The 63,353-nt window shown below is 41.2% G+C and overlaps 1 protein-coding gene across 2 annotated transcripts; it reads right to left on the reverse strand.

Moving 5' to 3' along the window:
• Positions 1-4,395: 4,395 nt before the first annotated feature.
• On the reverse strand, positions 4,396-55,887 carry SPECC1L (sperm antigen with calponin homology and coiled-coil domains 1 like; the record flags this gene model as incomplete). 2 transcript variants are annotated; one of them, XM_079543720.1, is made up of 16 exons in its annotated part: positions 4,396-4,485; positions 7,459-7,518; positions 7,915-8,031; positions 18,478-18,580; positions 21,486-21,642; positions 22,302-22,385; positions 24,233-24,323; positions 28,217-28,308; positions 29,919-30,082; positions 30,886-31,061; positions 31,536-31,609; positions 36,918-37,125; positions 38,883-40,510; positions 41,450-41,609; positions 46,216-46,405; positions 55,862-55,887. In XM_079543720.1, the coding sequence occupies 15 exons, from the start codon at positions 46,366-46,368 to the stop codon at positions 4,396-4,398; spliced, it is 3,357 nt and encodes a 1,118-aa protein (XP_079399846.1). The 2 variants fall into 2 exon arrangements, with proteins under 2 accessions (XP_079399846.1, XP_079399845.1); XM_079543719.1 differs by lacking the exons at positions 7,915-8,031; positions 55,862-55,887 and having other exon boundaries at positions 46,216-46,368.
• Between the last annotated feature and the right edge of the window lie 7,466 nt (positions 55,888-63,353).

Genomic DNA, 63,353 nt, shown 5'->3' on the forward strand with positions numbered 1-63,353 from the left:
GCAGCCTGCAGCTCAGCTATTCCTGCGGTGGTTGTAATAGGCAAATAAGAGGTAAAGTCACCACACGAGTCATATAAACACAATTTTAAAGGCTCAACTTTAGCCTGTGCATAACTTCTTGCCAGCCATCCAGGAAAGGCAGCTTTTGAAGAGACTGCCACATATCAGCATTCCCAAGCTGGTCACAAGCAGAACAAAGTAAGAAGTTCTCCATATCTCATACTTCCCAATTAAGCTTGTTTGAATCTAGGCTATAAGAAAATCTGTACCCAGGTCGAAACTGTACAGAAACTGCTAGAATTGAGTACAAGTCATTTTGTTGGTCATGGAAAAGATGCAACAGAGCCCAAATGGTCAGTTTTCAACTTTCTGAAGCGCTGAATGAGGGAAATGAAAAAAACAGAGAATTTAACACTGAGATCATTAACAGAGGGGAGACACCAAGGAGAATTTTTTGTCACAGCTACAAATTTAAGGCAGATTATCAGCAGTTTAAACCACTGTGTTGTGCGCATCGTCAGAGCAAATGCATTTCTACTTATGCAGGTAAAACCAGAGGCTGAATGCAGCCAGCAGCATTTATAGCAGATTACATCCATACATCAAAGCTGAGTTCACTTTGCCCTTGCAAACAAAAAGCACAAGAATGGACTTCCCCAAAACACAAGAACAGTGGAAATACTTTACAAAATTAGCCAAATTATGAGAAATTTTAGGAACACGTTTTATGCAAGAGAAAAATAATTATTTTTAAATCTTGATACACTATAAATAAATGCTACCTTGTAGATAGCCTATCCACCAACACAATTTTAAAAGGGAACCTTTTGTGCACAACTTTTCAGAAGCATGAGGATGAGAGATCTCTCTGAGGGTCACAGAGATCCATTCACAACAACAGGGCTATGGAATTGGTGTTTCCATATAAAGTATACAGGACAACAAAATGAATCAAACCAAACCAACTGAAAATCAAGACAAGTGTAATTCATTCTGAAGTCACCTCAATTCTGTTACTGTCAGATACTGGGTCAAAACTGACAGAATTCTCCTTAATGACCAAAATTTACCTTCTCATCCTTTCTTTTCAGTAAAGAAAATGCGACAGTTCAAAGCTTACGATTATCATGATGACAACCAGGCAACCTTAAGACACATCTGACTCTAAACTGACATCTCTGTGGTCTATGGAAGCATTTCAGGAAACAGGATCCATTAGGTCATATAGCCATATCTGCATCAGTATTTTTGACAGATCCCTTCTGCCCACAGCTGGCAGTAACTAGCCCTGATATACTACAGCACAGGCATTTGCAAGGCACATATTAAATTGTAATAATATAAACGGATAAAATATTTGTCTTTTTTCTTTTCTTTTTTTTTTTTTTAACACATTCAATAATATTTTCCGGGCTGGTTAAAAAAAGAGGAAATTAAATCAGCAGAAACCTCGCTTCATATGTAAGAAATAACAGGCAGTTTCAGGATTAAGTGCGAACAGGAACCAAGTAGGACAGTATCATCCGCGTCCAGAAGGGCTACAGCTATTCTTTCACTTGAAAAATTAAATGCTGTTTGAACCTTTGCAGAAAACATGTGGCAGAGTGCAGCAGGGCATTATGTTTGTTTTTTATCTGTCATTGCTTCATTGCTTTCCTTCATTGCTTTCCCTTGGACAGCTGTACGGCATCTTATTTGTAAAGGCTCAGATGTACGATTATAAAAAAATCTCTTTATGGAGCCCAATATTCCTTTCTAGATAGGCTTTTATCAGCCAGACCACACCACGAAGCTTACAGAGCACTGAAGTTCAAAATAAGGTCCTTTCTGTAGTGGCTCATAACTTCTCTCTCTGAAGACCAGCAGCTCAACTTTTCAAAAGAAGGTATGAGAAAAATGTGGTTTCCTCCTCTTACTACCATGCGTTATTTAGTTAAGGGCTGGCACAGTGTTCCTGCTAAAGGAGGTGGGCCATCACACAGAACAAATCAATGTAAAAACACAACAGCTCATGAGTGAATTTAGACCAAGAAACGCTGTCCTTGTCATTGGAAAAATACTTTCTTTATATATAAAGCAACAAATAAGACAATCACAGATAAGGATGTCTATTCAAAGGAAGAGTACAGATTTATAAGCACAAATGTGCATAAGTTGGAATCTAGTAAGAGATGGAACATAAGCCAGCAGTAGCACGTATTTCCAATAGGACTGCTCCTGTTGAGACTTTTTGAAGAAGCAAAGTAAATAAAAATACTGGAAGGAATATACAGGAAAGGAAACTATATTTCAGAATTTTATTAAAATCTGTTAATGATTTTTTTTTTTCCATTTGAAGCTTCTCTTGCAACAACTGCCTTTAGAGTATGCTGGCTTTTCAAATGCACTAACTGATAAACTGAGGGTATCCAGCTACTTTTAGGGATATGCAGGCTAAAGAATTATAAGGATGCATGAGACACTGTTGCTCTGAAAACTTCTCCAAAGCCCCTCTAAGAAGTTGTTTTGCAACATTTCATATATTCTTACAGGCACATTTATAATGTATTCCATTACAGACGTGTCAGTGTAAGCATTTTAAGAAGTAATTTTCTATAATGCTAGCTGCTGGAGACATACTGAATTATTACTCTTCACACGGGCTATGTTCTTCAGATGAGAGTTTTTTAGATTTGGCAATAAGTCTGAGTTAAATCTGTGCTTCTGTACCATGATGAAGTTTCACAGATGCCAAGTGGAGCTGCATTCACCGAGTTAACATCAATGACATTCAAACAGTCCTTAACAGTCGTAAGAGCACCATAGGAATAGAAGATTCTTTATAACAGGGTTACTGTGTTGAAAGAGCACGTGCTTATAAATAGCAGTTGTTACAGAACTCGCTTCTAAAGTAGGCTTCTGCTTAATATTAATGAGAGATGTTCAACTGTGGCTTAACTGCTGGAAAATATTCTGGAAAATAAGAGGCAGAAGCAATGGCAGAGTGAAGCATTCCCTTGATTTGACGAACCACATTACAACAAACATTTTAACAGCTTATAACAAACGGATGGATTAAATCATTCTGAGCCATTAACATTCTGCACAAAGCCCTGAAGTGCCAGGATGTATCAATCAATGATAGCTAAGGCACTTACTTGAACTCTTTTGCCCAAGAGCTGTTATATGAATTCAGGTGTGTTTTAGGAAAACAAAAGCTGAGCAAACCAAAGTTTCTCGGTTAATTCCTTGTGAGAGCAAGTCTTTTCCATGCAATATTTGAGACTGCTGGGTATACACACATTACATCAGTTCCTCCACTCTTGTCAGAGAACATCTCATCTTCTATCACTCAGATGAGGATGTGCAACATCAATGAAAGACACACAGGAAATTGCAAAGGTAGATTTTTAGACAAATATCTTCATTATTACATCTTACTGAAAGTATCTTCTCTGCAGAGGAAATGCTGTCCCAGTTCCAAAACGCTACCACAGACATCCACGACGTTTCCTCGTATTGCTGTAAAGTAAAGCCTGGGGTAGCTGTGCATGCTATACAGGCATAGGAAGAAAAGGGGAAAGAACAAGCCATACAAGGGTTGATTATTGATTCATTTTTGCTATAATGGAAGCACAGAGAGCTACTGACAGATTCCTTTCAATACAGCATAACCTGAAAATCAGGAGCTGTATATGGTAGTCTTTAGAATCCATAAGATAAAGTTGGAAGCCACAACACTGTGACAGAGGTAGGCTTATAATGAAACTTTAGAAGAAAGAGTTCTTCTGTGCCAAATTTTCCGAGGTATCAAGACCACTTTTCCACTCAAGCTGTTGTGATGAAATAAAAGCTTGTTTTCCTAGAATATTGTGCACATTTTAAAGGAGTGAAAATAGCTATAAAGGCAGTAACTAAATTACCATCAGGAACTCTACTGTATTGGGGTGCCATACGCTGTAGGTGGAATATTTAGACTGTGGTATCAGGACACTACAGAAAGTTCAGTAATATGATGCCATGTTATCCTTTCCTTCTCAAAGCATTAGCTGTACACTCAGTCTCCCATATGCTAGAGGATCCATTCATCTCACTCTCTTAGGTAAGAAAGCTTCAGGAAGTCTGGCTGGCAAGGCGGTAGATAAGCAGTCCAGGCTCTTTAGGCTACATAATTAATCTGAATAGCTTAATTACTTGGGTTATTCCAAGCAGCGGCAACAAGTTCTTGCTTTTTAACAGTTGTTTCCAGGCTTAGTAGCTGAAGCAGTCTGAAGCAATCCAGGATAGCGTCACCGAAGTTTGAAGGGACTCAACTGATGCCAGTTTTTAGTGAAATGGGGATTAGCATTTCAGCAAGATTTCCATCTGGTAGCTAATGTCGGTTCTACTTCATGAATCTGTTGAATTATTAGGGTTTCAGGTTTCAAAGTATTTGTAAATTGCTGTAACATACAGCATGACATTCTGCCAGTCCGGACGTTCAGTTCGCACCATTTCATTGATGTCCTGTCACAGAAAACAGATTGGTCAAAAAGAAGAACCATAACCCTGTGAGGAACGTGGCAGTATTTTTATCAAGTCATGGTGATGGTAAGCCTGTAAAGTTTCCATAATTTAAAGCATTGATGAAGAAAGCTTTGTTCTCCTCCATGCAACTCGATATTACTTGGAAATAAACAGCTGTAAACAGCTATAAATAGTAAATGTAAACAGCTATAAATAGGATATATGCAGAATGCTATTTTGCTGATTTAAGATTGAAATAGTGCATACCTAAGTTGTCCCCCTTTTAGAACAATTAGTACTGAAGATGTTACTGTTCCCCAGCCCCTTACACCAGTCTCACAAGTCAATGCAATCTGCCCAGGAGCTAAGACAAAGAGTCAGAATCAAGACCAAGACACTGACTGAACCTCAAGTTCAAAATTCTCATCACGATAGGAGTCAATAAATGACAATCCCATTTCACAGTAGAGTAGTGAACTTGGGATTACTTCAATATGTGTTTTTGAGCGAAGAGGCAAGAAAGAGGGAAGTTTGCTTTGCCATCAGCTTGGCTACATGCAGGAGACAAAGCATCAGTGTGTGCCTAACTGGTAGGTCAGTTCACTCATTTCTTAACGAGTGTGCCAGATTGTCTATGGATAAGCTGAGCAAACACAGCCTGATCTGCCCTTTTCAGCATATGTACACAAGAACACAGTGAGACAGTTCCTAGATATTTCTGCCTAGTATATGGATCTGTTTTATAATCTTTGATTACTAGGATCTCCAAACTCAAAAAGAGGAAGTTGTTTCTGTTTTGTTGTTGCTTTATTTACTTTGGTTGGTTGGTTTTGATTCTCCGTATGAAAGCAGCTGAACACTTTCTTCTTCTGGGAACAAAGAAGTCACCCTTATAAACCTCTTCTTACATCACCACTGCTATTTAGTTACAGTGGTTTTCACATCCTTGCTCATTCTTCACCCATGGAAGAGGAAAAAAAAAAAGAAACACTACACACTGTGTACTGTTGGTATGTAAAAAGATACTAAACCCTTAAGATGGATACAATTTGCACACTGAATATTTAATTCCTTTCAATTTGTCTTTTCAGGAAGTCTGTAATTAAGTACATGGCAAAAATCAAAGGACAAACAGCAATCACTGAGACTACAGCTAAAGCAGGACAGAATTCCTGCAGCTATTTTCCCACACTGTAGTTCTTATATCAGCACTTGGGAAGAAACTTCCAGGTTTCAAATCCCTGACAAAGCTTAAGTACTTATGTCCAGGAGTTGCACTGCCATTGTGAGCAAACACAATGCTGGTGTAAAGGCTCTGATAGGGATCAAGGAAAGTGTTATTTTTAAAACACCTGACTTCGCTGTGTTATTAGTTGCTAACTATGGCAGCTTTGTTAGAATTTAGATTACTCAAGCATCACTTGAATATCATTTCTGATACTGGCAACTTTAGTTGAATTTCTGCAATTAATCACAAAGGCCTGGGACACTCTCAATTCCCTACCTTCAGGAGTCTTACTTTCACTGTAAATCCTATCATGTTGAAAGTTAATTCCTTTAAGCCAAAATTTTTATAAGACACACAATAACCAGTAATTGGGAACAAAAAAAAGCCCACCTTCAATCATTTACAATGCTGACAAATTAAATCTAAACATAAAAGTCTTAACTTTTACATTTCAGTGAGCAAAAGAACAATTTACATAACTTGATGTGTATTCCTGAAATTCCAACAAAACCAAATAATTAGAAAGTAGAACAGAGACAGAAGAGAGTTAATGGATCCTTGAAGATAGTATCACAACTATCTCTCGAATTATTCTCAAAAAAAAAAAAACCCAAAACATTGACTTTATTATTTCTTAAAATACTGAAAAATGAGTTTTGGTGAATCTTCCTTTTAGGAGTTTATCTCATAAAACCATTGAGTATCCCGAGATGGAAGGGACCCACAAAGATTACTGGCTCTGCACAGGAGTGCCTATAAATTAAAGCCTAAATGTCTAAGAACATTACCCAAATGAACCCTTCTTGAACTCTGTCATCAGGCTTGGAACCCCTGCACTTGGCACCTCAAGCACTGTGCTCAGTTTTGGGCTCCTCACTACAGGAAAGACACTGAGGTGATAGAGCATGTCCAGACAAGGGCAACAAAGCTGTAAAGGTTCTGCAGAACAAGTCTTATGGCGAGGAGCTGAGGGAACTTGGATGGTTCCATCTGGAGAAGAGGAGGCTTAGGGAAGACCTTATTGCTCTTAACTATCTGAAAGGAGGTTGTAGCAAGGAAAGGGTCGGTCTGTTCTCCCATGTAACAGTGATATGACCAGAGGTAACGACCTAAAGTTGCACAAGTGGAGGTTCGGGTTGGATATCAGGAAGAATTTATTCCCTGAAAGAGTGGTAAAGTATTGGAACAGGCTGCCCAGGGAAGTGCTGAAGTCACCATCCATGAAAGTGCTCAAGAAACACACAGATGTGGCACTTATGGATATGGTTTAGTGGGAATAGCAGTGATAGGCTGACAGTTGGACTAGACGATATTAATCTTTTCCAACCTTAATAATTCTATGATCATTCTTTGGAGAAGAATCTTTTCCTATTATCTAACCTGATCTTCCCCCAGTGCAGCTTCAGGCCATTCCCAACCTGCCATAGGCTGTTCTGCTGTTGCCTTTGGTGCAGCAGCTTGAGTACAGGTCTTTATCCCACTCATTATTTTACTGCAAAAAAGTATTAGCTTAAGTGGCTGACAATATTGGATTTATGCTAGACTGACAGAGATTAAACAAAACCACTGATGTATGTGCTTACCATTTATGTGTTTTTTTTCAGTCAAGTGCGATACTGAGACTATAGGCTCTAGCTGAGCTCATCTGCTGTTATTTTTGCTTCAAAATCTTTCAAAAGCACAAAGTGGAATAATTTATTTTTTAAAATGAGATGTAATTTGTTCAGTATGTGTTTAAAACTCACCAGAGTGGATTTGATGCCAACACTTTCAGCTGCCTGAAAAGCCAAAGTGAAGTTTCTCCTCTGCATGAGATATGAAAACGTATCAGAATCCAAGTAAATACTACTTCATAATAAGATGGCATTAAAAAAGTCTACAGTAAAACTGCTAATTTTGCCTCAAAGTGAGTCTATAATTGGACCATATTAATTTTAAAAGGGCAACAGGAATGAACATGTCCTAATATCACCCAAAAGATTAAAAGATATTAAGATAATAAGATAAGATATTAAGATATTAAGATATAAGATAAGAATATTAAGGTTTTAAAAAGAATAGCAATAATGTAGTCTGAAATGCTTCAATTATGATTTCTAGTAAATCATTTTTCTAGTACTTAAATTAGTTCATTCTTCTTTTTTAGCTCATATTAGCTATATAGACTCTTGGACACAGTAATGGAAATTCTAATGTCATACCTTGTCCTGGCTGTTTAGCTCTTGATAAGGAATATGGGCTGGGAGGTAAGTATGGAGGACTGCACAGAAAGCTAAGCCATCATTCCAGCTGCTGCTGAAGTTTGTTATGTCAATATTCTGAAAAGAAAAAAAAAATACAAACAATATTAAAATCATATTCTAATAAGTATTAGTTCAACAAACACCTTAAAAAAAAACACACACAAAAAAACAGCTTTGAACAGCCTGACAATGGAGTTCTGTGGTAAGGAACCAAAACACCTTCTATGGTAAATTAAAAAAGAAAAAACAAAAAACAAGCCATGATAAGAATGTCAGGTAACCTTACACAGGTTAAAGAGAAAGTAGCTAATACTTAATTTCCTATAGTGCAAATACAGTTAAAAAGCACAAAACGATAGGCTAGAAAGGGTATTAAGAGTATAAATGTCTTACAACTGTACAGAGCAAAATATAAAAGCAAACAAGTTATGGACATACGTCAGGGCTCTTTCTAAAATCCCTGAAGTAGACCACGTGGTTTTACCTCTGTTAATACAAGACTTTACTTCTATGCTTCAGCACTGAAGCAAAATTTCTAGTTAATATTGATAAGGAACAAAATTTTATCTGCTAAATAAAACATTTCTACGTGAAAACCTACATGAACAACAACACAAAGAGAAATTGAATTGTCACTGTAAATAAAGATGCTCCAACAGATTTAACAGGAACCATGGCAAGGAATCAAATATTTGTGACTGAAACTGAAATTGAAAAATGCAGCCTTGCACTCCTGATTCTTTGGTGACACTCAGTGACACTGCTAAATGCCACTTCTAAGAACACATGCAAGGTTACAGCAAAAAAATTCAGCCCTGTCTGTACAAATCAGGAGCAAGATGCCTTGCTGGCCCTTCAGGTCACTGCTTACTTGACTGTTGGCAGCCCAGCAGTGGCAGAGCAGCTCAGTGGGCAGCAGTCAGTTTAAACTTTAAACACCAAGCCACTCGTTGACCTGACAAGAAGTTACAGACATCACTTATCTCTGACAAGCACTGAAACTTTTCATTCATCTAGTAGAAAAATGAATGTGGAACCAATGTTAAGCTGCAGAACACTCACAACTAAGGCAGCTGAATTTCTTGTCAAAATGATGATTTGGATACAAATGGAAGACGACCGCAATCCCCTCTCCAACAGAGGGAAAATAACCTCAACAAAACTAAAAGCAATTTCTAGAAGAACGTGAGGGAAATCATTTCCCGCTCAACTTTCACTCTTCTTACACAAAGTCTGCACGATGCAGGTTGGGGCTGCAGTGATGTAAGAGTACGTGCTGGGACTCACAATGCCAGGGCAGCGGTCTGAGCCCGGCCGGCTGCCTGCCCACAGAGGAAATGTCATTGTTGGAGACCCCCACGCTGTGGGAACGTGGTCCTCACTGCTTCCTCGAGCCGCAAGGGTGGGAAAAAATAAAAAAGAAAAAGAAAAAAAGAAAATAGCTCTCCCTCCTTTCTCCTTGAGGGACAGGAAATTGGATTTAAATTAATGTGTGTTTAAAACTTTTTTCGATGTTACTTGAATTAGGCAAATAAATGCAAGATGCAGTAGGAGACTAAGGGAAAATATCAGCAAGGAGGGATGCTGAAACACTGCTGAGTCTGATTAACAGCCTCCAACACATCAGTTGGCTTAATGGTGGACATCCTTTCAACAATACCTGCTAATAATGACAGAACACACACTATAAACCACAGCCTGCGAAACCTTGCTTACAATTTGTGCTTTTTTGTTGTTGTTGTTTTGCTGTTGTCGTGACTTTTGTGCTTTTGTTTTAATTACTTTTGGTGGGTTTTTAAGACTGATGGGCTGAACAACTGATAAATACTAGCCATAGCCCGTCAACTGACGCTGTACTTTATGCAGTACAGAAAGGAGAACTGCAATGAAGATTCTGTAGGAAACTGAAGCATTGTGCCTGGCTACAGGGAGAAATGCTTGCAGGCTGCTCCACTCATTTCAGAGCAGGCACAGCAGTGTTTAAATGAAAATGTTAGAGCTGGAACACCAGCATCACTCAAGATGCATGTCACTGAAGACCCACAGAACTGGGCTGAAGACAGAACACATGATTTAAAAAAATTCTAAAAACAACAAGGAGGCAAGGAGGTGTGCTCAGCTCCAACCAGAACACATCTATAAAAAGAAAAGAAAAAAAAATTAAGTTTACTCCCTCACCCATAAAGGGCAGCAAGGAAAACAGGACCAAGTTGTACTGAAAATGGTAAAAGAAACTAAAAGAGGAGAAATTTCCTCAGAGATGATAGCTGTGTAAAATTGAAATATCACTTCAAATATTAATAACATCTATGGAACGTTATATTTGGAATATAAACATTGGAAAAATGAGGCCATTAAAAAAGTTCACCAACACGTTTGGATGGTATTCAAGAACTTGGAATCCCCTGGTTTCCTACATCATCCTGTAGGGTCCAGCAATTATTATTAAGATAACAAGCAGAAAACAAATCCATCATCCAAGAATCTTAATGAATCCAGAGGAGCTGCATTAAATACAACGGAAGGAAACAATTAAAAGGGACTGGTCTCTGTTTCCAATTCCTCCAAGCATTATGAATGGTTATTAACTCTCAGATTGAAGAACTGTAATATTGGTCAGGCACCAATCTAAAAACTGGACAGACTTATTTAAACTGGAAAATTCAATCTTTTACACGGGGCTTTGAGAACATAACTGGCACTTTTAAATACGGTATGATTTTATTTTCCAAATGCTTTTAACTACTTGTGCTTTTCCAAAAAGCTCGGTGGGCATAATGAAATCAATCTTGCATTAAGCTCTTATTTCTCAAAGAACTGACAGTAAACAGAACATCGACCTAACATCTCTGACATAATTTCTCCTTTGTTACTGCTTTTATTCAGTAATTGGCTCTATTAAGATAATTCTACTGGAATCTAGTCCGGAATTTTTCTCAAGCCATTTCAGACCACAAAGTATTAAAGCAATTGGAGGGCATGCTTTCAGATAAATGAGGAATGAGCCTTTCTAAAGAGAGGTGAAGTAGGAGGAGTTTCATCAGTCTTTGTCCAACAACATTTAATATTCAGCACAGGAGTGAAATCACTTCCAGTATTACAGATTTTTGGCAAAAAGCATTTCTAACACTTATGATAAGCCTGAGTCATAAGGTTATGGAAAGCACTTGCCAATCAGGAATGAAAATCAGAGTTACAAATTTTTAGAGACAAAGTATGAGCAAGAATATAACATTTCAAATAATCAAAGAGACCAAGTTCTATAGCCTGCCCTACAGCCGAGGCAAACAGGGGAACAAACAACGGTAAAGGAACACCCACAGCAAAACACATTTCAAGCATGACTCAAGCTCCTGTCAGAATGCAAAGAGTAGCAGCAGTCACCTCAAAATGAGTATCTTCTTGTGTGCACATAAGAAAAATGACTAAGAAAAGTCTTCCTGAAACTCTGATTCTACTTGTCTCCCCTTCACATCGCATTCTGCAGCTAAGAAAGCTAGGGAAATCATGGTTCCTAACTTACAGTTACAAACTAATGGCAAAGTTTCCCTAATTCTCTCTTCAGCGGATATATCCACATCTGTCTTCCATCTCCTCAAACTCTGAATACTCCAATCTGAGCAGAAGAGCATCCTGCACAGCAGCTCCAGCCCTGCCCTGCACAGGGAAGCGAGGTTCCCACATCTTCACTCAGCGCGGCTCACAAATGAGCTAGGACACAGGCAAAACAAAAACATGTGTCTGTGCCTCTGTTATATTAGTTAATGAAATAAGTGGCCTGAGAAAGCATAACATGATTCTGTAGAATAATGTATGAAATCATTAAAAGGAGATTTGAGGTTTAACTTCACAGACCTTGGCAGGCTTTTTGCCATGGCATAGAATTACTACTAAAAAGCTTTTAAAAGCTTTTAAAGATGCACAGAAGAGAGCATCCATTAAAAAATTAGAAAGGTAAACTGCTAAATAAGTGTTCCTGTTATGCTTTCGGAAAGTTTTCTAGAGTCTTCCCTAGTCTTTTTGTGGTATTAATCAGCAGCAGCATTCCTTCAGTAGGAACAGTGCCTGGTAATGCCTCCTGTGTACAAAGCTGTGACAGTAGCACCTGAGCTGCGTTCTCTCCTCGACTTTTGTCCATGTCTCTTGGATAGGTTTGGCTCTCCCAGTGAGGACAGCAGTGTCTGTTTCCAGCCACATCATACCAAAGCTCTCCTTGGAAAGAAGTCTTTTTGACTGCACATGTCAACGGGAAGCAACGACTCCCCAGAGACAAGGAGACCCGCTTCTTCCTACAGAAGGCTCACCCACATTTAGAACTGGGGTTAGGTAGGAGAGGCTCTCATACTAGGACCAGCTGGATCCATACCCACCAGACAGCTTCTTTTCGAGCAGGCAGGTCAGCTCATGTTGGTGGAAAGGGAACTGCTGTAGCTCAGCCTCACCAACAACACAGTCCTTTCTGTTTTCCAGCTGTACCTTTTGCAGGTAGTAAAGCAAAGCACATCACCTCCTATCTGGAGCCACGTATTTAAAGACTTTCCCCCTTCCCTTCTTATTTAGCGTTACTAAGCCAGCAACTGTTTCTAATACCAGACTCAGCTTGCCACTGGGCTCGAGGTTCCAGACAGCACAAGCCAAAGTGCAAATCCTGAGGAAAAGGCTGCGATGTCCGAGCTGGTGGTAATTCCAAATTCCTGCTGAACCCAGTACCATGTCAGACAAGTGTTACTTTCTTGCCATCAACAAAAACTGCCATCTGCTCCCCACTGAATCAGTCTGCACTGATTCCCAAATCGTGCATTAAAGCTGAGGCTGGGAGGATTTCAGGCAGTAGGTGACAATGTCCAAGTACTTCTGGAACAGTCCCAACCATGGCCTCCTCATTCCCAGCTCTTGGAAGGCAGTAAATAGGAAACATAAACCCTCAAGTGCCTGAAATATCAGCCATAAAAGTTTCTTTTTAGACCAAAGATATGTTATTTTACAATTTTGGCAGAAAGAAAGACCATAAAAGGAGCAATCATCCACAAAAAAACTGTAATAGCTTCAGATTTTAACATATGAAGCATTTACAGAGATAAAGACAGCTCCATAATTTGCTCTAAATTTTGTCATAATTAAGTCTAACAAGTTGACATTTCTCTTGTATCAGAATCCAAATCAAACAGAAAAAGGAAGCATATCCTTCCTCACTAATTTTTGGCAAAAGCATCACTGCTTAAACCAGGGAGAGAATTGTTCTGGCAGTCAGAGTCACTTCAATGAATCAACCAGACAGTGCCAGAGAAAGCCTGTGTATGCTGCAACCATTACCTCAGCACTAACAAAAGTGCTCTAAATTCAGCCTATGATAATCCATTTTTGGTTTATTGTAGCCACACAGGGACATCAGTAAAAAAAAAAAAGGTACCATAACTGAACAACACACCTCTACACGTCTGTCCTGAGCAGCCCCTCCGTAACCTATCCTCAATAGAAGCACAACCACTTACACCAAGAATAACCTGCCAAATCTCTTGGCCTTGGGTAGAACCCTGAGCCTTTGCTTTTGTACATGAAATTGAAGTGAAGAAAATGTGACGCATGTGCACGAGAAAAGATTAAAATAACTGTCATTTGACTGATGTGCACAGAATAGATGATCTTTTGATACACTGCTCATTTGTTCCTCCTCTTCTTTCCCCTCTACAGGACAGAACAAAGGAACATATTTTAACTAGGTATCATTCAGTTGTCAAGAAATCCTCCCCCTCCACCCTGCCATGTCAGATACTTCTCCAGGTTCACAGACAATGCTCTTTACAAAGCAAATGTTGGACTTAAGTTAAAAATGAAGTTTCCATTTCAAATACAAGATGTATTTACAACTACAGATATACCTCAACAATTTCATATTACATAGTCCACTAAGAGCAATAAAACCCTAAGAACACTGAGCTAAAGCCCTATTTCTTATATAACTTGTCCCAAATATCTTTATTTGATCTCCCAGCAATTCTCACTGGAAAGCTAAACTCACACTCACTCATGCAGCCAGTTTCAATGTGCAAGTTACCAAGAAACCAAGACTGAACCCTAACACGTTCATTAAATATAATGCACAGACTCTTCAATAGTGTTAGCCTATAAATAATTTTATACCTTCCTGATCAAACAACACATTTTCAATAAGGGCTCTAATCAGGTGTGCCCACATTGCAATCATTTCGGATGGTAATTATCCCATTGTGAGCAAGTGCAGTAGCATCCCCAAATGTTGAACATCACTGGGGTATTAAAATACAAAAATTCAAGTTCAGTAGAACTCTATCATTTATTGCTGCCATGAAGATAAGTTTTTTTTATTTTTATTAGATTATAACTATTACATTTTTAAGATTTTTTTTTTTAGGAGACAACAGTTAGGCAGCATTGAAATAATTAGAGGACAGGTGCTTTAGGGCTACATTACAGGTGTCTTTCAGTGCACCTGTAATTAGAAAGCATGGAAAGCTTCAAGAAAACTAAAAAAACAGCTATATATGTTGGTCTATTCTTGCAGCTAACTTGTGGCAACTGCTTTTTGGTACCAGACCTCTGAAGTTAATACTTTCTCAGAATGCTGACAAAAATGGAAAATATATTGAAATATTGCTGTAGATAAAAATGGGCACAGGATGTGTGTGTCCTGTTTATTGGTCCCCTGCTTAACATGGAACATGCATGCTCACATCCTTTTTTGCACTTTTATTAGTTATGTACTTAAAATGAAAGTAGCAGTACTTCAGCTAGGCTAAATGCTCTGTAACAGCTGGACAGGATTGCGTTATGCTTTGAAGATATCTGGAATTTATGACAGTTTTATGACACTGCACATATTTTAGAGAAGCCAGGAAAATGCAGTACTTGGCACAGAACTCTGAATCAGTGTGTCAGCCCCTGAACCAAGCTGACACATGGTCAGATGTGACATACGGTTTGTTGTTAGTTTTCAGCACAAAACATCGTGCTGAAAACTGATGGAGACTCATTCAGCCTTTATCCAAATCCTCCAAAAAAAAAAAAAAAAGAAAAAAAAAGAAAAAAAAAAAGTCCACAACTCATCTTAAGAGACCAGTTCTCCTCTTTCATGGCTTAAGGATCTGTTGAGTCCTGAAATCAACTCACACTAACTGAAGTGAATGCAATGCTGCCTGGACTGAACAGCCTCTAGATGAAAGTTAATAAAGAACCTGCCTGCTGCTAGCTCTGCAGTGACCTTCTGCAGATTGCCATTCCCAAAGCAAAGCTTCAAGGAGAAGTTCTGCCTGCAAATAGCATTCAGACAGTATGTCTGTTACAAGGAACAATATAAGAGAAAATGCCATACAGTTTCTTGTTTCAATAACAATTTCTTTATTTTCATTGGCTGTTTTGGCCTTTGTTTTTTATTCAGGTACTCCTGAAAAGAATGCCAGGTTTGGTGATACAGTTAAGCATTGTTTCGTGACGAAAATATTTCTATTCATTGCTTTCCTTCCAAATTTGCTTAAATAAAACAAGAAAATTGCACAATGAAGTAATTTATTAACCATTTTAGAGTAGTTATTATTTTTTTGTAATGCATTCATAGAAGAGAGAGATGTAAGATGGCTTTAAAAAATGTACCGCATGGTATTCCATGTTTGTCAGAAGGGAAAAGAACAGTTTGACAAATTCCTGTGAATGTGTATGAAGAGCTCTAAATAAAATCCTCCCATCATAATGGGCTGAAATTAGAGCTTCACAATGCCATAGTCTTGGAGTTGTGTAGCATTCACAACATTTCAAGCTTCTAAAAGAGACAGATAAGACTCTTAATCAAAAGCTTGAAAGTAATTTCCTGGGGGGATAGGAGAGCAGAAGTAATTCTTCTTCCACTTTATTTCAGCAGACAAAAAAAAAAAAACACCAGTTGCTGCAAGCAATTAAACAGTACTATATTCTCCACGGGCATCTTACGGATACAGGAAACCTTCTGTCTGTGAAGCAGTACAGACCTTGTGTTTTTTTTCCCCCATTTAGTATTTTTAAATGGAATAAAAATGGAATAAAGTGCAGCTCAAGTACTACAGCTGGCCTTCACAGAGAATCATGTTGAATCATATGCTGCTGCTCATCAATAACAATAAACCAACCACATGGTTGTTTTTAACATTTTAAGCAACTGGCAGCTCATCCATAACTCTGTACATTAAAAACTTTTTTACTCATATCTGGTTATCTGTTCGATTTCTATTCATTGTTTCTTCAACTGTTTTCCCAGTCTGCAATGCATAACAATGCCTGGAATGAGAGCTAAAACACCACCAGGAGCAAGCATAGCACTACATCAGAAACGAGGCTTAAACTCATGTGCATGATTCCACCTCCATTGGTGAAATATGAACAGTTGGAATAATTCCTCAAATTATTTAAATACACGTTTGTACAGAAAGCTACATCTGTGAGAGTCTCCAGATGAGGTGAAGAAAAGAAAACCAAAGTGTCTGTATTTCGCAACTAATGATGATGTGAACACAGCTTTCCCTGTGGCAAAGACATACTTAATAAATATTGGCTTTCAGAGCAGAGTTTACTTGCACATCAGTAATTTTACGAGATCGGCATTAGAAGTAAATTGCTATGATATTAGGAGGACAAGATGCACGTATGGACAGGGATATTCAGTCGCCTGTGCTCTGCTCGGCTAACATGGCAGCTCAGACAGAAGCTGGCTGGCAGTCAGCTTGCAGGTAGCTCTAAAAGCACGGGCTGGCTCCCGCCCAGGTGGCGAGCCGAACAAAAGCAAGCAGTGGTACAGGAGAAAGGTAGAATTTACACAGATGGGAAATGCTGAGGATAGAAGGGATTGTCACAGAGTAAAGGACACTAGGAGGAGCTGGAGGTGTGAAAAGGTACCCTGGCAATATCTGGGGGGAGAGGGAAGCAGGAGAGCTAGAGTGCCCGAAAGAGAATTGAATGAGGAAGGGAGATGTTCCTTGTTCTGATGCTTGTTTACTGCATGTTACTTTTGAAACCACATAGTTTTAACACAAAAATAAAAACCACTGAAGGCTCTTCTTTCTAGACCAAGGTCCTTATTCTGGTACTGATAATGGTTTTGAGACATCAAAAACTAGATAAGCACTATTCACTACGAATGCAATGTTATCCACGTTCTTATCATTACACCACGTACACTGCATACAACCAAAACTGAAATTCGGGAGATGCTGAAAATAACTGAATTCTATACAACAGAGATGTGGATAAAAATGAGTGTGCTTAAAGCAGAAGACATTCTTGTCCAAAAAAGTAACTCCTTATAGCCTCATGATTTTATTCTACTACTCCAAGAGAAGGCATCCATCGCTTATGCAGATGCTATATGCCACAGTTTCCAGCAGTAACATAATCAGAGAACCTTACTATAATTGCTGAAGTATAGTAAGCGTCAGAAGTTATTCTTCTACTATTGTCTATAAAACTCAAGAAGAGTAATTCGAAGCAGCAATCTATTTAAGCAGAAGAAAGCTGCTTTACATTCTGCTTGTATGTGCACACAACTGTAGAGTGAAAAAATTGGCAGGCTTTCTATTACTTTTCCTAACCAGGTGTTAAATTTATGTATACCTCACTTCAAGGCACTATGAGAAAATACTTCTGTATTTTGTTTTACAGGATTTGTAAAGAAATATAACATCCTGCCTTTTTTAAAATGTAGGGAAGGAGAAAGGCTCTGTCCACAAAGCAGCTTATCCTCAGAAATAGCACAGTTTAGCACTAGACGTGCCACAGGAAGGGGGGGAGGGGGATTATAGCACAAGCCTCTCCATTGTACTGAAAGAAGACTTTTCCTATGGATGGGCCATCATCCTGTTATGTGGCTCTGAACTTCCTCCTGCATTGTGAGCCTCAAGTCATGGAAACAGTAAAGTTCTTAAACTGAGGATTGTGTTGGGAATTCCAAAAACTTTCAATACAAGTTAACCAAACAAATACATCACGGTCAGATTGTTAACATCCTGGTTTAGTTTGCTGAAGCCACCATTCTTTTGAAAAAATAATGTAATCAGGAGAACTCTGGATAGATATCTTGCTACTTCTTCCAGGTTCTGATATCATTCAGACTAACTTCAAAAACCACACTGGAAAGCTGAATACAAAATGCAAGACAACACATCTGTCTAAAATCCAAGGCATCTTACTATATCTGCATTTAGGAAACATTAGCTTAAAAATTAAAACGCTGAAGTTTCAGTTTCAAAAGTGCAATCTGTAAAAGGCTGCTGTAAAGCACCTCAATAGGAGGTCACCTGCCCCCTTAAGAAAAAAACACATTAACAACATGGAGCAAAGTGACTAAGGAGCTATTAATGTTAGGTTAGAACTTGTAGCATGTGTTCCAAGAAGAGAGTACAGTACATACCAGTGCCATTGCAATCTATGCAGTCAACTGTGGAGCAGCCTGGCTTATGCCACTGGCAGAGTCTAATTTGTTGCAGCTACAAGTATGCTATGTTAAAACAGCTCTACAATTACCTGATATCCTTCTGTTTTTTTCTGGCACCATTTCAGCAAGGCATTTCTCTTCGATCCTCCATATTCTCTTGCAAGGGCAGACAAAGGATCTTTCCTTTCTTCCCTAGAAATGAGGGAGAAGTGCAACTTATAGCTAATTATTTTTCGTTCACAACAGATACACATATTACAAATGCTAAAAAAAAAAAAAAGCTATCATGAATTATTGTGACTGAAAGTAGTAAGGTGCAGCATTAGTAAGAAAAAGAGTACAGAGAGATACCTGCCAGACTTAAGAGTCACTTCGGTGAAATACTTTCATTAGGAAGCCACGTGTGTTTTTCCCCCTTAAACTAAACTTCTTCTAGGTATTTCAATCTCAATGATATTATTTCCTAATAGTTTGGAAAGTAAACTCACAATATTGTAAGTTCCAGCTTGAACCATTAAGCTAACTCAAGTGACTTTATTTTGTATTTAGAAAGAGAATAAACTGATGTTATCTCTTCTGCAGCTCATGGCTGATTACAAGTGTCACCTTGAAGCAACAAGTTTGCATATTAGCCACATGTCATTACTAACAGAATATTTGCCTGGGATCTGGAGTTCTCAAAAAGGACGGGGGAGATCTACTTTGTTGATCTGCTACCTGATATACTGGAACAAAAACGATTCACCCTTTTTAAAACATCAAAGTTCAATTCCCAATAAACGCCCTCTGTAGTGAAGATATTGATGAAAAGACTGCTGTTATGCAACTTAGTTGCTGGATGCAAAGTGTGCGAGCAGTCGCTCTTGTTTTTACACAATCACAGAATGTGTGAGGTTTGAAGGGACCTCTGGGTCCACATGGCACGACCTGTGCTGAGGCAGGACCTTCCACAGCAAGGTGCCCAGGCTTATGTCCAGGTGGCTTCTGAAGATTTCCAAGGAGGAAACTCCACAGCCACTCTGGGCAGCCTGGGCCTTTGCTATGTTACCTGCACAGCACGAAGTGCTTCCTGACGGCCAGACAGAACCTCCCTGGCAGACAGCTCCCCCTGAACCTCCTCTTTCCAGTCTGAACAGTTTTTACTATCTTGGCACTGGCAGTTTTGTGCCATCTTCAAACTTACTGAAGGGTGCACTCTGCTCCATCACCCAAATGGTTAATGAACACAGCTAACAGAACCAGTACAGAACCCTGAGGTAGACTGCGAGCAAATGGCTTCCAGCCAGACTTCACCACTGAACTTCTCACCAAGCCCATACAGAACAGCCTGATTATGAGAATCCTATGGGAAAAGCATCAATGGCCTCAAGTCCACCTCAGAGGAGACCAAAGAAGGTCACCAAAACAAGTAACAATGGGGCTGCATATTCCACCTACAATCAAGATCATGCAACTGCAGAGAGAGAGCGTCAGCACAGAGGTTTGGGAGTTTGGGACGTTCTATTAGAACTCAAATTTAAAGTTCCCTCTCTTTACATTAAACCATACTGCTTAGCTGTGAGTGAGCTGTACAACCTGTCTTCAGATTCCAGTAAATGCACATGGTTTATATTGAGTCCTCCCAGTTAAGAAAACATTGCTGAAGGAAATAAAGTAGTGTAAGTTGTATGGAGACAACGAGAAATATTATGACAGGTAAATCCTGTAAGTTAGTATATCAGGTCAACTGAACTCCTACCCAAAATAAGCCAGTGAAGTTACAGCTAGAACAGAGAAAAGTAAGCTGCAAATGTTTGTTTTAGTGCTTATTTTACCACAGCGTTCAGAAAGACGTAGGGGAGAAAAACCTCCATTCCAAAACCACACAAGTCCAGCAGCAGTGTCATGAGGAGTGTTCCCAGAAATCCATTTCTCACTGCACACACACTGCTGCAGACTGCAGTGTTGCTCCTGTTGGAGAGCTGGGCCTTTCAGTCAGTGCTCAGGCAGCACAGTATCACAGCTGTACAATCACACCATGAAATGACACATCATCTGCCACGGTCTGCAGGCTATCATCAGTGCAAGTTTATGTTATCAGTTCACACTTCGTACACAAGTCTTTGAATCTTTTTTATTGCAGGGCTTACCTGGTCTAAATTCTGGTACTAACACACACATTATTCACTGCTGCTGGTAAAGTAACCACAGATCCAAACTCAACTTACTTTCTGAAAGGAGAGCAGCAGCGAGGCATGTTTCAACTGATTTCAGGGAAACATTTTTATTATCCCCCACAGCTGTAAATAGCTTCACAATTTCATATTGTAATTATTACAGACTGCAGTGTCTCTGAAGGCTAAGGATATAATATTACTGCTGTACAAAAACTGTCAGTTCTGTATTAAACAGACCTGAGAAAATAACTGAGTCTCTGTCTGCCAGTTTCCCAGTGTAAGAGGCAGGGATAAGAACATACTTTACTTGCGTAACATGAGGCTTAAATACTTTGAACTCCTTTAACTGATAACATTGATAAATTTACACATTTTCCTATCTGTCAAGACTTTTCTTTTTAATATGTAACAAAGAAGGGGTGCCTGGCCAGTGTTACCTAGGCTTGCATTATGATTTCATGTGTGGTACAAACAACCCAGGCCCATTGACTCCTGCCTACTCAGAAGGCTTAGCACTGTCTGAAATTAAGACCTAGTTGTGCTGCTTTTCTTCAGCTGTGATTACTAAAGCAGAAGTTTATCATGTGTTCTCTCCTGGACCAAATCACTCTGAAAGGTTTGTTCAGCGTGCTGGAGCTCACTTCTTGGACTCAGCTTTACAGTATTTTGAGCAGACGTGATGTTATTATTTAGTGGCATTATTTAGTTTGGTTTTGTAGTGTAGCATATCGTTCTGTCATTGAGCCTATAAGCTCTAAAAACTATACTGAGCTGCAGTGAAGTTCTCTGCAGCTTTCTGAAGTTCTCAAAGGTTACTGAAGATTGTTTTCAAGGAGAGGCAGTAAAATCTGCAGTCTTCCTGCCAGCATTATATTCTAGATACTTGCAGACAGATAGCTGCGAAATTAAAATCTTACTTTATCACATAAAAGGGCTTTTACCTTATTCGACTTCTGGTTGTAGGGGTGACTGATGCTGTAGGGGAGGATGAGAGGGACAGCTGTGGTGAGGTGGTACCCATTGCCATGAGAGATGCTGGAGACCCTCCATCGGGTGCACTGATATCCCGTTTGATTTCTTCACTGCTTCTTCGAGACACTGTGTGGTAAGAAATGTCCACGTATTTAACATTTCCAACATTAAATCCACTGCTTCAGAAACCACCAGTGGAAATCCATACATGACACTAGGTTTTAACATTTACTTCACATTTCCTATCTAAGAAGTACCAAGGATTTAGAGATCAACAGTACTGATAAAATTTGTATCCGAAAGCAAACAAAATTTGATGACTGCATCTAACAGCGTATCATTACTTGCACTGGGAGAAGGACAACGTGTTTCCCTGCCTCCTTATCTCTGTTTAAAGAAAAAAAACCTACGTTTAAGCAGTAAAGGGTAACAGCCAGCTACAGTTTCTTGGAACATATTCTTCCAAGCCAAAATTACTTCTAATGCAAGGAAAGGATGACATAGAAGCTATCTGTTACATGCAACAATAAGGACCTAGAAATGCAATTAAAAATCTGTTCAGTTTCACTTGATGTGATAGTTATTATTTTTTAACCACCAGACTAATTTTTTATTGTTTAATTTTTCTGTTGTAAGTGAGGAAAGCTACTCCAAAAATCCAACCTATTGACAAAATCTTAATGGTGTGAACATAAAAGGTCTCTCTTGAAAAAGTAAGACAGATCTGGAAGTACATGATTGAAATCAGAGTTCCTAATTTTGTCATCTAAAAAACGTGATATTACCCGAAATAGATTTGGCACTTTCCATTGCAGGAACTCTTGGCAAAGATGCTGGTCTGCTGGTAGAAGACGTTCTCAACAGATGTTCTGCAGAAAGAAAATGAAGACAGAACACTGTTTTCAAAGATGCCAGTTAAGCACAAGAGATCAGGTACGCGTTACGAATAGTGCCTACCACTAGAGTTTGAGTTTGGCTGTAGAGTTTTACCTGAGTTTGGCTGTTTTACTGAGAGCAATATATCCTTTTCTATACGAAAGAGGCCTAAAATTTCCACATTACCAATGTAGTTCACTCATGTATTATGATACATTCTTAATCCTTTTACAGTATGGCCTCTCTTACACATTCAGCTGCCCTAGGCTACTGTAAGGGAATTGTTAAACCTAAAGTCCAAGCAAGGAATCCCCACTTAGAATGCAGCAAAAAATGCTTGATGTGTCACTCACAGTGTGGACTGGCAAAGCACATTGTTTTGTCTGTTATGTGAACTCATTTTTGTTGTTTTTGTTAGTTTGGTTGATTTTTTGTTTGTTTTTTAAACAAAATCTTGCTTTCTTGTCTCCCCCTGCAGTGGGATCCAAGAGGTGCCTTAACAAACCATAAGGAAGATCTGTTCTGCCCACCGCCACTGAGTGAAATCAAACTGCAACAAAACTAATTTATGAAGCATTTAATCAGAAGTAACACCCTTTTGGTTAACTACCCTCCTAAATAAGTATTTAACACCTTAAGCTGTATGCAAATGTTTACACATTCCTGTTGCTGCAGAAACACACACAAGGCAGTAGTTTGAGTACAAAAATCAAGAAAAGGACAAATTGTGATTCAAAATAAAATGCTAAACCTATTTCAATACTTGACCAATTATTAGCATACATTGCTAATAAAGATACTTTAAAACTATATACAGTTATGAGCAGGAATTCTGTCTGGCACATTCTGTGTTGGAATGTAGTCCTGCTCCTGTGTTGACTGTAATGAAAACGCAAAAACTACATGAAGCATACCACTCAATTTGGGTCCAAGCTTATGTCTACTCATGAACTCTGTAACAATTAAAGAATCCTAAACTATCTTCTTGGAAAGGCATTTCAATATTTCTAAAAATGTCAAAGTTTCTAAAATTAAAACTCCAGCTGCATTGAGCAAAACCTCAATATGCATTGAACAAAAGCAAGAAGGAAATCTGGCACATCCAGACCATTACAAAATGTTACACGCACAAAAAGTACCCTTTATAAAGCATCAGACCTCAGGAATACCAAATTGAGAGGAAATATTCAGTCTGGAGTCATATGGTTATTATCTTGAGAAACATCTACAAAAAAAAGCCTAAAACAGGCATAAATCAGAGAGCTACGCCCAACACATGATAGCCATTCATTCTCACAGGAAGAGCACATTGTGAGCAGTGCTTTTAGAGACAAAACAAAGTTCACAGAACGGGGAATTATTGGAAAACAGATAAATCAACACTCAATTTAATTCCATTCAATTTTTCTTCTGACTCCTGAAGATTCAATATTTATTAAGTTTATATTTGGTTATTCACATGCAATACAATGCCAAGTATCATCCCAGTTTCTGTTTGGAAAAGAAAACCCAAGCACAATACATCATATGGCCACAGAGGTGAAAACAGCAGCACAAAGTCATCCTGAATGTCTCACATCTTGATTTTGCAAGTATCAGTTTATGCACACATGAAAAACAGATTCATGCCCAGTTATCTGGACAAAAATGTGGTTGAAGATTCACTGTGTTTGATGAAACAAGTAAAACCTTTTTGTTTCTTGTTTTACATTTAAAATATAATGAAGTCAAAATAGTTCACTTTAGCCCTGTACAATACAGTAATGCTTTAGATAGTAAACACTGTAAGATATAGAAAAGTAGCACTGCTAAATAAGTGTAAATGAACTCGAGTGATTACCTTGAACAGGGATTTCTGCATAGCTTGGTCTTTTGTCTGTCAGTGTAGCAAGGGGTTTAGAAGCAGAGATTGGTCCGCTTATAGAATGCCTCTGAAACAGAAAACACAGTGTGCCAAACAGTTTGGTATATACAAACCCAGTAGAACAGAACAAAACACACAAAACACAACTTCTAAACATGCTTCCAAGAGGGGGAAAAAATGAAGTGCCTTTTTTCAGGTGTTTATCCTGAACTCAGTTTCAACCTTTCAGAGAAGCTTAAATGAGCCTTATCTTCGTGAGATAATAAAGCTCTGATGTTTCTCACCAAATCATGTAGTCAAGATAGATAAATCCAAAACTGTGATAGAAAAGTTCACAGTATCTATACACTGCAGCATCCTATAGCATAGGCAGGATTACAGGGCTACTTATCTAACATTTGGAGTCTAACTAATACTATGCTTTTGTGCTCAAAATCAAATGCAGAGCAAAGAGCTGCCAATAACAAAGAATCCAAGTACAAAATACAGTATGGAGAATTTTATCACTTTGTGCATCAAAAGTCTTGTATGCACACAGCAAAGACTATTCCCTTGAACATGTAAATGAAAGTGACTGCAACCATGAGCCACACACAGCTCTCCCCATAACAGCTTCCCATGAGAATTGGTATTTCAGGTTTTTGTTACCTTTAGAGATTATTTCATTTCCTTAAGGTTCTGGTTTTTGTTTTTTTTTTTTTTTTAAATAATAAAACATTGCATCACAGCGACAGCCTCTTTGATTCTAATAAAAGAAGTAAATAAAGGAAATGATAACAACAGTAAGGTGATGAGGCTGGATAACATCATGCCACTTGGCCAGCTTTGGCACTGTCACCACGAAGGCAGAGCAGTACAGAGCTTGGCCAGGAAAGGCAGGTACACACAGAGCAGGCAAACTGCAATGCTTTATCACGTTCTCAGCTTCCGGGTATCACTGAAAAACAAACATCCTTTACGGATATTGGCAGAAAATGACCACATTACTCAACTGATAGCCTGCTGTATCTTGGTCCTGTCTCCTCGTTATAAAACAAAATGTTTGTTTTGTTGCTTTTTACTCCTATTGACACTGCAGACTGAGCTTAACTTTGCTGTTGCTAGTTCCTCGTTAAATATCTTACTGCTACAACTATCAGTAGTAACATACTGACTCAGGAAATGAGAGGAAAATGAGCCAGCTAATATGTTCATACATCAAGTTCTGCCCGGCAATACTCTGGCAGTAATAGTGCACAAGTGTCTCATGAAGAATTACTTTTCCTGAAGCATTTTACAAGTATTAGAAACATTTCTGCTCAAGTGAGCTTCTGTTGAAGCTGCAGATGAATCATTCACCATTTCTCTTACATCTGATGCACAGTGAAACATGTATGGATCCTACCAATTCCTTGATAAACAGACTTTGTTTTCCTTCAACTAGAAATGCACTCAAACTTGTTTAACTACTAAACAACAATTTTCCTTAACACCAGTGACCAAATTCCTCAACATTAAATAAAACGAGATCCAAAGTTTTCACATGCTTTTTGTGGCTACTCATGGAGACTCCCAATGGGACAGAAATTACTGAAGTTGCTTTACAATCTGTTCTCCTGGTTTTCATTCACCCCACGCTGAGGTCTAGCAAAGTAGTACTTCAGATGAGGTGCAATGAAGAAAATTGTTCACTTAGATGTTTTTATGTAGTAGTCTCTGTATAATGTAATCACAGTAAGAGATAAAATTAGGGTTATTAAGATCATCACCAGTTACTTTCCCACAGCCATTTCTGGCCTCTGCTAGCTGCCTGTTACTCTCTTCATTTCCTTTTGTAACAAGAGTTAACAGCCCCAGAAGAGGAAAAGGCACACAAGACAGAAAAAAGGAGAACAAACATCTGACGCTTCAAATTTGAGGCAGAACTACGGCAAGAAGAAAAAATCCCTTCAACTATCCTGCTTCAGACTCTTAATTGGCGCAATCTGCTGTAGCTGTGACAGAAACGTGACCCTCAGCTACTATCCAAGTATCTATTTCTGACCACTCTGCACTTCAGTAGGTACTTAAATGAGTACCTCAACAAGATGTTCTGCCAAATTCAAAGAAAGCACAGCTCTTTGCACACCAAGTAGTTACACTGTGGAAGTTTGACACTGAACAGGCTGGAGCCTGAAAGCTTCTTGCATGCTCAAAACAGAACTGGACATTCACTGGTGAGCAGGGAATCTGAAACCACATCTGCTTCTTTCAACTACAAAACTGAAAAAGAAAGTACTTGGGGAACCAGCAGTGATAATTCTCCATCCTTATAAACCTTTCTAGGAAACTGCTTTGCCACTCGTGGGTTAAGTTTTGCTGTGTTCTACATTCTGAAAAGCAATGTGTTTATGTATGTTTTTCCCAGCTGTTTTGCAATATTGTTAAGGTCTGGTATAAAACCACTAAGCTTTACTATGGGCTCAGACCCAAAGCTAGAAAGGGGTTTTTGGCTGGTTGTTTTCCATTTCTCAGTAAGTGCCAACTCTAGTATTTCCTGTGACAGCTTTTAAAATCTGATGATAAGCACTGCAACAGTCATACAGAGAACAACCCTTCCACCTTTACTCAAGATCTTAAAGCATAGATTAGTACTGTAAGGTGAGAGATTCTATAGATCAACTCATACAGCAACCACTTGTAAAAAGACTGCTTTACAATTGCGAGAGAGCAAAAAAAAACCAAAAAACCCACAAAACTAACTTCTTCTTACAAGAGAATGGAAATAAACAGAATAGAAAGGAAGACCAACAAAAACAAAGCACCTACCAGAGAATGTCACATTTAAATACTTTAGAAAATTGTCATAAAGAGTGACAGACCTCAAAAAGAAATTATTCAAATAATACACTGAAGACAACAGGAGGATTACTGACATTAACAGCATAAGGTGCAACAATTCGTACGGGTTTTTTTGAGAATCTGGAGCCATCTTTGCCCTTAAGTTTGTTTGCTTTTGCTGAAATCTCTTCAAGCAGCTAATGTGACCATAAAAACAGCAGCCATCTATCAAGCTGAGCATTGATGTATTGATGATACACTCTTTAGTGTAGTGTTGTCTCCCTTACCTAGACTCCTATAGCAGCTGAACACGTGGACAAAGCTTCAAAGGAGACACAACAGAACACACAGTACAGTCAGCAGCTGGACAAAACTCTCAGCCAGTACGAAATGAACACAGATAATCAATTTACAATGACCCCATTCCTCTCTGGTCAGGTCTGGTAAGAAAAGCCTATGCAACGTGGGATACATTTATACTGATGACTGCTGACAGACTGCATAGATCTCAGTCCACTTCCCAAAGGAGGTAACTGCTGCTTCCATGCACAAGGCACAAGACTAAGAGCTGATAAACAGCGAGTCTGAAACTAGGCAATGTAGATATTTTTCCTCTCATACTCCTCAGCAGTACAGGAATCGTAAGAATTTTTAACAGGTACCAATAACCTTCAAATTATGTTGTCATATCTTGTATTTACAATAGGGTTTGCCATGCAGGACTTCCTAGGGAAGCACAGGGCAGGCTAGAGTCTTCTGCAATTTCTCTTCAATTGCAGTGCTTAAACAGACATCACGCAAATGGGACACATAACAAAACACACCTAAGCTATGATTACGCCCCTAACAAGAAAATAAGCTTTTAAGGAGATATCTTCACATGGACCTGAGCAGTGGGGATCAAGAAGGAAGAGACATAGGCTGTATCTGAGCAAAACCACAGCATTTTTTCATTTCTCAAATACAGCTGCCTGAGTGCCATTTTCTCAGAGGTCTCCTTGGGGGAAATATGCTTTCATTAGAATGAACATTTCAGTAGCTGCTTACTTGCAGCATCATTTTATCATTATGTCCCCATAAAGGCAACCAACATTTGTACATCACTGCCTGTAAGTTCATGTGTTCTTCACAAAGAATTAAATGCAGCCATAAAATACGTACCTGCATAGGGGATACAGCAGCAGCTGGGGGTGTCTTCATGGGACTCGGGCTCAGAGGAGTGCGAGGAATTGTGGCAGCAGCAGGACTTGGAACTGGAAGAAACACAACCATCAGGAAGCACTGCCCCATTTTCAATGAACAAGCAGACTGGCTGCGTGTAGCAAACTCTCCATCTGTGTTTTACTCCCCTAATTTTACAAGATCGCATCTCCAAAAATTGCAGGTAGAGACTGCCTGCAAAACCATTTAGAAGTATGCCACCACAGTCACTCCTCCACAGTTACTTTCATTTTCTGTACTGAATATCTCAGTCACAGTAAAAACATTTCTAAGTTTACTAACAGGTGTACAAAGCTAAGCTATAGGATGCTGTTAAGCTGGCAGATGAGAGCATAACTAGTTCTCTGATCTCCAGATAACTGAAGGCATGGCAGCAGGCTTCTGGGTCTGCCAATAAGACAACCCCTACATCTGCTTTCCAGCTTTCAGTTCAAGTCCCATAGCTAACGCAGACCTACTGTTGCGTAACAAGCTTTCTGAAATTTTGAATTAAACAAATACCAGGTTTAGGAACGTATGAGAACAGAAATACTGAGCTGGCGGGTTACTCATCTAATTCCATAACACCATGATTAGGCATAAATGCTGAAGAAGATAGATACCAGCTTAAAATAAAAGGTGAAAAAAGGTAGAAAGGCTTTGCTGTTTTACCAGACTAACTTTGGCAAGAGAGCACTTTCTTGAAGAACAGATTAAAAACCTTTTAAGTTAACTCAAAATTAAAAAATGTAAATATCTATGAAAAATGAGAACACAAACTGAAATTGAACCATTTACAGAATCGTCAAGTAATACAGAGGAACTTTTATAATAAATATTCAGGCATTAGGTATGGAGAAATAGATCTGTTGTGCACAGAACACTTATTGCAATATTGATAATATAATCTACTTTTAGCCAAGCCTTTCTGCATCAAAAACTTAGTGACACTATCAAAAATGACACTCAAGGCCAAAAGGCTCCAGGCATGTAAAATATTTCCATCACCACTTCAAATGTAGTCAAACCTAAAATCCATCTCCTATTTTAGGGTAATTACTCAGATTCCTTATTCTGCTTATCCTTAACAGAGGACAACAGTGGCTGTTTTCACAACCAGAAAATTACAGTCCATTGTCTCAACAGTGAAACCCCTCTCATTTCAAAAGATATCCTTTATTTATTTCATGGTGAAATAACTGGCTGGAGCTTGTTTTTAACTTTTATTAGCACCGAGCACAAGAACATGAGCCACAAAATGAAACAAACTCAGTTCTAGCTATTGCATGCATTTAAGTACGCTTAATTCAGCACGTAAATTCGCAGCTTAACAGAAAGGCTGAAGTCAGCTGTGCTTCCAGCTACAATTATGTCGTGTGAGTTTCCATATTTCCAACATGAGGCAGCACCGAATCAAAGTGCGTAACATACGAATCACTGGCAATTTGACAGAGAAGGAAAACTAAGGATAAAGAACGATGCTTGCCCTTAGCCACTGGGAATAACCTGTCGTGCAACCTAATGTAGGTTGATTTGTTTCAGCTATCGCTTATGAATCACGACGGCACAATAAAACAACTCATCTGTGAATTAGCTAAGCCATTAGAAGTATTCACGTCCACACATCCAAAATCAAAACTGGGCACTGGCTGCACATAGTTACCTTGGGAGGCACTGTCAAAGGACTTGATGAGTGTTTTGACAGTCGGAGTTGGCTCTGAGGAGGTGGACGATCTGCGGCTCAGGCCCATTCCCTGTCTCAGAGCTGCCAAATCTCTCTCTACAGCATTCATGTAATTGTACACTCGCCCGCGTTCTTCTTCCTGCCTGAAATCAATATGCAGCCTGTTTAAGGCATTTAAAGCCACCTTAACATACAAAGTGTTAAAACAGGAACATAAATTTGATGTCAAACTAAAATCTGTAGAGAAAAGAATTAGTCATTAACTCAGTTTCCTTTCCACTGTGATTTGGGAACAGATGATCATCCTACATTATCAATTTAAATCAACAAGAGAGATTAAGCACCAGACAAAAAGTCTATCAAATCAATACTCCATTTAAGGCTTAATTTCTGTTGATTTCTGTTCCTTTCACATACACAAATACACACACATGCATGTATGTATTGAAAATTTAAGGCTCAAAAACTCCACCATTTCACATGAAAATAATCAGCTCAGAAATAATTATGAGTGGAAAGAAAACGGGACAAGATACATGCAAAACAAGGGTTCTTCTCATATAAAAGAACATCTGTATTTATCATAGCAAAAGCCCTGGCTACTAAGGAGAAGTACTCATGATGCACAGAAAAGTTGACACTGCTTATTTTCCATACTGAGGGTAGATAAACCAAGTCCAGACATTAACTGGGAAAAAGCCTCTATGAGAAACAGGTTCATACCAAAGTGCCAAACTAAATATTCTTGGAGGAGGAGCATATAAAGCAGAAATAACTTTTTCATTTCCATTTACCTACATTACTCCTCAAAGCCTGCATAAGGCAAGTTGTTTACAGCGAAAGGAAGTATTTACAGTTTCCAGAGTCTCAATAACACATGCTGGATTTTCAAAATCAGATCTCCCCCCCCACAAAACAGACAAAATTCCCATTATCTCTTGCATACTTGCGTGACTTGATTTCCTCCAACTCTTTAGTGAGCTTCTCATTTTTCTCCTGAGCTTCGTGTAATCTTCGCTTTAGGTCTCCTATCTCTTCCTGGGCCTCAGACTTTATATCATTTGCTATAACCACCGCAGTCTGGAGATCAGCTTGGAACTGACGCCATTCTGCTGACTCCTCCTATAAGCAAATAAAACGTTAAACTGAAAGCAGCAGCAAGAATTTTGATGTTTAAAAAAAAAAAAAAAGTTATGCATATTATTCATATTTTCCCCATGTTACTACAACAAACAATTTTCAGGAGCGATTAAGGCACTCACCACTGGTGCTGTGCATAACCTAACTTACATTCCACAAGTTTTGCTAGAAACAACCTCGAAGGTCAAAAATTTCTTCCCTAGAAATTGAGAGAATGTTCATAGTATTGCAAATGTATGTATTGAACAAACATCAGCAGACACAGGAACATATTCACCCAAGTCCAACACCACATTTCTGGAACGCTAAGAGTTTTTCAGAATTAATCTTCAGTCTCTGTAAATTAGTAAATATATTTCCCTGTGATGCCCTGCTCTCACCAGTTCCTTTAATGGCATTACATTACGTCATATTACTTTTTCCATGATTTATTGTGCTTTTCGTTTTTCAACTAACCCGGAGTCTCCTGTGAAGATTCTTGATCTCTCTTTCCATGTCATGCTTTTGGTCCTGAAGTTTTTTAACAGTATCTGGAAAGAAAATGAAATTCCCTGTAACATCGTAGTCAGGGCTCTATTTACTTAAGAAACAGTAACTGAAACAACCTACAAATGTTTTTTAAAACTTAGTCAAGAACACTTTTGTATCATCAAAGCCATCCGGAGAAAAATAGTATTATTAGAAGTAATTTGACAGAAAAACTCTGCTCTGTGACTGGTGGGGGAACAGCAAAAATGAACAATTCCTGTCACAACATTAAGATGACAAAGCAGTAACAAAGAACAAATAAAAACAGTATGTACTATTTTTATTTGGTAGGTGAGCAAATTAACATGGAAAGATCCTAACATGGGTATGTTCAACTGTAAGCTGCAGCTACACTAAGCCTCCTGATCAATTTCCTCCTTTGCCACAGCGCAGCTGACAGAATGCCTCTGTGCCTTCAGTGGGGACAAACTTCCACTTGGGTCCACAAGAATTGCACATTCTTGTCTATCAAGCTCTATTTGGAGTAGAAACAAGCTACGTTTACAGCGAAGGGACAAACAGTCAATGCAATTGTGTTACGAAGGAGATGGTTCCTCGATTCTGTCAGCAGCTGTACAAAAGGGTACGCAGGGTGATCAGCACCAGCTCCTAATGCGGCGTCTGACAGGCTGGCTACAGCAATTACTATTCATTTGGTTCTTTATTCAATACACAGGGACAGTGTGATTGATTACTCCATTCTTATAACTAAGCAACTAATGAAGAAGAACGTAGCACAAGCCTCTCATTAGCGTGTCCCTTCACTGATCCTGGACTGGAAGATGTTTCATTTCTATAGCATCGTGTATTTCCAAAAGGTAAAACTGATAGGCCAACTGATTAACTGTGTTTTAGTTGAGGTTCATTGCTCTGAGTTTTGCTGGAAAGAAACACTGTCACTATGTATGGCAACAACCTTTTCACAAAGACTGAAGGTGCATAATACACACATTCATGCAGATAAATTGATACCATAAGGTTTTGGAGGTCTCATTTCCCAGGATGAAACACTCTCCAGGATTCTGACCTGGTTATTAGGGCTCAGGAAAAACACTGAATCCATGGTTTGCTTCAAGTCAATGTTCTACTACTACCACCTTCTCCGCAAGCAAGCCTATCACTTCACTACTCCTTGTCTTCTGCCAAATTGCTCTCCCTAACAATGAAGATGAAGCTGTGGCAGACTAAGTGGAACACAGTTAGCATTTCAAAATGTTTAAATCAAATGCAACAATGACTAAGTACACATTTAAGCCCATTTACACTGATATGTACGTTCAAAAGCCTCAGCTAAGCTCACAGGAACGTTACAATTTTTCAGCCATGGAATTCTTTCTAGTTTCTTCTTCAGAAGAAATTCTTCAGTGTTGTCTCAACAGCCCCAATTCAAAGGCTTTAAAAGCCATAGCTGATTTCTGTACAAGGATGACATAATCCTCAGTTGGTCTGAAACCATGATAACCTCTCAGGCTTGCAAGAGTTGGAACAGTAAAATTAGACAGATACTTCTGTATGAATCTCATTCTTACAAGACTACACAATTTAAGATGCATCCAACTGATCTTCAAGCTTTGAAGACAACATGCTGCTGTGATACTCAAGAAAAGTCCTCCTATTTTTAGCTTGTCTGCATATAAAACTTGGTTGAGATAAAGTCAACACTGAAATGGCAGCTTCAAGTGAAAATTACACCAGTTGCTCCCACTCCACACTGTTTATTTTTCCTATAAAAATATGCTAAAAACCACCAGCAGCTAAAAAACAACAGCAGAACACTAACACAACACTGCAAATTAGGTACCTTTCAGCTGCGATGGCAAGTATAAGGAGCTTTCAGTAGCACTTGAAATGAAATTGAGTGGATGGTGGTCCTTTTAACAAGAGGTTCAAAGAATGTTTTTTAAAATAAAATTTGTTCCACTACTGAAAGCAAGCTGCAGTTCATCTAAAAATAACCACAAACCAGAAACTATAAATGCATCCAGAGCTAAGGTTGTACAATGGCATTGTTTTGGGCTTCTGTGAGATATGAAACGCACCATTAAGTTTTAGTATATTTATGCTTTGAAGTAAAACACAATGGTCTGCAGTTACCATAAACAACAGAGAGCATTTCACAGCAGTTGTTGGAAACAGTTACCTCTGCACAAACCTCAAATCCGTCAAAGAGATTCAGAAAAACAGAACGGAAAGGAACTTGAAACTTAGCGAGACTGAGATAAGGGATTTCCCCTCTTACAGCTCAACTCCACTCTTCACATTGTGCCACCAACTGCAGGCCACAAAGCCAAGCAGTAACAACAGGCAGGGAGCAGCAGCTTCTGTGCAGCTGCTCTGTGGTACCTTTCCTCACTGCATCCTCGCTGCCTCCCCAGTCTTCTCTAAAATGCACAAATAATTAAAAACTAACACTCAATTGATTTTTCCAACATTATGTAGAAAAGGATGAAACATCATTTGAAAAGTGAGCTTGATAACTGCTGTCAAGGTCCTTTTGAAAAGGAGATAATATTAAAAAGTAATTCTGACAGCCCTACAGTAGAAGCACTCATCCACTCCTTGTTCACCTACTCTCGTCCAAATATGTACTGACAGAAATACTGATGGATGAAGAGAATTGAAATGTTGAACACTCACACCTTGCAGTAAGTGAACGTACAACAAACATTTTCAGGCATCAGAACATCTGACAACCAACAAGCTAACCTACAAACGTTAGTTTTCTGCAAATCACAATACAAAATCCTCCATACCAATTCATCTGTTCACTGCTGGGAAGAACAGAAGATTTATTTTTTCCCTCCCTTAGCAAAGATGATGACTGTGCCAGCTTGGCGACCTGACTACCGAAGTCTGTCTGAAGTGGCACACGAAAAGCAGAGCACAAACGCCACCTAGTGCAAGGCTGTGCTGCAGCCCTCCTGCTCAGCAACACCTGTGTCAATGCTCAGCCCCTCACAGGCTGCTTCAGCTTGCTGTGCCTAATGATAACATGGAAGTTATGGGGTATTTCAGTATTTCTTTTCCCGATTCAGTCCAGAATCTCTACGGCTAAGACTCCTTATCCCACTAGTGGCATGTTCAGGTAGCACTGATTGCAGGCCCTGCCACATCTGGGCTGACTGCAAGGGCGTACTGCATGCTTTTAATGTCATTAACATGACACTGGAATTCCACTGTCCTTATCTAAGAGATCACTGTTTCTTTTCAGGCACTCATATTCATATAATAACAGCTAAAATGTGGTAACATAATATTCCAATAGCTGTGAAACATGTTTCATTGTATGATCCTTGAACTATTTCCTAGAATTAGGGAAGCCTGCAGCAATGAAGCAAGTCCCCAAGCAGTCAGGCCAGAGCATCACATGATCCTACGTGACTCTTTAGTGCAGTGGCTCATCAACACTGACTGCAAACTCATCAGCTCATAAATGAAGCATCTTCCTCCTAATTGTAAAGTTTCTCCTCTGTAATTTCATTAAGAGATAATTTTCTGCCATTTAACACCTGCCATTTCTCTGTCATCTCACCACCACTCTCAATTAGCTAGCAAGTTTGTCATTACGCAAGCTCTCACGTTCTCTTAAATTCTCCCATATTTGACACTGGATAAACAAGAGATTGCCATAGTTTAAAAGCTTAGAAAAAAAAAAAATCTTATATTGCTCTTATTGCATTTAGTTACTTAGGCTAAAAAGCCACCATTCCCCTGACTAGTGCTCACATAAACCTGCAACACATCTCCACGTTTAAAAGCACAGTATTTGTCTGGTAGAAAACCAGACCTGACCACAAGTCTGATCAACATAAGAGAACTTAGTAAGTAAGATGTATGTTTCTGCGAGTTCAATACAAGTTATTAAAATTTTGTGTTACACGCTGTATGCACTCCCACAATTCCTCCTGTGCAATCCCTCCTTACGGTCGCTAGATGCCACTCTCCAGATGCTCGTTTCCTCCAGAAGTAACCACAGCAAACAGCCCAGCTGACTTTTCAGAACTATTTCTGCAGAGATGAGTAACAGACTACAGCAATTTTTGTTGGAAATCTCAGCACCAATAGATTTTTTTTTCCACCAGCATGTTTACCAGTTCAACTGTTACAGCAGGAACATTCTTACATAATGTCTGTCGGAACGACACGCCCTATTCCCAAGGCAAAAGCATCTAAAACTTAGAGCTGCCTTGTAATTAGGTATTACTAAATAAACACCTAAACAGTTATTTGACTGTATGAATGGATTTCAGTTAAGACAAAGAAAAAAAACGCAAGTGGAGAAGCGTTCATCTTTTGCAGTGTTTGGTATAAAATGACTTCAGGAACAACATCAGAGCTGCTGCCCACACACCTGACCTCCCATTCCTGAATATGCTCCTTTGGTTTGAGCACAGAAAGAGGAGGAAAAAGAATAAAAAGCTAAGCCAGTTTTGCAAAGTGAAACAGGAATTTTCCTGCAAGATAAGGGAACACTGCTTGGGGAAACTAAGCTGACACCCACATCTGAAAATACTGCTCTTCAACTGAACGAACAGTTTTGATTACTTAAACCACCATCTTCCCTTGATAGCAGACCGATTTAAAATACTTGCTACAAACATTTTACTGACAGTGAAAAGGAATAATACTTTGACTTTTCATTATCTGATTTAGAATAGCAGACATTTGAATTCCCTAAGTAGCACAGTGCAAATAACAGCTTTCAGAAGGTACAGCTGCCCAAGCTCCTGTTCAGATGGAGACTAATTGCAGAATTCCAGCCTGTGGTAGGAATGTCTGAGCAGGTCTCAGAGATCAGAGAGGGAACGTAGGCACAGACAGATAGGTGAGTGTACAGTAAATATGAATTTCATTACAGGCTCCAACCATTTCTTGTACAGTGAGTCAACAGAGGGAAGAGATCATCAGTTATTCACATTCTCAAGCTATCAGGTAAATCCTGGGATTCAGGCACTTGAAAAAGAGAGCTTATTTAAAAAATAAAAATAAAAAAAAAATCAATCATCCAGTTTCCAAAATGCACACTATTATTAAGTCTGTAACTACATGTTTTCCTACTTAAAAAAAAAAACAAAACTTGAAAACAGCATTATCAGATTTCAGATTTATTCTCAATTCACAGGTTTTGGTTCACCAACTGACACTGAGACTGGAAAAGAAAATCTGGCTTTTTTTTCCTCTTAGCATTATAAGGGTGACTTGAACTCAGACAAATGAGAGACAAATGAGAATATTTTCACTGTTTCAGCATTGTGCTTCATAAGTTCTTAAATTATCATTACCCTTCCACTAGCAACACACAACACTTACTCTCCAAATCAGATATGATGAGATTGTCATGAAGCTTCACAGCCCGATGCTGCTCTACTTCATCCTCCAACTCAAAGATAGTTTCTTTCATGTCACTTCTCTCAGTTTCTTTCTCATCAAGCTCTGCCCGAAGTTTTTCTAGAGTCACATTAAGATCCTCTATTTGTTTCTTGGCTTCTTCTTGGAATACTCTGTATTCATCTTCAACCTGAAAAAGAAACACCACGTGTCATAACCAAACTGAACTCCTTTAAAGATACACTTCTAGTTTTCTAGCTAGCATACCTACAATGTATTTTTGGAACCATAGGAAAGGGCATTGGCCAAGAAGTTAAACACAAGCCTTTAAAATTGTACGTGCAACTATTTTTCTGTGCCAGTCAATCTCTTTTCTCCCAGGCTGAACAAATGAGCTTCCCTCAGCTACTCCAGCAGCAGAATCCTGTACTCAGGGAAAGCAGTAAGAATCACAGTACTGAGGTTTCTAGAGCAGCTGATGCAACTTAGCACCTAGCTGCTATGGAAGTGGGGGAAAACTCTTCATCCTTTCTTTATCCTGCCAAGAGAAGTCAGTTCTCTTTTGTGCATCGATATCAGTACTTGCTGGTTCCTTAACCTATACCAAGATTCACATTTGTGCATGTGATGTGTCAGTGATTTGAAGCAGTTGCCAGAAAAGTCTTAGAAGCTACTGATCTGCTTAATTGAAAAAAAAAACCCGACAGGGAAAGGAAAAGGCAGCAGACCTCTTTTCAGGAACAGCAAGACCATTTTATTCTGCCTCATGAAGCTGCAGCTTAAATAACAAGCTGAGATCAGAGGCTCTTTAACATTCACTCCCATGCCCAACAGCAAAAAACAAGGTCATGGCTTAGGGCGGGTCAGCACAGGCACCAATTTTAATCCACAAAATGCCCTGCTTTAAATTACCTGCTTCAGTATTTATTTATTTATCTTAATAGCACTACCAACCTTAATTATTAAAATTTTATTTTAATTTTTTTTAAATCTCTAATTAAGATTAATTCTAACTGGCTATTGATCTGCAGTTAGCATATAGCTCAGACAACTTATCTGACAAACTTTCTTACCAGGAAGACTTATCTTCAAATGGATAATGGCTAGGACATTTTTACTAGATAAATCAGTTTCATTTAAGTCACAGCAGATGTTCTAGAACTACAACGTTTGGATCCAAAACACAATTAACACACAAGGTGCTCCTGGATGGATCATTAGAAAAAACCTTCATGTATTTGCCATATTTAATGATTTTTTTAAAAGCTTAAATTTTCTTCTTTCACCCAAAACTAAAACATTTAGATAGCAAATTAAATTACATGGAATAACCTCCCCTACGAGGACAGGCTGAGAGAGCAGGGGCTGCTCAGCCTCGAGAAGGAAAGGCTCCTGGGGGACCTGACAGCAGGTTTGCAGATGTTTTCAGTATCTGTCAGAGGCAGTAAGAAGGAAGGGGACAACCTCTTCAGCAGGGACTGCTGTGATAGGACAAGGGGAGATGGCTTCAGACTAAACGAGGGGAGATTTAGACTGGATACAAGGAAGAAGTTTTTTACAATATGGGTGGTGAGACACTGGCACAGGATACCCAGAGGAAACAGAAGCTCCATTCTTGAAGATATTCAAGGTCAGGCTGGATTGGGCTCTGAGCACCTGACTAAGCTGCAGAAGTCCCTGTTCACTGCAGGGAATTTGGACTAGATGACCTTACGGGTCCCTTTCAACTCAAATGCCTTACCTATAATTCTGTGATTCTATGACATACTTCTTTAAAAAAGCCTGCAGCACTTTCATAACAGAACTGAAGAAAGCCATTAATCCTAACTTTACCACAATCCAATCAGCCTCATAATTAATCCTTTATTTCTGAAAGAACTGCAATGACCAACAATAAATGTCTTGATATAGAAGTGATGTTAAAAACACAGCAAATGCAAACACTACCTTAGCAATGGCATCTTGCAATCGATTGGCATCATTGCGAGTGTGCGCCAGCTCCTCTTGCAGACCGCTGGCCAGTGTCTCTGCTTTTTCTTTATCCAGCCTGACACTCTCTAGCAAATCCTGTATATCTGATTTGTCTCCAGAGTTGTGTATTGAATACAACTCAGCCACCTTCTGCTTCTCGTGCTCTAACTGAGCCTTCAGCCTGTTCATCTCTATCTGGTCGCTGGCTACCGTGGCTTTGTACTCCTCTAAGGTTGATGCTATTGCCGTTTTGCTTTTCTGTTCCGACTCAATGATCCGTTCCATGTGATGATTGCGTTCCTTCAATGCCCCTATCATTTCTTGGGCCTCCTTATTGTCTTGTTCTGCCATCTTCAAAGTGTTGCTCAAGTGCTGCTGAACACCTAACAGCTGTTCCCGCTCAAACCGGGCGTTCTCTGCAAGGTCCATGTAGCGCTGCTCCAACTCCATGTAGCGACCACTTTTCATATCTTCATCAATTACATAGGAAATATGGTGTTCATCTAAAAGAGACCGAAAATACTCTATCTGACGGCTAAAATGCTCCAACTTATCGCTTTGCTGGCACAGAGATTCCATCAGGATGACTTTTTCCTCTCCCAGTCTTTCGTTCTCGCTGTTTAGCTCTTGCGTTATTTGCTGCAGATCTGCGAGCTCTTGAAGCGTGGCTTGGAGCTCTTCTGCTGTGCTGTGCTGGTTCTCTTCCATCTGATGTATCCGCTCTGTCAGACAAGCTACGGACACTTCGCTCGCGTTGCCACTGCTTCCTTTTCTAGATCTTTCTATACTTGGTACGCCTTCAGACTCTGAAGATGACGGAGCATCTAAAGCATCATCACTCGATGTCAGTGGCTGATACACTTCACTGCACTCGCTATCTAAATTATCCATGGAGTTACTATGCTGGTTGTCCATCAGAGTGTGTTCATCCTGACTTAGCAAGTCTTCCATTGACCCAGGAGCAGAACCTTCCACAGAAGATGTCAGAGTACCACCACCATCACTGTGGTTGCCAGCTGTAATCTCCGGACTCAAAGACTGGTAGCCAAAGAGCTTCTCAGAGTTGTCCAGCCTTTGTTCCAATGAGAAGCCTAACGCATTTAGTCTGTCTTTTAACATTCGGTTCTCATTCTTCAGCTGGTTGAGCTCTTCTCGGATGGCAGTGTTTTGTTCCTGTAACTGTAGCAACGTAGACTCTACATCAGTTGGCTGATGGACAACAATGGCCTCTTTTTCTTCAGATTTTTCATCACCTTCAACTTGGTCTTCATTAAGTCCCAGCTGAGCACGCATGTCCCTTAGTTCATTTCTCAGATGCAAGATTTCCACATCTTTAGTTTTTGCTAGCGTCAGAAGATCATTCACCTTTGCTTCCAATGCAGCTTTGTCACTGATCTGATTGTCTGATTTGGACTTGCTCATCCGAATATCCGATTCCGGATTGGTGCGACTGCGGGAACGTTTCGCCAGGACCGCATCATTGCTGCCCTGTCCAGCCAGAGGCAGTTTCTTACTCTGGCTTAAGCGGGACCGATCGCGTATTCTCTCCCTAGAAGAGCTCGATTCTTTAGTTCCAGATGAAGTGCTACGCTTAGCTGTGGAACCTGTATGGTTTTTGAAAGTTAGGAATACTCATTTAGAATACAGCATTTGGAACGTAAGACTGTGTATTTTTTAGCCATACAATGGTCGATTTTCTGAACTATGCTGGCAAACACATCCTATAAAATAAATCTACAGTTAATGTTTAAATAAACCTACTTATGAGGTAAAGCAGTTGTACTTTATTTGATGTGTGCTTTTCAACTGCTATACTGCTCCAGTATTTTGAACCTCAAAGCTTAGTTTAACTAACATTTGCACATTTCTTTTTTTCTGTCTTTAAAAGCTTCTGACAAACTGTACAAATATGATAGCAGTACTTTCCTGCAAGTTCAAATTTCACTCTTTTCAGTAGATTTGAATGCAAGCATTTAAGTGATGAATTGTGTATTACGATTAATAAAATATTAGGGTACTTTCTACTCTATCTTCATCACATTTCATAAGGCATAGATGAATTATTGCTATTTTATTCCCAGATGATTTACAGCTTTGCAAGCATTACTGAATCCAAAACACAGTGAGGAAGGTATTTCCATCTGCATTGAGAGCACATTAAATAATTCCACTTCTCTAAACAGTTTATGAAAGCTCTCTTATTTCTTTACTAAAAAAAAAACAAAACACACTGACTGTAACACGCAATCACATCTTATGTTTGCAGCTTGAATCTTCTAAAGACAAATTAAACCATAACCCTCCAGATTAACTACATGATGTAGTATTATTATATAGTACTTACATAAGCAGTACTATTAAAAGGAGCAGCCTCCAAAAAGACAATTACAATACTACAAAATATGTCAAGAAGATCAAGGCCAAAGCACAGAAGATATTTTATTTGACCATGGTCTTACCAACCACTTCCTAAAGCAGTCTGCATCCACACTGCATGGCAGGACAATAAAATTCTACCTTCAAGAACCAGTATATCTATCTACCTGCAACAGTTTTAGGTTTATTTTCCATAGTATTCATGGTTGTCCCTGTAGCTGAAGACACTGTTGGTGCACACGTGCTCTTCTTTGCCTTGACACCGTTGGTCATTGTCACTCCACCGCCACTGGCCATCCCTGCTAAGAGGTCATCATTGCTCTTAGTCTGAAAGAAAGGTAAGATGCAGCTTACAGACAGCTGGCTGACAAGTTTGCATAGCCAACATTTCTTCTGTGAAGGATTCCATCAGTTTAACAAGTACACATTTGACCAGTCTTATGTCTGCGCAGGTATGCTGAAGACTAACTGCACTGCAGCATGCAGAGCAGGTGAGCTGAAACTGAACTTCAACTACTTACACACAACTGACCATAGAAACCAAGTCCCTTCCCTCCCAAGAGAGAGGAAATAATCAACATTTCAATACCTAAAGTGGAGAAATAAAAACAAAAAGAAGAAATCACAGGGAAGTGTAAAAAAAAGAAATTACAGTGAAGAAATAAAGTGAAGTGTAATTTTTCTCAATTCCGACAGAAAGGTTCCCCAGGTATAAAATTAAACCAACAAATACTAGGAAGTCTGCCTAATGTTCTTCAAGAGAACACGATCAAGCATTTTCTGTTGGACAAATTCTCAACAAAAATGAAAGCTAACAGCAATAAAAAATCAATCCAAGACAAATAAAATACCATTTCTAGCTCAAAATGCTAAGCCACAAACCACTAGAGACAGTAGCAAGAAGGGGGAAAAAAACCACCCTCACCATATATCCCTGTCTTGTTTTCATGCCCCTTCGTAGGCACTCTCAGAGACAGGACATTTGTTTCATGTACTTTTTGTCTGACCTCTTAAAATCATTCCTGAAGCGACTGTTAGACACAGCAGCAGCCTGGAACGTGACAAGAGTAAGCACAAGGACCTCAAGAGCCAGATTCCCAAATAGAGAATCCATCTTCCAGAGTAAAGCAACATCTAAAAATACCAAGTACCCAAGTACGAATTGGCAGACAGCACCACTCTTTAAAATGCAATTTGTCAAATGGAGAAACAATCATAATAGGCTAAACATTCTTCCTATTATAAGGCCCAAAAATTAAATTTCAAAGGTTAACAGCGTTCCCTGAGTAATTGTATTACTCAATTAGATAACACATTAGAAGTCTCAACTAGCATTCCTGCTAAAAGGTCCCAGCCAGGAGCTCTGCATCAGGACTTAAAATTCTGCAGATTTGTAACCTCTCTATCACATACATATCCATGGTACAGTGTTAGCCAGACACAACCATTGCATACATTGAGAATGAATTTATACATGCCTAGTTAAAACCAGTGCTCCATCTCGCTCTATTACAAAGTTTCTTTTTGCAGCTGAGAATTTGACAACAGCTAGCAACATTGATAACAGTGATTCTACCGAGTCTGACATCAGTCAGACAATTAGCTCTTGGCATTTGTACCTCGCTAAGAGAGCAGAGAAATTAGATTAAGCTTTCAAACACTTGTAGCACATGTTATCAAGCCAAATAGGTCAAGACGTGACTCAGCTTGAAGAAAGAGAACTACATTAAATGCAGGCTTTCTGACATTAGTCATCTCCAGCCCTTTGCTGAACAAAGGAATTTCAGCCAGCCCTTCTCCCTCTCACTTACCCATGCACTATTTCCAGGGTAGGTTGGAAGGCACTGCCTCCTCTGCAGCCAATTAGTAAACAGTTTAGAGAAACTGTAACACTACACTATTGGCAGGAAAAACTATTTAGCAAAGCTTTGGAAAAATTACAAACCAGCAGCTCTCTTCTAAATGCTCCCTAATAGCAACCACTCTTGACTTGAAAAATCAAACTATTTTTACAGTATGTATTTTTATTGGAACTGAAATTAACAGTTTCCTCAAGGAAAAAGTTTCTCCCATTTACTGGAAATGTTGCATCCCTGCTTAGCAAAAAAAGCCCTTCTTCAAAAACTAAAAGATTAGAAAACCAAATAATTGAAGTGCCAATGCAATACAACTGACATTCCATTTTCCCCCGCAACTTTATTTCTTTCAGTGCAATGAAACCTGAACGATTGCCTCTATAACTCATTTCACATTAGTTTCCCAACATGCATATCCTACTTACTGCACCTCATTCAAATCCTTTTTTTATCTATCTACATAATTATTCCTACGTGGGATTTTCTTTGATGCTCACTGTTGCTGCACTGAAGTACTTCAAATACTAAACTTCACAACAATCTGTAATTAAGTTACTGCATTTTGCAAACAGATTGCTGAAGCCCAGACACAGGAATCCTGAAGATACTTTCTAAGTTTTGATTTTCAAATGTTAGGGCCCACTCTGACTTTTCAGGGACACTGGATTTCTGCAATTCATTTGCATCAAGTGCAGCTGCTGCCTAATTACAGCTGTGATTGTTAACAGGACTGAAAGCTCATTGGCTAAAGAAGTCAAAAAATGCTTATCTTTAAAAAAAGAACACAATGCTGTTTGCACAAAATATTTTTTGACAGATTAGAAAGTAGAGGTGGGTGGCTGTTAGCTGTCTGTTGTAATAACGTGTGTGTGCAGGTGGGAAAGTGGTGGATGTTTACAAAAGTCCTGAGTGCAGTGGGAACCAAAATCTTATGAGAAAGGTCACCTGAAAGAGTTTCTGAAAGAGTTGGTCAGTGTCACACAGGCATCCTGCAGCAGACAGAAACAGCATCCAGCTGCACTGAAGGGGGGGGTCTCCCATTTTCTTCCTGCACTCACTGTCTAAACACTTTGAACAAGACAAAACCACAGAACGATGCGTGGTTAAAGACCCCCCACCTCTCACCCAAAGCACAGCACCACCCTACAGCTGTGTCATGAAGGAGATAGAAAAAAATGTACTAGAATTAGAAAGCCATTTTCACCCGCACTACTGATTAAGCAATGTGCCTGTGCATTTCTATTCCTTAATACCCGCCTTTTGTTCAACAACCAACACAAAGGTGTTTGTATCTAAATGCACACTTATTTTGAGGACTGCATAAGTCAGTAGGCTGTTGCAATCAAATCTCATGCCAGCCATGTTTTGTTTTCAAGGAATATTAGATGAAACTTACCAAATGCACACAAATGTACGTCTAAGAGCAGATTCTAGAAACTACTTTAAGGAAAGCAATATGCCAAAAGCTTAATTGATAAGATCAAATACAGAACCACACAAAATAAATTGCTGGCATTTCTTTCAAGTCAGAAATTATACAGGTGATTTGACAGCGACCTTAAGTCCAAAAATAAAAGCTACTAACTTTTTGTTTGAGTATGGAACACTCAGAGAAAACTAAATAAGCAAAAGTCATTAAGTCACACAGCTGGCAAAGCAGCAGCTTGACAAGGAGGAGACACCCAACTGCATGAATAAGCCTGGCTGTAACATAAAGCTGAGATAAATCACAGTAATTATAGGGAAATTTTTCATTGTACCTCAAACAGACGATTGTCAAATTCTAATCCAACACCCAAACATAGCCAGAAGTGTTACTAAAGTAAGAAGTAAAATTGTGAAAGCAGACTGGGTCAGATTTCTTCAGTGTTAGATCATCCTCCTCCTTTACCTCACTGAGAGGTATCGCCTCAGAAACTTGATCAGTAAACTACAAAGGGGTTTTGTTTCTCTGTTCTTTGAGAGGTTTCTAAAAATGCAAAATGAGAAGTGTCAACAATCATCAAAAGATTATATCAAGTTAAGAAAATGGAGCGGTGGGAGTAGAAGGGGCACAGGGGGAGAAAAATCTACGGGAAAGCCAGCTTGGCAGTTCAGTGCAAAAGTAGTAACTGTTATTCCATAACAGAGAAAAAAGAGTGAAAGACAGACTTTGGCAAATCTGCAAAGTTATTACAAACAGCTTCAACTACTACAATTTCTTAATTCTACATCTTGCCAGCTACGTATACAGCCTATCTGGCTGCCTAGGCAGCACAGATACAGGTCCCAGCTGCACACACCAGCCCTTATTCTCAGCATGCTCCTCTGCTCCAGGGCAGCTGCAGAAATGCTAAAGCTCCGCACACTGGGCTGCAGACAGGCAGCAGGAGGGGAGCCCAGCCACGTCTCCACCAGCACAGGGAGGCAGAGCAGGCAGACTCAGAACATCACTCCAGCCCCGATGTGATCTCAGGCCACAAATTCTGCACCAGCACAACTTGCTAAGTCCTATTTCTTGGTTGTTGAAAAGCCTATGATCCTAAATCCAGTAACATACGAGAGAACCTCTACCTTTGAACTTGTTTTAGGAGCAAGAATCAACTTGTGCATGTTCAGCTCAAGCAATAGTTCACACAAAGGAAAGGTCAGAACAGCCAGTAGAATGCAGCTGCGCTGACCTGACACGGATCACCAATGTCAAAAAGTTTCTCATGTCAGCTACCTCATTAGTTCTTGTTTCAGAATGGTGCATAGCTTTCTTCAAATCCCATCAGTCACTGACACACCATTCAAGCATAACACGACACTACTAATAACACTCATTCCTGTGCAACTTTCACCTCACTCCTTTGCAGAACAACCGAGTTCTGCAAAGTATACTGCCTTCCATCCCACCACAAACTGCAGTGTGAAAATGCAGCACGAACACCACACAAGACCCTTCACTCTGCCCAGTGCTGTATAACCACCTCAACTCCCTTCAGTTCCCCATGTAACAAACATCTAGTTGCACTGAAAACGTGTTGTAAAATACTTCACTTCTAAAGCTTTCTTGTCAAATACTGAAATAGTCAGAAAGTTGTAGTAGCTGTTACCTTCAAAAGGGATGCTGATGTCCCGGGTTTGGAGAGTTTTGTTACTGCAGACAGTGAGGAGCCGCTCTCCGGTTTGGTTTTTTCAGTTGTTTGAGTCTTATTTACTCCAGGCACTTTGGGCACTGAGCCAACACTCCTGCTTGCTTTCTTCATTCTGGGCTGTCTGTTTATGATGCATTTACAAACAAATCTGCAAACAGAAAGAAGTCTTCAGCACGAAATACAAACGAAACACAGCGTATTTTTGTAACACTCTATTTAAGAGCGGAAGTCCAGAACAGCACTAAGAACCACAAACCAGAGCCAAACAGCATATATATGGAACTGACCTACAGGTTTTATGCTTTTATAAAAAGGATTTTATTTTTTTTTACCACGAGTTCCTACAGCTCCGCTCCAAGATTTATTTTTTCCAGTTGCCTTTCCACAAATGGCTCTGAACCAAAGATACTCTAGAAGTGACCCATGTTACTGAGTTTGCTTGTTAGCTAGCAAAAGAAAGGCTTATTAGGGCTGCAGCGTTCTTTAGTTCTGACTGTGGGAAAGAAAATACCGTGGGAGCACGAAGGCAACAGGCTGACTCCCAACAACAGTGGATCTGAGAAAAGATTAGCTTGGTAACTGAAGTACTGAAGAGTATCAGCAGTTGCAGAGAAAATGGGCTTATATAACAAGTCAGAGAAGATGAAAAATCCTTATCCCTTGAAACTAGTTATTATTAAAAGCCATGTTAATAAAGATGTGGGATTTCAAGTGTCTTGAATGTAAGGTTTCATACTGTCACATGATTATGATGACTGCCTCCAAGAAGTAACCCAGCAGCCCTGCCATGGGATGCCTGAGCACCTTCTCGCCTTCCAGCTCCCTCCAACAGCAGACAGCTGTCAGACCTGTGGCCCAGCCACGAAAAACCAAGCTGACTTTGCACAAACGTGGAGCAGCTGCAGCAGACAGCCGCACTGCCAATTCCAGCAGAAAGCCATAGGAAAGGCAGAAGAGCTGACAACTTGGTGCAGGGACACAAGAAGGACCAGACACGTCGTGCTCATCCTCTCTCTTGCTGAAGCAGGACAGCTGGCAGCTGCCTTCCTCATCCTGCCTGAGCCAGTAGACAGAGAATGGAGCAGGAGGAGAGAACACCCTCGCTCCCCTTTCAACCTCCCAGGCTGGATGGAGCGAGTGCTCTGCTCTACCTGAGCTCAATATCCCACAGCTAGTTAGAAACACAAAGCCCATTGAGTTCTCCCCATCTCTTCCAAAGCAAAAAGCTTCGGAGGCACAAAAAGCAGATGGGCAACCGAGTGCATGAGAAGTGCCACACACAAGCACGGGAATCAGAAGCAATGTGTTACACTACCAAAGTGACACTGAACATCGAGCACGCACTCCTCCAGCCCAACACCACTTCTGCACACAAGCAGATTCCAACTCTGACCTCCCTCAAAGTCAGTAAAACTCCCAAAGCTTTACATCTTCAGATCCCTCAGCGCCATTAATACAAAGTCTCATTTTAAGACACTGAAAATATTTGTTTATAGCTTCCAGACTCTTGAACTCTGGCACGAACAGACACAGAAAACTTTGTCCACTGCTGCAGTTTCCCCCATCAGAATGTCAGCAATGCAGCAGTGCTGCCATGCTGCTACCAGGAACCAGAACACCCGCGCAGAGCAACACATCACCGAGGGATCATCTGAAATGGGACACTCCTAAGAAAAACACAACAAAGCCCAAACCAGAAAAGCCCCTGCCAGGGAAGCCCCGTGAAGGCGAAGCGCTTGCTGTACACCAACACCTCCCCACAAGGTGATGTTTAGAGGCAGGACCACGCTGCCATGCTCACGCTTCTTGCCTTTTCCATGTTTGTGAGTCAAACGCTTCCACGTGCTTTTGATCTTACTCCACTGAAAAGAAGAACTGAAAAGAACAAAGAGGACAGTGAGTGTGAAGAGAAAATGGTGCAAAGCTGGCTCCATTACAAATGATTGTAATGTCCTACTGATTACATAAAAAGTGACCCATAGCACACTGAGGAAACAATAAAACTATTCTTGCAACGTTCACTTCAACAGCAGTGATTTCAATAAATGAAAATAAAGTAATCTGCGTGAGCTTAACGTGCAACACGATGTAATTTAGGTAAGAGCTAAAATAACATTTCATCATGGTTTTAAAGAGCAAACATTCCATACAGGACTGCAGTTCATAACTTACCCCAGGGAGAAAGAAGTGTTACCAAAGCCTTCCCTCCCTGACACACTCCCTCCTACCTCAGAAAACCCAAAGCAAAGAGCAGAGAGGAGCTCAGCACAAACAGCAGAACACAGCCTGCAACCCCCTGAGCTGCTCCTGGGAGTGCCCCCAGCACACACCAACAGAACACCGACCCACCAGCAGGGCACGAAGCGTTACTGCAGCCATTTGGTTAACGCCAGCATTACAGTATCAATTATAGCATTAATCAGGATGGAAAAATGCCCGAACGAGCCCCAGCTATCAGATAGAAAGACCACATTCCTGACATGCAATGCAAGCGCTGCCTCCAACCTGTATCCCATTCCAGAGCTCTCTCTCTCAGCAGCACACATGGCACAGGACACAAAGGCAGATCCAGCCGGGATGCAGCTCTGGCAGTGTGTGGCACCAACCCGGTGCTTCGTGCAGCTGCAAACACGGCACCATAAATAATAATTTGAGAGCTCCCTGCCCAATAGCACGGCGCTGCTCCTGAGGCTCCTGGGCTGATGCACCCAGCCTGGTGGTAGGCAGCGCTCACAGGGCTGCCCCTGTATGTACCTACAGCTTTTAGAGACCTGAGTGCTGGGGTGATTTCTTACCTTTCTTCATATGCTTCTTTATGCAAATCTTGCTGTCACAGAGGTAAGAGGAACACAAAGCAGTTTCCTGAGCCTGTAAGGCAAGAGGGCATCCAGCAGCAAACAAGGCACCAGCTGTCTGCTGCTTGCTGAAGATACCTCATGGAGGAGTACGTTGTTTCACCTATTAACGTTTTCCAATAAAATGTGGTAAATAGTATCAGAATGCCTCTCAAGAGTTACTTAAAAGAGATGTGATCCCTCACATCTGAGGACACAGCCTTTTTGGAAGCGCTGATGAACAAAGCAGATGTCCAGAATGCAGAAGGAAATGGCTATCTTCAAACCGAGCCCTGCACTCGGTACGCTCACTCTCTGTGTACAAATTCCTTGGATTTGATGTATGCAGGCTGATGACTTCTGCCCAAACAAGCAGGGAACGACATTTTTAGGCCACAAAGACAGTCTCAAAAGGCGGAAAAGCAAAGGAAAGATTATGCAATACAACCCCTCCAGCCTCCTGTAAAAGACGCATCAGAATGTCTTCAAGTCTCTGCAGGCAAGAGAGCATAACTACCACCAACTCCACGTCTGGAACATGAAATAAGCTACCAGGGCAGAGACACATAGCATGCACTGCTCACACCCCCAGCCCACAAAGCTGCACAGCACAGCAGTCAGATGGAGGCATGTTCTGAACAGATCAACACTGCTCAGTGTGACTTCAGTGCTTTGATTTGCAGCATTCTGGAGAAGTCAAAAAAAGTAAAAGCAATTCCAGGAATTACTGAGAAAGTAACACAAAACCATAAAGCAAACGCGGAGCTCAGCAAATCCATCTCTCCTGCCCACCCACACATCAGCTGGTACGTGCTGTTCCCCAGCCCCAACCTAAGGGCTGCATTTGGACTCAAAGGAGCCCCAGCGAGGGGCAAACATGAGATCAAAGGCACTTCACAGCTTCTACAGGACATCTCCTGGGGAAGGTGATGAACAGCCCATGGGAGCCCAAATGGCACAGAGTGGGCAGAGCGGGGCTGCCTGCAAACCACCACCGCTGCACTGAAAGGCCGACAGCCAAAGCCAAGTTCCAGTGAGACAAATGAGCAGTGCTGTTAAGGCAGTACTGATATTGCTATTTTTCTTTTGAAACCAAAGGAAGAAAGAAGAGAGCTGTGGGTGAGAAGAGGCCGTTGTGCACCTCCATTCCTCTGCTCCTTGTTTGGAGAAAGCTGCAGAGCTGTAAGTGCTGTGAGCAACGTGCACCCGTTGCAATGCTTCGCATTCCAGACAAGTGACAAGAGCAGCTCAGAGCTCCTAACTAACAGGCCGTGCTCTAAAAAAGCCTTTTCATAACAAAATTAAATAACGCCTTGTTTCCAAGCTCCTACCTTAAACAGACGTTATTTCAAACCACTGCTGAGGACAGAAGAAAACAAGCATCCATCAGACGGGCTCCGCTGCCCTTCCCAGCACAGACTGTGAGCAGCACCTGGGGAAGCTCTTCTGGCAGCTCTGCAGAGCAGAACAACGGCCCCAGGGACAGTGACCCCAGCAGCCCCTGGGCAGCTGCGCCAGTGCATCACTGCTCTCTCAGAGAAGAAACTGTTGCCAAAATCCGACCTGAACCCATCCTGTGCACCATGACACCGTCACTTCTCATCCTATTGCTGTTCCCCAGGAGCAGAGGCTGATCCCCACCTCACCACCACCTCCTTTCAGGGTGTTACAGAGAGCGATGTGGTCACCCCTCAGCCTTCTCTCCTCCATTCCGCACCTCGTAGTAAAATTCACACTTGCATCCAAACTTTAAACTACACACATACAGATACAGTACAGACCTATTTCCTGGATTGTCATTACAACTCTCTGTCAGACTTAAAAGGTTTAAGCAGACTTGGCAGAAGCATCCATCTTCTCTACAAAGCTCTCAGGTTAGCACTGCATTAGAACAGAAGCACTGTTTCGGCACTGCAGGCTTTCTGAGTTAAAAATAAAAGCAAAATTATTACACTACACATTTCCTGGCCAGAGGACTGGCTGCCTTAAACTGCAATCAGCAAGTGATAGGTGGTAGGTAACCCTGTGATCCCATCGTCACCTACCAGCTATTTCAGGGAGCTCTGAAATAACTGTTATTGCACAAGCCAATCACCCTCCAGCTACAAAGGTGTATTTAGAATCACGTAACCTTAAGCACATATTCTATTATTTAACCCACACTTAGGTTGCCCTGTGGAGATTCTCCTTCTGCAGCCAAGGAAGCACTTGCACAAAGAGCAACATGCTATCTGAAGAGCAGGGAACTTGGCACGACAGCTTCCTTCCCTTTCAGCTCAGCAGTAACACCTCATGGCACTCCTATACCCAGGACAGAGTGCAACAGTGGCCTTTCCCCTGTCTCCACTCACCTCTGCCAGCTGAACTCTGCTACCAGCAGCTGCACTAAGCCTGTAGCAGCATGAGACCAACAGGGAGAGGAATGAGGTCGGTATGCTGGCTCCCATTAGAAGAAGGGGGACAGAGAACACTAATAGACAAGCATTGCGCTGCCTGAGGAGCCAGAGCAGTGCTTTCCAGCACAGGCCAAACCTGAAAGTGAATAAATTCGCCCAAATCAAACATTCATCCAAAATACTCTATCAGATCATCGATTTGTGCAAAATCCCCAACGCCTGCTTCCTGTTTGCAGCTCGGTCCCAACTATCAATCTGTTCTTATCAGCTGCTGATTCATGCATCCTCAACTTGAGGACTAATGCTGCCTGCACTGCTGCTGCTGAGAGACAGCAGGGTGCTCACCATGCCCATTCCATCGCTGACCTGGCCCGGCAGCATTCCTGAAGGGCCGCACCACCTGAAGCCATCCCAGCCCCAGGGTTCACACCTGGATTTCCAGCAGGGGATGTCCGGGTTCTGGTCACAGCTGGGCCGAGCAAACGGCATGGGTGTGAATAGCCCATCTGTAAACCAGTCCTGCTGGGGCTGGGGGAGGGAAATGCCTTCTGGGGATTGCTTAATCCGGTTGTGAAAATCATTTAATTGTACCCTGCCACCAAAAGAGACAGTCCCACCCCTTCCTCTGTCCTCTCCCTCGTTTCAGTTCGTAAGCTAGAGATCGTAGCTCGTTTTCTGATGAGTTAGTTTTTTTCATCAGATCAGGGTTGATCTGACTCACCTTATAATTACCAGGCATTACGCAGAGCAGCAGGCCACGGAACTGGGAATGAGAGGAAGGCTCCCCCCGTGGGGCACTGCTCCACACCAGCCCGAGCTCAGAGCGAGACCACATGGCACAGCTGCCACCCTGCTGGGAGCAGCCCCATGCTGCTGCCCCACCACCACTATGTGGGGTCACATCAACTGGATGAGGAAACCCATGAGCTCTGTGAGCAATCCGAAGACAGAACACAGAGGCTGCTAGCAGGGCTGAAGGTCAGTTCTGTCTGGCTATGAGCCCTGTGCTCTGAGCCACCTTCTCCTTGTCTCTGAAACCTGACAACTGCACACTCATGACTTGGTTTTAAAACCTTCAGGCTTAGCAGACAGAGATGAGACAGAACTGCATGCAAATCCTTCCTAAACACCATGCTAGCACCAGCGACATTTACCTGCCTGAATGTGAGCCTGCAGATATGCATTTGAGTCACACAGAATTGCTGGGGATACTATGGAGCCTCTCATGGCTAACTGGAGAGAGCCAAGCTGTAACAGATCGCTCCTCCGGCTGTGTCCCTGTCAGCCCCAGGGCTGCAGCACCTCACAGGGAATGCACTGCTGCAGGAGAACCCAGCGCAGTCTCACACTGCAAATCATTCCAGAGCTGAATGTTCAGGAAGGCTCTGTCTGCCAGAACTACTGCGAGTGCTTTTAATTAAGAACACACACACAGAAACGGGTTAAGAAGAACATGAAGTTTGAGGGAGAACTGGAAGGAAGGCAGATTCCTGGTCAAGCTGTCCACATCCCAAATACACATCCCATTGGGCCATGCACTGCATGTGTGCAAAGAAGCACCCCACGTGGGCTAAATGGCCAAAATGAAGACAAATCATAGCATTACTTTCAGGCTGATGTCATCAAATACATCACCTGAGTACTTCAGTACTACCTTTATTCACCTTTTTTTTTTTCCCCTCCTTTAAGAGGTCTCTTTTCACCTACCTTCACCATTTACTTGTGATTTCCTCTTTTTGTTACTCCCAGTTCTGCCATGTATTTGTCTGTTCTTTGCAAAATTATCAGGAGCCGTTTACTTACAATAATGAAGATCAAAAGTCCCAGCGCCCTTACAGAAGCTTCCGTTCCCGAAGAAAACCATGCATGTCCATGAGCATGTGAACAATGAATTATTTATCTGAAGAGAGATGGGATCCTATGATCACTCTCCGGCTGCACTAAGCTGCTAAGTGTTCCAGAGGCTGGGTTGCTCTGATCGTTTCAGCTGGAGTAAGCTCAAAAGAAACAAGAAGTGCACTCCCTGTGAGTTGTCACTTCAGGCCACATCCAAGCTTATAACTGAGCCTCTAAGGCCTGCTTATTTTCCCTTTTTCAGTAAGAGGACTAAAAATAAGATCAAATGGGGTGATTTCTGAAGTCAGGAAGTACAAGCATAACATTTGTGATGCTGCTTTTCCCACTGCGCCATGGAGATTCGGTCACGCTAACAGCATTACAAGTTCCTAGAACTGGATCCTGGTCGGCAAGACAGGCTCTAACATTACAAGATCAAGGAGAAAGAACAAAAAAAGGAACTTCTGAAGTATGTCTGTGAAAGATCCCTTTAGAAATTCCCAGCGCTCGCTCCGTCTCTTCTTTTGTACTGGAACAAAAACAGCATAAACTCACTTCCCTACACCGTGCTACCTGGAAGCATGCATTTACTCACACCTCGTTTATGCTACCTCATCTATTACTCAGTGCAATGAAAGTTATAACAGCCCAGAGATCATCGTCCACTGAGGACAGAAGTGCTGGTGCCAGCACTGCACTGAGGACGTGCAGCAGGCAGCCAGGCCCAGCCTAACGCCCCAGGTTTCTTGGAGGGACTCCTAAGGACAGGCCCAGTGTGCCTAAATGCCACAGGACTCTACTGCCTTCAGATAGAAGGGAAGGTGAAACTTCACCCAGCTTCAATACACCACAAGCACAGTCCTGGAGATCTGGAGGTGCCGCTGTGACGTTCTGCCACTGTCACACTGTAATGAAGCAGTGCTTCATAGAGCTAAAGTCAATAAAACCACAGATTACTATCAACGTCCACGACAAAAGTCCCATCAACGAGCTGCTCCAAGCAGACAAAAGGACTGGGAAATATGGGCTTCGGGGTTTAATTACACAGCACTGTATTTGACAGAAATAGGAGAATGAATTAAAAACATCTCAGATGCTTTGTTCTCCACAGCCACGTCCTGTATTGAGTAAAGAAATCAGACATGGCGTTTCAGCAACAAGAAAACAACTGAAAAAAAAATGCAGATTCTTTCTTTCCTTACTCCACACAGCCCAGGGGCCTAGGAGCTGACTTTTCCATCAGCTGAAAACGTAGTGATACCATCACACAACGCATTCCCATCTCACTTTTTCAGATCATTATGCTAAAAGACTATCTGTTCCCAGCCCTGGAACCACTCAGGCCACATCACTCGGTGTGATACCTGCCCTGTTCCCCAGCACCTGTGGGGTCAGCAACCCCAGCACCCCATGGGCAGGCTGTGTCAGAGCCTGACTTTTCTTGTGGAGAAGAAAACCATTCTTTGCATTTTTGTTAGCTACCACTTAACAGCAACCTGGAGGAGGGCTGGAGGAGGCATTATATACTACTGAGCTCCAGCAGGGCTCACAGAGCGTTCCTGCCTCAGTTCCACCTCAGGCAGCCGAAGTCCACGCCGAGCAGGGCTGTGCAGGAAGCACAGGGCTGTGTTTGCCTTTAGGGCGAGCAGAGCTCTCTCTGGCCGCGTCCTCAGCCGGAGCGCACGGCACTTTTTCACGCAGAGGAACAACAACTCGAAACACATCTGCCGCTCCACAAGCACCGCTTGTGGCTCCTGGCACGGAGCGGATCGACCGTCGCTGCTGCGCTGCCGCCCTCAGAGCCGCTCTGCGCTGTCACTGCGGCGCAGCTCCAGGATCCCTTTCCCCAGCCCGGGTAACGCCGGGCAGCGGCAGCAACGCCCGCTGCGCACCGGCAGCAGCGCTCCGCACACGGGAACAGAACGTCGGAACGCAGCTCTCACCCCCGCCCCACAATCCGGCTCCGGTCCCTCAGCGCGGCCGCGCCGCCCCGCCGTTCCTTCAGGCCGCCCCCGGGCACGGAACGGCCGCCGGACGGCGAGGCCCCTGAGGGCGAGGCGGGGGGAGGAGCCCGGGGCACGGCCTGCGGGGCCTTCGCGGCCCTGAGAGGGGACCCTCGGGGGTCGGGGCCGGCGCTCGGCGCTTACCGGGCAGCCGCCTCCTCCTCCTCCTCCTCCTCCTCCTCCTTCCCGCGTCTTCGCGGCGCGGCCCGACGTGAGGGGACGGGGCCGGGCCGGGCCGGGCCGCGCGCGCCGCCGGCGGGAGGCGGAGGGGGCGCGGAGGGGCGCGCGCGGACGGCAGGGAGCCCCCCCCCCACCTCGCCCCGTCCCGCCCCTCGCGGGCGGTGCCGCCGCACTGCGCGTGCGCCAGCCGTCCCACTCCGGAGCCAACCCGGGGCCGAGGAGGCGCGTGCGCCGTGGCGCCGCGCGCGCTCCTATTGGCGGGCTGCGCTCTGCCGCGCGGCACCTGAGGGAGCGGCCGTTCGCTGCCCGGTGCTCAACACAGCTTGGTTACCTTTACAGGGAAAGCGTTTCTTACGTGTTTATGGGATCAGGTTGCGATGAAGGTGTCGTTCCCCATCTTGCCGTGCTGGCAGGGGTTCCTCTGGAAAATGGAGGCACTGCTCAGCCCGGGTCTTTGTGAAGGGGGAGAGCGGCTGGGCGTGAGGGGCGAGCTGAGGCAGGGCAGCAGGGCAGGCTGAGCAGAGGCCCGGTCAGGAGGCAGCCCTGGGTATCCTGATCTGCTGCAGTGCAAGTCTGCTAGGTCAGCAAGAGCCATTTTACAGAAGGATTCCACATTGAAGCTCTAAGAAAGCAAATCCGAAGCTATATTATACAGATCCACAGTGGGGAAGAAGTGTTAGTAACGCCCATCGAGTTCCCTTGGGAGAACCTGATTTAAATTCGCTTTTAAATTCGCACCTCGATTGCTACAAAACGCTCATTTAATGCAATATTTAGCAAGGCCAAAGCTGACTTCATAGTAAATATCAGTGATGGAAAGCTGTGAGGTGTGAGGCTGGCTGCATCAGTAAATAATCCTGGTAAGGGATTAAAGGGATTAAATACCTGATAATGTTAATTACATACCTGCTAACGCAGCATTTTGCCCAGCTACTTCTCTGCCTTTCGTGCTGTTCATGTCTATCGCAGTTGCTTTAATTCAGCAATGGCCTTCTGCTAGCCTGTAGATTTCACTGAAGTCGTACAGCTTTTACCTTGTAAAACATGCAGTAGCTCTAATTTGGAAGCAGTAGGAGTGGTCACTTCCAGACCTTTGGCAATCTCAGTCAAACACAATTCACACACTGAGTTTAATGTAGGCCCGGTTCTTGATTAAATAAGACCCAAAGAACCCTGACGAACAGATACAGGAGATTTTATTTAACACTGTGTACAAAGAAAGGCTACAAATGCCTTAGACTTTTTCCCCCCAATACAGTTTTTGTATCCCTTTCATACCACTTATCTCAGAAAATAATAAAAAAAAATCCTGAATGATTATTTTCCCCCTTTTTTCCATTTTTCATCACATGTGCCTAAACTGAGAGATATTCAGTCGTTTCAACACCTTTCAGTAGTAAGCTCTTAGGGTTGGTTTTCTTTGCAAAAACAGAGCACTGAGATACCGAAGCACTGACAACAGCAGTATGAAACATCAAAACCAGACTCTGTAACATGGTGAAGTTACAACAACTCCAGCAGTATTAATTCTGAAGAAACCCCAAATTATCCAAACAGTAACAAGTTGTTTTTTCTTCTACGCCTGATAAATTATCACTAATTATATAATTTAATTGTATTTATATTTAGTCTTATGACCTCCTTTCACTGGCATTCTTCATGGATTATAAACACATGTAATGGAGATAAGAACAAACTATATAACCAATATAGGCAAGAGAAGGCTTTGTTTTGCTCCCGTTGCTTTTTGCTGGACAGACACAGGAAGGACAACACGTCACCTGTGTCCTTCCACGAGATCATACTTAACTTCACCAGACCACTGTGCTGCTCTTTGTCATCCAGCATTAATTCTTCACCCTCTTTTTGCTGCCTTGGATAGTACCTAGTCACTTTTAGCACTGATATCCCATCTCTGTAAAAGATCTGTCCTTGTGTATCCGGGATTCCAAATTACTGAATGACTTGCAGAAGTTTTTGTATGTTGCTGTGGAGCTCAAGACAAGATTTCTCCTAGGCTGTGAGAAGCAGTGAGGAAGAGATCAGAGTGGATGCATTAGAAGAGACTGTCGTGAAGAACATTTCTGCTATGTCAGCAGTCAGCATTTTCACTATGTTACTGCTGTATTTGAAGGAGTTTTAATATTCAGATCAGTTTTCAGCTATTTCCATAATCCCATAATGGTTATGGAAGTCCTCTCCCAAAACATGACTAAAATGGAAGAAATTTGAGCTTGCCTATTTATATTGGCGGTTGATAATTCAATTAGGCACTATAAAAAGATGGGTCTGACCCCATAATTGCTTTCTGGGCTTCGCCTCACCAGGGAGAATGTGAGCCTCTAAGGAGCAAAGCCATCTGCTCACTGGTGGGCTCTTCCCATTGTGGTTCTTTGGCCATCTGTGGGAAGCAGCTATGTTCTCTTTCCAGGCAGGAAGCTGTTTTGTATACAAGCATGCTCTTCCACACATCCACAGGGATATAAACTGGTCCTGCAATAGAAATCACTCTGCAGATAAATGGTTGATCTGTAGAATGCCTTGAAATCTCAGAACATCTTGTCACCGCAATAATTACACAAACACAAGCCCTAGCAAAAAATCCAAGAAGAATTCTCCCTTCTGATGAATCATTTCAATGAGATGATTTGAACATGACTGCAATTAAGGCAGAGCAGTAAAACAAATATTTTCTCTAGGCTTGGGCACTCTGTGATCATATTCATTCCCAAGTACGCTTGAGCAAGCAAAAAAATAGAACATATCTTACTTGCAAAACAAGCCTGCACAAGCCTGGAGCATTAACACTACCTGGTCCACTCTGTACCAGAAAGCTGGAAATATTCCAACCATCTCCAGGAATAGCCCTGCTATAAACTCATTTCTACAGTATAGGATGATGTGGTTTCTGATAGAAAAGGAGAGAGGGTCTCTTAGTGAAAGAGGAAACGTGACAGTAGAAAGCAAAATGATGTGGCATGTATTTGCACAGGTCACTGCATGCTTTTACAGTGGTGTCCTCCAGTTCTACTATAGAGTGGCAGAATCAGCAGTGGAGGCCCTTGAACAGTTTTCTCATTCTTGCATTAGCACGTTTGCTTGACCCAGGCCTAAATCTAGCACCTGCTCCTGGCAGGAGAACCGAGATAATGCATACGCTCCTTTTGCCTTGGCCCTACTGTTTGCACCATTCAGTCACTGCAGGGAGTTGTGGTATTCTATCCTTGCAGCTCAGAAGCAGCCTCTTCCAGCTTAAGTTGTATTCTAACCTCCTGGTTCCATTTTTCTTTGCAGTAGTGTTTCACCTTTGGTTTAACACAGACTCTGGTGCTCTGTTGCCATGGAGGAAAAAAAATGTACAGAGCATGTGATAAGCTTTGCTTTCTTGGCACTGAACTGTGAAGATTCAGTAGTGAGAAAGAGGGCTGCAGCACATCAGAAGGGAGGCTGCAGCAGCTGAATTCCTGGCATTCCTAAATTAATGTTTATTTACTGACAAGGCAGTCAGTTATTGAGGCCACAGGTCTTCTTCTGTAACTTGAAAGGAGAGCTTCTGCTTTGTACAGTTCCAGATCATCTTATCAGAGTGATTCCTGATTGTTTTTTGGTTGTTTTTTTTTCAATTTATGTCAGCTTTCTTCCCTAAGACTTTGCTAAGAAATAATAATTAGCTGTGAGTACCTCCTTCTATCAGCAGTCCTTTCTTGATTTTAAGGAAGATCCACGTACTTTCATCTACCCAGTGAAAACTTCCATGGAACGCACACGGGTATCCATTTAATTCTGGCTGCGAATGGAAGATTGCTGATATTAATTGTAAGGCTCCGTGATCTCAGCTGCCAGAACCCCGTGTTAAAGGAAGTGGATGGTATCTGATTTTTCAGGCAGCACTACAAAGGGACGTTAGCAAAGCTTCCAAAGCAAAACATACCTGGACTAAACAAAAACCTAAGGAGGAACAAGTAAGTGACTGACTTGCCAACTACTCCAAATTTTGATTATTCTGAACATATTTACTTCCTTTTTCAGATTTTTTCTGCAAGGAACAGAAGCAAATCCCTCAAACCTAGCGTGAATGTGTTGGTCTTCTATTACTGCAGGTTTCTCTCTTTTTGAATTGAAGAGAGAAAGAGTGGGAAATGTTTTCCACTTCTTCCTAACATTGCCATGGTGGGAATGCCACATCTGACAGCACTGCCTCAGCAGAACAAGCCCTGAAAACAAAGGACTCAGCAACCAGTGAGGAACCAGAGAGGGTCGCTTTTTTCTCCATCAGATTTTCAGTATCTCTGAAAGCCGTGCTGGTCAATTTACATTCTGTGCATACTTCAAGAATGGTACATTAAGAGAAATGAACAAGTTGCCATGCCTTCCAGTGTTACAGTGGGTGACAGGCAAGCTTAGAGCTCCACGTATGCTTTCCAGAACAGTGCATCCATTTAAATAAACTCATATAAAAATAACTCAACGGTGAAACAATTTTAAACAGGTAAAATGAATAAGCTGTGGAAATACTGCAGCTTCCATCAAATGCTCTGTGGTTCCACCACCTCGTGGCCAATGCAACACATTGCAGTTCTGCTTCATCTGCACGCTGACAGCCTTAGTATGAGCAATGGAAAGGTGGAATCAAGGCGAGCAGTTGGCATCAGCAAATACAGTCAGTGCACAGCTGTACTTTGCCCTTAGCTGATATACAAAAAAATAGCAGCGTTAGAAGCCTGCAATAGCTTGGCTGCACCTCAGCTTGCTTAAAGTTGTGCAAGGATAAAGAACACCAGCAGCATTTCAATGGATGTGTTTCAGTTTAATTTCAACACCCTCCCACGAAAAGCACACACAAAACAAAGCTCAGAATGATGTAGCACTATTTTCTTCTTGCCCAGCATTAAAACCTTTTCCCTTATTTTGCTTTACTTTTTAATTAAAAAAAAAAAAAAAAAACAAAAAACCTGATCACTGCTTTTGCTTTTGTTTTTTAAAAGAGAATTTTAGAATAGTTTCTAACTGCCAAGAAACCTATGCTTCTTTCTCAAACTGGAGGCACAGTCTGTCCTAACGACCTGCAGTATTTCTGCTGAAGCTGTTGATGTTTCAGCTGCATGTAGCTGAAAAGCTGCTTCTTTAGAAATTTCTTTCCAATGCAATAGAAACAGAAAGAACACAAACTCTCAGTGCAGTTTTAAAGGGTAGTTTGCTCTTATGTTGTTTATATTGTACATTGTATATTTTCTTACGGGAAATGCAGAAGTTAGGTTTTCTGACACAGCTCTTAAATCAGAAGACCTTCTGTAAAGCCACGTTTTTACAAGTCCCTTTATGTTGTAAGTGTGATAAGGCTTATTAAAAACACAACAAAGTTTAAAAAAAAACCCAGGCCCACAACATCCCTTGGAAAAGAATACAAAAGCCTTTTGGAAACGCTTCATTTCTGAACACAAACGTCTATCTGAAGAAAAACTTAAATTGCAAAATTAACAGCAATTCAAAAAATCAATTCTCATATTTCAAATCAGTCCATGATTTCATCATTAGCAGAAACATCCGCTGTTTTTTCCAGCCCAAAATTACCAGCTTTGGGGAAAACATACTCAACAGAAATAATTAATGGGTTACGTTAAATTACCTTTTTTCCCTGATCCACATGCCTGCATGTTAGATTACGTTACATTAGAACTGAGCATCGTAATTGAGAGACTAAAGCAACAACCTGTAACAGTAACCAAGCAAAAGCCATTTCTCATAGTTACACGCCGTACATCAGTAACTTAATATTAATATTAATTTCCTATATAAATAAAAATAAAAAATGGGGTAAAAGTAAATTGGCACAGTCATTATGGTATTGCTTTCCAGTTTCAACACTGCAAAGGGCAGCTACAGATTCTGAACACGGAAAGGAAAGGGCTCTGGCACCCAACCATCTCCTGCACTTTGCTCCTGCTGTTGGTCTGTGGGCCTTTTTTCCTTCCAATGCAGTCAGCAGCAGCGCCACTGCCTCAGATGCACCACACAGCAGCCTGGAATGGGCAGCTGTGCAGCCAGCAGGAAAAGGATTGTTATGGATCTGCTAGGTGGAAATGAGAACAAATACATAAAAGCAAAACCACGGTGTGGTTTACTGGTCCGCCTGACTTAAGTCGAAAGTTGTCAAGATCGTGACTAATTTTTACCTTCAAAAAAGACAGAAATAAATACAAAAAATGCTAAGCCTTCAAGTTTTCTTGCCTTCATCCCCTCCCTCCCCCCAAAAGCACCTCCTACTATAAACATGTTTTCTGTTTTCCAGATTCAGAAGTCGGAATGTAATGGAAATACATATAAGAGAGAAGGAATTTCTAGTTGTACGTTACATTACAAAGAGGTTTGCTCCCAGACCTAAGAAGGGAGGGATACTAAGCAATATTAAATTCCTATAAGGATCCTTACATAGCATGCAAAATGTTGATATACTCACAAAATCGGAATTTCTATTTTTTTCCTTTTTGAATTTGTAACTTCACAGTACAATATTTTCTAATATTATGCAGCAGTCAAAATTACATTGACTACAAAATCATTTCCCTTCCATTATTTCTTTCTCTCCATTTGTTTGAAAGACTCCTTTGTTGGTGGTTTTTTATATATATTTTTGTAACTGAGACACTGCAGGTCACTCATCAGAAAACATAAAATTCAGCATCACAGGGGTTGCTTTCTCTGTGGCGTTTCTCCTCAAATGATGTTGGCAACCCAACTACACCAATCAAGATCTGTCCTTCCCTCCCTTTCTCCATGCTGATTCCTCCCCTTGTCTTCATGCTGCACTCTTCTTGCCTGGATGGTTGCCACCAAACGGATGCTGCATAACTGGGTATGAAGCAACGGGGGCTGGAGTTGTTAATGACAGTGGAGTGATTCCCACCTCTCCCAGGACGTTTGGCACAGCTGCTTCATAGCCAGAACACTTTGCTCTGGATGCCAGCAATGAGATTTTGCTTTCAGTTCCCTAGACAAACATTGCTGTCCTTTACACCTGTGTAACCCCCGTGGCTCTGACCAAGTTAGGCAGGAAGACACCAGCCCAGTATTTAGTGAGACCTGCTGTACAGCTCCGTGTGGTTCCACAGAAATCCCTTCACTGCTCTTACTTAACACAGGCTTGACATTTCTGAAGAGGACACATGCATGCTACTGGCTAGGCTGTCCATAAAGTACATTCTGACATATTTATCAAAGCAGCTATCAGAAGATGACTCTCGTAGAAGCAATGCACGTACAAAGCCTCCAAAATTCAAGTATATATCTATATATTAAAAAATATGTTCTGATAGGAGTAAGCAGCCAGGCAACCTGATAACCACTAATAATTTGTTTTGTCCACAAATGCTTCAATTATTTTTGCAGTGTTAACATCTTTTCTTTGGAGTGTTGGGAATTAACAGCCTTCCCAATTAATTTTCATTAAGTTTGGCAGAGTCTAAGGAATTCAGCAATCCTCTCTGGATAATATTGCTCCTGCTTTTATATGCAAACAACCAACGAATCACAAAGCACTGACTCAAACCGTCCCTGCCTCTCTTTAATTTGCTGTATTTATTTGTAGTGAAAAATCATTGAGTCTGGGCCCTTCAACACCCCCACCCCCCCAAAAATCCACTCCATCAGAAGTGCAACATAGGCAAGAGCAGAGCATCTCCTTGTATAAACATTTGCAGGAGAAGGGGTGGGCAAGACAAATAAAAAAGTTTGAGTTGTATGCAAAACTGTTTCACTTCTTTAGAACCCTGTTCAGGTCAGGACTTCAATTTCAGAGGAGGGTGTCTCAGATCCCAGACCCTTCCCTTCTTTCCTCTTCTTGCAAAGCA

This window comes from Tetrao urogallus, assembly GCF_951394365.1.
Source record: "Tetrao urogallus genome assembly, chromosome: 17".
Classification (NCBI taxonomy): domain Eukaryota; kingdom Metazoa; phylum Chordata; class Aves; order Galliformes; family Phasianidae; genus Tetrao; species Tetrao urogallus.